The sequence below is a fragment of the Papio anubis genome, chromosome 16 (genome assembly GCF_008728515.1).
Source record: "Papio anubis isolate 15944 chromosome 16, Panubis1.0, whole genome shotgun sequence".
Lineage (NCBI taxonomy): Eukaryota > Metazoa > Chordata > Mammalia > Primates > Cercopithecidae > Papio > Papio anubis.
Window position 1 is genome coordinate 40,486,951 of NC_044991.1, and position 71,479 is coordinate 40,558,429.

The 71,479-nt window shown below is 49.0% G+C and overlaps 1 long non-coding RNA gene across 2 annotated transcripts; it reads right to left on the reverse strand.

Moving 5' to 3' along the window:
* Nucleotides 1-15,653: 15,653 nt before the first annotated feature.
* LOC110740541 lies at nucleotides 15,654-27,132 on the reverse strand. Of its 2 annotated transcripts, XR_002515246.2 has the most exons (3): nucleotides 26,188-27,132; nucleotides 18,285-21,427; nucleotides 15,654-15,874 (listed from the first exon to the last, which is right to left on the reverse strand). It is a non-coding gene; the product is annotated as an uncharacterized LOC110740541 (long non-coding RNA). The 2 variants fall into 2 exon arrangements; XR_002515247.1 differs by lacking the exon at nucleotides 18,285-21,427.
* Nucleotides 27,133-71,479: the final 44,347 nt, after the last annotated feature.

Sequence of the window (71,479 nt, forward strand, 5' to 3'; positions counted from 1 at the left end):
TGAAAAGAAGCTCGGTGTTTCAGTCGTCACCAGCATGGTGCTGTTTTTGTAAGAGGAACATAATTTGGGGCACTGTGGGAAGATAGTGTCCAGTTCATAGAAGCAGATGATCCCGGGGTGATCATGGCTGGTTGAAGCATACTGAACTACTTTGCCTCATTTTTAATACTCCTCCCCTTTTTGAAAATGTGTAGCAGGACAATATGGAATCAGGAAACCTAGCGTTCTGACTCTGTCATTGTCTGCCCCTCCGTGTTCATTCTCTGACCTCCTCTATTCTGACCCCAGGAGGCTGACCTCTCTGGACATTATCACCCAGAATATTAGCTAGCTAATGCTGTGGAACACATTATCCTGTGGAACAAAACATAGTGGCCTAAAGCAACAATAATCATTTAATGTCTCACACTTTCTGTGGGTTGGGAATCCAGGAGTGGCTTCTGACTCATGAGGTTGGCATCAAGATGCAGCTGGGTTTGTAGTCACCTGAAGGCGTGACTGAGGCTGGAGATGGCTCCCCACCACGGATGATGAGTTCGTGTGGCTGTTGGCAGGAGGCCTCAGTTTTTCACCTTCTGGACCCCTGCACAGGGCTGCTTGAGTGTCCTCACAACATGGCAGCTGACTCTCCCCATAGTGAGTGATTCAAGAGAGAGCAAGATGGAAGCCACGATATCTATTATGACCTGGTCACAGTCTGTCATTTCCACAACTGATAACACAGGTCTGCCCTATTTAATGTGGGAGGGGACTACATGAGGGCAGGATTGCCAGGAGGTAGGGTGCATCTGGAAGGCTGGCTGCCACAGGAACAGTGGCAGGGGGTGTGCTGTGGCCAGAAGAAAATCAGGACAGACCAGAGCTGGAGGGTGTGATCTGCCCCAACTCAGGTTGGCCAAGTTCAAGCCCCAGTTCCGGGATGGAAAGCTCCATGCCTTGGCCCTGCCAGTGGGACTTCTGCATGTGCTGGGAGAGAAGAAGGGTTTCCTTTGAGCCCTGCCAGGATCGCGTTACAGTCTCCACAGAGCAAGACTTCAGGGTCAGGGTGGTGCATTATGAAGACAGGGGCTGTGGAGCCTCCAGCAGGAGACAATGGCTTCCATTGAGGAAATATGACATAACGAGGCCACGAGTCCGCAGCCAGCACTCAAGAAACAATAACCATTTCAAGAGGGCACAGGAGGTGTTACAGAGAGGTGCGGCGACACACCCTACGCACCGTGGTCACAGAGATGGTGCTAAGAGAGAAAGTTTGCTGGGATTTGTCTGAAAAGGTCAGTTATTAAAAACAGCTTCTGGCTGGGCGCGGTGGCTCACGCCTATAATCCCAACACCTTGGGAGGCTGAGGCAGGCGGATCACTTGCGGTCAGGAGTTGAAGACCACCCTGGCCAACATGGTGAAACCCTGTTTCTAATAAAAATACAAAAATTAGCTGGGTGCAGTGGCATGTGCCTGTAATCCCAGCTACCCAGGAGGCTGAGGCAGGAGAATCGCCTGAGCCCGGGAGGCAGAGGTTGCAGTGAGCCAAGATCATACCACCGCACTCCAGCCTGGGTGACAGGGCAAGACTCTGTCTCTAAATAAATAAATAAACATAACAGCTTCTTAAAAACACAACGTCTTCTGACCTCCATGCACTTTGTTATTGCTCAGGCCAGGGTGGTGCTTTCCTGATCCCTTTTCTGAGTTTATAAAGGCACCATTACTGCTTAGCATCAGGTGAGAAGAGAGGGGTACATTAGGAATTAGAAGAAGGTTTGAGCATGACTTGTTTGAAACAGTCGCGTGGACCTCTGTCGGTTTCCCTGATGTCCATCTTTGAGATCTTGTGTCGAGCAGGGAGCTGGCTGACATCCGTCCCAGGAGCAGAGAGCGCTATGTGTGGGTCCAGCCATTTGTCTGCTGGCAGGGGACTGGGGGTGGGCTTGGGCCTTGCCGTAGAGCACAGTCCCACCCCCCAATCACTGTGCCTTGGGGCTGGCCTTCTAGGTGTCATATCTGGAATTATTATCAGTGAAGCACTACTCTGCCACGATGTCTCACAGCCAGGACGCGGAGAGCACAGAAAAATCTCCAAAGAAGGACCTCCCTTGGAAGATGCTTGCCAACTATCAGGTCCCCTAAGACAGAAGGCACATGTGGGTAGACCTGGGTGTTCCTGATGGGAGTGCCCAGAAAGAACCTGTCGTGGAAAGAAGGACCCTGCTGATCCAGGGCTTAGAGATCACAATTCCATGTGGAAGGCCCTCTGGAATATTTGTGAGGGCCGTTGGGGAGGACAGGCTGGAATTTCCACCTGAGCGTAGCCACTTACAGATGGTGTGACCTTTGTGAGTTAATGTGTGTCTTCGTGGAATGCCTGGCTAGCATTCTGTGGCCCTCCAGTGCCTTTTCCCCCTTCCAGCAGCCCTCCGATTTTCTTTTAGGGAACTACCTATCCTCTCCCTGACTTGGATGTCATCTAGGAGGTTGCTGGAGGGGATGTCTGTGGATGTATGTGGGAGAGGCAATGGACTCAAAGCCAACACAAGCTTGCTCCATACCTTTATTTACTTGAATGTCTGGGGTCTGGAACAGCTCTGAGTGAGTAGAATTTCCTACAAGTGAAATAATATTTTAATTACAGGGGGATGTTTGCTTTTTAAGGGGAAGTAGGTGAAAATATTTATAAAACAACAAAAAATCATTTAGTTGTGCGTGTAATTGCTCCCCAATTTCTGCACTAAATTCCTACTTTCTAATTGGGTTGTTGACTCTCAAGGCATCTGCACTGGGTGTGCCTTCGGTTTGCTTCTCCTCCCAGCTCCCCGCCCAGCCTTGCCTGCTCCCTGTCTGCTCTGTGTTCTGGGATCCAGGGCTCTGGAGCCTGGAGCATTGGACTCCCATAACGTCTAGTTTCCAGCTGGGTTCACTCCATGGGGTAATGTGTGGAAGACAGGAGGGGAGGGAGTCTGGGTATCCACCTCCCCAGCCCTTCCTTTCGGATTCCCTGTGGGTCGAGTACCTCCTCTTCCTAAAGGCCCCGGCTTCTGTCCAGGGAGCTCTCATTGCCACTACCCTCTTGGCTTCCTGTAATTACTTCTTCACTTTTAGGAATCGTCCCCTTATGTTGCTGGCCACAGGATTCTGAATTAGCCTGTACTGATTTCCTAAATCCTATCTGCACCTTTGTAAATAGTCTCTTTATTAAACTCCCTCAAACTGCCCGGTCTGAGTGTGCCATCTTCTTCCTCAGGGACCCTGGAAGACGTGATATTCAAAGTTTGATTTTGTACAATATTTTTAAAAGCTTCGCGGTGTTCTCTTTCTCTTTTGAAGGCCTTAGGAAAGATTTAGGATCTGTGTGTTCAATTGAATTGCTATTGTTTGAACTTTAAAAACCAGAGCTGACCTTTGGAGAAGAGGAGAAGGGTAGCTTTGTGTCTTTCTTCAGTGCAAGACTCAACTGAGTTTGAAAAGTCACGGCTGCTGGACCAAATTGAAGATGGTTTCATTCCCAAGGGGCATAGCTCCGGAAAGCTCAGAGTAAGTTACAACAGGACTGGAGAGAGACGGCGCCATGTCTGCTGCTGTTTTCACTACTGTGAGCCTCACATGAAAGCCAGACCAAGTGTTGGGGGCTGGAGGAAAGAAATCAGGACAGTAGGATGGCAAGTTCCCTGTTTTCAAGGGGGTCTTGGGATAGGGTTTTGAAGAGGGTAATGCATTCCAGAATCCACTGATAAGTTACTAAGAAAAGACACAAGTCAATAAGATAAATATTGGTAGAACATCCAGTGAATGTTTCATGGCTGCTTACCAGGACGCCATCATCCCTCAGTGTAGAAGGTATTTAGGGATGGGAAGAGGTTCCTGAGGATGAGTGGATAGAAGTGGGTTGCAGTACGGTATGCAAGTATGAGCTCACCTTTGTGGAAGGAGGAATGGAATCTGTATCTATTTAGAGCATGTAAACTCATGAGCTAGAGGGGAGCCGTATGCCTCACATGTGAAGTATAGCAGAGAGCAGGGACAAGGGAGAGAAGCAGACACCTAGAGACAAAGAGAACCAGCCTTGAGAACCTGCATGGAGTCCGTTGTTCTTATCGGGGTCCCACAGCCCTTCGGTAAATCCCTCTTTGTCTCCTGGGCTGGCCTGAAGCAGGGTCAGTTATTTGCCACATTGAGAATTCTGAGACATTTAGCACTGCCGTGATCACGCCCATTTTCCAGACGCAGAAACTAAGGCTGAGAGAAGCCACACAACTTGGAAGTAAATGGTGAAGTTGAGATTCAAACCCAGGTCATCTGAGCTAAATACTGCTGTTTGCCATGTTGCTGGAGCCGGGTGCTTCCAGGAGTTACTTGGAGGTGACTCTGAGGCACCTGACTCCGTCAGGGCATCAGTGGAAAACAGCGGTACCTCAAGGGATTTCAAAAGAGATTTTCTTAAGGGAGGGTCTGCTCCCGGTCTGAGTTTAGGGAACCAAGGGATGTTGAGGCGTGCAAGCACTAGCAGCAGTGGGGAGCTGTTACGCCCTCCAGTGGAAGGCCATGAAGTGTTTCCAGCTGCTGGGGAGAAGGGCAGCATAGAGGAGGGCCACCGACTGGAGCCCCTACCAGAACCATGGGGAGGGAGGGAGAGAAGAATGTGGGGGATAAATACTCCACACTTTGCCTCCCCACTGCCCCCCAAAACCCCCATCTCCTGCCACTGTTGGCTATTGGCTGGATCAACCAGGAAGTGGAGGACCAGGGAGCCCAGGCGGTGCGGTCCCTAGGGCTCAGCCTTCCAGGGGGCAGGGCTAGGCAGGGAATGTTCGGGAAGCAGATGGAAATACCCTAACCAGCACACCACTCCCCCTGCGGAGTCCAGCTGAGTCCTAAATGCCTTTGTGAGCAGGACTCAGGGGAGCCAGGTGTGGATAAAGGGACTTCCTGGAGAAGCAGCTGAGTGGAGAGAGGGAGGGGAGACATCCTCGTGGCTTGTCCCCTGGAGGTGGTGTCCCTCTATGCCACTCACCCCTCCCCCCACCCCTTGCCCCTTTCTCCCATTTTTTCATTTCCATAGATTCTACTTTCTTTCTCTTTTCCCATAAAATGAAACCCACAGAGGAAAAGGGCGGCAGGGGGCACTGCAGGGATCTCCCCTCACCCAAACTCCCCCTCCACACACACCTAACAGGCATGGGACACATGTGTGATGCAGCTATGATTATTTATTTATTTATTTATTTTTAGAGACAGGGTCTTGCTCTGTTACCCAGGCTGGAGTGCAGTGGCACAGTCATAGCTCACTGCAGCCTTGAACTCCTGGGCTTGAGCGATCCTCTGCCTCAGCCTCCTGATTAACTGGGACTACAAGTGTATGCCACTGCACCTGGTTAATTTGTCTACTTTATTGTAGAGACAGGGTCTTGTGATGTTGTCTAGGCTGGTGTTGAACTCCTGGGCTCAAATGGTTCTTCTGCCTCAGTCTCCCAAAGCGCTGAGATTACAGGCATGAGCCACTGTGCCCGGCCTTTGCACATACGAGTGAAGCAGGAGGGTGAGATCAAGGCTGGAAGAGACTTAGAATGGCAGTTCTGAGACAAGGATCTGGGCGCCAGAGGTTTATGTGTCAGGTGATTCCCAGAGGCACAAGGGAGGGGAGGGGGAAGGGGGACAGGAGACGGAGAGCCAACAGTGGCTGCATTAAAAGCCTGTTACTAGTGTGGGCGCTTGGACTCCATTCTGTTGGAATCATCTGAGGACCTAAGCCAAACTCTTATTGGTGAGGTTCGCTGTGGACAGCGTTAAACCCTCATCAGCTCCGGGCTGTTCTACAGACAGTGGGAGTGACGGCACGTCTTTGTACCCATCACCAGTGGGTTGCAGGGTGGGGAAAGGCTGGTGGCAGGGACCCTGGTTAGGGGAGAGCCTGAATGAGCCCTTCAGCTGAACTTAGAGGAATGAGGAGCCTTCAGAGAGGCTGGAGGCTGTGCACACGTCGCCAGTGAGTGTCCATGATCCTGGAAGTGGCTGCTGCTTGCTGGACATACTGGAGTCCGGCAGGGTCAGCTGAGCAGCTCTTGTCTCCTCAGCTGTCCAGCCAGCCTGGCAGCCTCCTCGGACCTCTAATGACTTGATCCCAGTGCCTGGTGGAGGAAGGGAGGCGGTGGGCCCTCCAGGCCAGGCCACACAGACCAGCCTTTGTGCCGGGTGGCCTACGGGAGGTGTAGGCTGTCTGCACGCTCAGCGCGGCTGGGCCTCAACACAGGCTCTCTTTGTGGTGCCCAGGAACCAGGAGGTGCGGGGGTGGGACATGGTGGCGGGAGGCACAGGAGCAGGTTTGCCCGGGAGCAGCCACGTTGTGACGTGTTGGGGTGACCGCCCCAGCAGAGACTTGGGGGAAGGTAGCAGGCTGGGCCAAGGGGCACCAGCAGCTTCCAGGGGGTGGAGGTGCAAGGTTCCTGGAGCTGGTTCCTTCTGGCCAGCCCCGGGATTCCACACAGCAGGCAGATGCCACCTCCCACAAGCAGCCCTCCAGGCCCACCTGCCTGGCCTGAGATTAAGCCCCTCCTGACTCTAATTCTTGCTAATTAAACCTGCCCAATGACTCAGGGCCCTTGGAACCTGCCGCTGGGCCTTTAACATCTCAGGAGCCAGGGTTTCAAATGCACAAGCTTGAATGTTTATAAGGTTTGTTCTGGCAAGATTCCTGGTCGACTGAAAGGGTCTGTGTGGGTCCATGGTGTCTTAAGACCCAGACCAGCTCCTCCTTGACCATTTTCCTGGCCTCATCCTCTGATCTGTAATTTGCTCACATGGTCCTGCCAGGCAGGACCAGCCTCATGGGCTTGTGACCTGTGGAGTCACACGGGGTCCCATGCCCAGATGAGCCCTTGCTCTTGGCTTCATGCTCTGCTGTCACTATCTGGGAATTCTTAATACCTATTGAACATGAGACCCACATTTTCATTTTGACTGAACCCACAAAAATGTAGCCAGTCCTGCCTCAGGACTCAGGGAGGGGACAGGAGAGCTCTCAGTCACAGCTCAAGAGAGTCCTTAGCCCACCTCCCCAATCTTGCCTGGACTCAGGCCTCCACCACCATGTGGGGCTAAGTGACAGTCTCTTTTTTTTTTTGAGACAGAGTCTTGCTCTTGTTGCCCAGGCTGGAGAGCAATGGCGTAATCTCAGCTCACTGTAACCTCCGCCTCCCGGGTTCAAGCAATTTTCCTGCCTCAACCTCCTGAGTAGCTAAGACTGCAGGTGCTTGCCACCATGCCTGGCTAATTTTTGTATTTTTAGTAGAGATGGGGTTTCACCATGTTGGCCTGGCTGGTCTCGAACTCCTGACCTCAGGTGATCCTCCTGCCTTGGCCTCCCAACGTGCTGGGATTACAGGTGTAAGCCACTGCATCTGGCCAAAGTGATAGTCTCTTAAGCACTTTGTGGACATCAACTTACTCTGAAACCTCTTGCACAATTTTTTAAAAATAATTGCTTCATTAAAATTGTATACATTTATTGTGAGATTTTAAATAATGTAGAAAAATACCAAGAAGAAAGTGAAGAGAAAATGATTCAAATTCCGTTACAAAGAGATCACTGTTATTAGCATTTTGGTGAACTTTATTATGATGCTCTGTGTGTGCGTGTATTTATATATGTTTACATTCACACCCATATATATGTATCTATACACATTTACCTACATAAAGTTTTATGTCAATGGAATCATAATGTATATATTATATGTCTGTGTGTGTGTGTGTGTGTGTGTGTGTGTGTGTATTTGACAATATATTAAGTTTTGGGCAGTTCAAAGTCCAAGACCTATAGATTTATTTCACTAATTCTGACAGTTGCGTGGAGTTCCATTGCACATTAAACCATCATAAATGACTGACCCAGTCCCCTGTAGCTGCATGTGGCAGTGGCTGCCACATGTTCACTCTTAAAAACGAGGCCATGGTGTCTGGGCACGGTGGCTCACGCCTATAATCCTAGCACTGTGGGAGGCTGAGACAGGCATATCACCTGAGGTCAGGAGTTCAAGACCAGCTTGGTCAACATGGCAAAACCCCATCTCTACTAAAAATACAAAATTTAGCCAGGTGTCCTGGCGGGCACCTGTAATCCCAGGTACTCCGGAGGCTGAGGCTGGAGAATCACTTGAACCCGGGAGACAGAGGTTTTAGTGAGCCAAGATTGTGCTACTGCACTCCAGCCTGGGTGACAGAGAGAAACTTCGTCTCAAAAGAAAAAAACGAGGCCATGGTGAACATTCCTATAGATACACCTTTGGTGGGGAGGGCAGTCCTGGGTTTCCTGTTCCCTTGTTTATAATGGAGGGACTGAAACGTTCAGAAGCCCCAAGCAGTGGGCAGTTAGATGGGGGCATATTTCAACCCCTGGGGTTGAAGCTGTTGTTCCCAAATCTGACTGTGTTTTCACTCTCCGAGGCACGTGTTGAATATCCCAGCCCAAATCTCTGGGGGCCCAGTCACCCTGCTGCCCTCTGCACAGGCCCCAGAGACTGGTTCCCTTTTTTTTTTTTTTTTTTTTTTATTTTTGTTTGTAGAGATAGGGTCTTGCCATGCTGCCCAGGCTGGCCTTGAACTCCTGGGCTCGTGATCCTCCTGCCTTGGCCTCCCAAAGCACTGGGAATATAGGTGTGAGCCACCGAGCCCAGCTGACTTACTTCTTTAAATTCTTAGCAGACCTACCTGTGCTTTCCTCCTTCGCCTCTGGCCCTGGGTGTCCTCTCTGAGAAGGGACGATGACAGCCCTCTGCTCTGAGGAACTGGCTCAGTTGCCTGTCACTTGGATGATGCCCCATGCTGTAGCTTTGGACATCTCCATCAGCACCGCGTCCCCTGCCTTGCAGCATCTGACATAATGGTAGGTGCCCAACAAGTGTCTTTGCATTGGATGAAAAGTATTGTTGGCTGGGCACGGTGGCTCATGCCTGTAATCCCAGCACTTTGGGAGGCTGAGGTGGGCGGATTACCTGAGGTCAGGAGTTCAAGACCACCTGGCCAACATGGTGAAACATTGTATCTACTAAAAATACAAAAATTAGCCAGGTGTGGTGGCGTATGCCTGTAATCCCAGCTACTTGGGAGGCTGAGACAGGAGAATCGCTTGAACCTGGGAGGCAGAGGTTGTAGCAGTGAGCTGAAATCGCGCCACTGCAGTCCAGCCTGGGTAACAAAAGTGAAACTCTGTCTCAAAAAAAAAAAAAAAAAAAAAGAAAAAAGAAAAAGAAAAAGAGAAGTACTTTCATATCCTTTTTTCTTTATTTCCCCTCAACATTTTATTATAAACATTTTCAAACACACAGAAAAGTTGAATGCATTTTCCACTGAACACTCATATATGCACCCCCAGATGGCATTTTACTATATCTCTTCATCACACAGCTCTCCATCTACCTATCACTTCATCTTACTGTTTTCTACCTTTCAACAGGAGCCGCAAACCTCAGTACACTTCACTCCCAAAGGCTTCCACGTGTGTATCAATAAGTAGTATTCAGGAATGCCTTTATAGTTCGTTTTAGGTAAAATTTACATAGAGTGAAATGTTCCAATCTTAAGTGCACCATTTGCTGGATTGTGACAAATGCAGACATCTGTTCAATCAGACTCCTCCCAAGGGAAAGATGTTCCCATCCCCCAGAAGGTTCCTTCATGTCCCTTGCCAGTCAGGCCACCCCCACACTGCCCCCAGCGGCAACCCCTGTTCAGGTTTTTATTTCATTGCAGATGAGTGTTTCCTGTTCTAAAACTTCCTAGAAGTGATTCGGACTGCAGGTGCCCTTCTGAGTTCTGGCTTCTTTCCCTCCCTGTAGCGATTCTGAAATCTGTCCTCGTTGCTGTGGGTTTCAGTAGCTTATCCCCTGCTGTTGCTGAGCGGGGTCCCCCTGAGTGCATGTACCTACCATGGCGTGTTCCTCCCTCCCACTCTGTATCACTCAGCACACATGAAAACACCCTTATATACTATCTCTCACTCGACTCAATTTGCCTGAGGTCCCACTGCCAATTCAAAGGCAGTCAGGATTTGTCTCTATGTTTCTAGGCAGGGAACCCATCCAAAGGTCACCAGTGGAGACCTGCCCGATCTCACTGGCCCTCCAGTGGCCTCTTCTCCCTCCGCCCCCAGCCCCAGCCAGCACTGCAGGGCTTCCTGATGGTGGTGGGTATGTTGGCTGCCTCGGCTTCCTCTCCTCGTGTTCCCCCTTCAATTCACTGCAGGCTGGCTTTGGCTTCCCCTTCCCGTCTTACCAGTCCTCCTAGTAACATCCAACGCGGTCATCCCATCCCCCTCCTCACAGAAACCTCCCATCTGTTGCCCTCTGTGCCCACCCGCCTGCCTCCACGGCTGCTGCGACTCAGTTTCCTTGGCTGTCTCTCCTCTCCGTGACCTTCAGCGTTGAGGGAGTCTTCAAGGCCTAGTTCTGGACAGTTGTCTCTGCTCTCTGAACTCTCACTTCCTACAAGGTTGCATCCAGAACCGTGGCTTTAAATTCCACCCAGTGCTGGTAATGCCACAGCCAGACCTTCCCTTAATTCCGGAGGCTCCAGGCTTGCATCACCGTCATCTCCACTTCGGGCTCAAATAATCCTCCCAAATTGAACAGCACCAGAAATGGAAGCCTTGGTTCCCCTCTCTAATCTGATCCTTCCCTGCCCTCCCATCCCCAGTAAGTGGTCCCAGAGGTAGCTCAAGCCTGAAGCCTGGGAATTGTTCTTGATTTCTCCCATGTCCTTGTCTCCTACATTCAACTTATTACCAATCCACAGAGCATCCATCTCCAAATCACATTTTTTTTTTTTAAACCATATTATGGAGGTATGATTGACACACAAAAAGCTGTAGGGTTTTTTTTTTTGAGACGGAGTCTCGCTCTGTCTCCCAGGCTGGAGTGCAGTGGTGTGATCTCGGCTCACTGCAACCTCCGCCTCCCAGGTTCAAGTGATTCTCATACCTCAGCTTCCGGAGTAGCTGGGATTACAGGCATGAGCCACCATGCCTGGCTAATATTTGCATTTTTAGTAGAGAGGGGGTTTTACCATGTTGCCCAGGTGGTCTCAAACTCCTGACCTCAAGTGATCCACCCACCTTGGCCTCCCAAAGTGCTGGGATAACAGGCATGAGCCACCACGCCTGGCCTGCAGATATTTAATGTATACAATTTGATGTGATGGAGATATGTACACACCTGCGAGAACATTCATCAAGGCCATAAACTTATCCATCACTGTAAGTGTCCCTCCGTCTCCTCTGTTTCTTTTTCATTTCTTTATGTGGTAAGAGGACTAAACATGAGATCTACTCTCTTAGTAAATTTGTAAGTGTACAGTACAGTATTGTTAATCACAGGCCCTAGTTGTACAGTAGATCTCCAGAATGTGTTCATCCTGCGTAACTGAGACATTGTACCCTTTGACCAACATCACCCTGTTTCCCCCTCTTCCCAGACCCTGGCAACCATCATTCTACTTTCTGCTTCTGTGAGTTTGGCTGTTTTCCGTTCCATGTATAAGAGAGAAAGTGAAGTATTTGGTTTTCTCTCTCTGAGTTACTTCAGTATCTCATCATGTCCTCCAGGTCCATCCATGTTGTCACAAATGGCAGGATTGATCCCTCCCTCCCTCCCTTCCTTCCCTCCTTTCTTTTTTCTTTCTCTTTTTTAGAGACAGGGTCTTGCTCTGTTGTCCAGGCTGGAATGCAGTGGTGCCGTCATAGCTCAGTGCATGCAGCCTCGAGCTCCTGGCCTCAAGTGATCCTCCTGCCTCATCCTCCTGAGCAGCTGAAACTACAGGCATGTACCATGGTACCCGGCTAATTTTTAAATTTTTTGTAGAGACACGATCTTGCTTTGTTGCCCAGGCTGGTCTCAAACTTCTGGCTTCAAGTGATTGATTCTCCTGCCTTGGCCTCTCAAAGTGCTGGGATTGCAAGTGTGACCAACCACCCTGGCCCTGGATTTCCTTCTTTTTAAATGTTGAATAATATTCCATCATAGATGTATACCACAATTTCTTTATCCATTTTTCCAGTGATGGATATTTAGGTTGTTTCCAGATCTTGGCCATTGTGAATAACACTGCAATGAGCCTGGGTGCGCAGATAACATCTCTTCAAGATCCTGATTTCAGTTTCTTCAAGTACAGTCTTACACCTCTCCCCTTCTTAACCCCCATTGCCACTGCCCTAGTCCATGGGCCATGCTTAAACTACAAGTATTTCTGGTTTATCTGTAATTCAAATGTAACTGGCTGCCCTGCCTGTGAGGGCCCGCAGCCGGCCAGCACCTCCTACTCTAACCTTGTTCCCCCTAAGGCGTTCCTGTTCCTGCTACCCGGGCCAGGGGGGCTCAGAGTGAGCCAGAACAGCCCCCTGCCCCCCCTCCTTTCCCGCTGCAGCATCTGAGGGGGAAGCAGATCCTTTTCAACCTGCGAGATCTGAGATGTCTCCACTGCCCAGGCAGAGCTGGGTCTCTGCCCTACTGCTTGGACACAGGCGTTCCACTTGGCTTGCTGTCAAGAGACTGACTCCAGTGCTCTGATTGTAAGGATCAAGGAGACTGACATCTGTGAGGATCCCAGCAGAGGGCCTGGCTCACTCAGGGCCAGGACACGGTAATGCCCCCTTGGTCCTCCTCATGCCTACTTCCCCCTGGACACAGACAGGGGCTGGGCTGGTGAGGAAGCCATTCTCCAGCGGGAGCAGATCTGACAGGACCCGTTTCTCCTCTCCCTGAGCAGGCTTCTTTGAAAACCACTGCGCGTTTGGCCAGGTACCATGCTTCATGCCTGTAATCTCAGAACTTTGGGAGGCTGAGGCGGGTGGATTGCTTGAGTTTGGGAGTTCAAGATCAGCCTGGGCGATATGGTAAAACTTCATCTTTACAAAAATATGGAAAATATTAACCTGGAATGGTGGCAAGTGCCTGTAGTGTCAGCTACTCGGGATGCTGAGATGGGAGGATCATCTGAGCCTGGGAGGTTGAGGCTGTGGTAAGCCATGATCATGCCACTGTACTCCAGCCTGGGTGACAGAGTGAGACCCCATATCAAAACAAACGAAAAAAACTCCCAAAAACCCCCCACTGCATTTTAAACCATGCACAGTAGTGAGCAGTCCTGTTTCAGGGTAGTTCTGGGAATTACAAGGACAAAATCTGGCCTTGTGCCTGGTGGAGCAATGTGGGGGTGTGGACGCTTCTGTGTGAACGCCCCTCACCCACGTGGGACAAAGTCCATCCTCCGTGCCAGGCCCTGGGCAAGCCAGCCTGGCTGATCCACCTTGCTCCTCCCCCTCTCTTCTTTGTCTTCCCTGCAAACTCCTGCCAAGTTTGGAAGCAGAAAGAGCTGACGGTTTGGGGTTGCGGAGAGCACTCCTTTCTAGAATAGAAGTCAGCTGGTGGGGAAGAAGATACCCCTTACTCTCGGTGCCTCGACTTCCTCATCGGTCTAACGGGGCTAAGGAATTCTGCCTGCTTCTCCTGGAGAGCACATGGGACCCACCAGGCCCTCAGTGCTCAGTAAGAGGGGTGCCTTCTGTCCTTGCGAGTGACCCTCCTTTGAGACCCAGCGCCCGACCGCCCAACAACTCGGAGCTGTTTCCCCCTTGCTCGTAGCACGTTCTGGCCTCTTCCCTTGCCGTCTTCAGCGTGTGGCATGGTGGCCCTTTCTCTTTACGTTTTTTTCTGGCACTAGAATCTGAGCTCCTTGATCTTCAGGGATTGTGGTTTCCCCACACAGTGCCTGGTATACAGATAGTGCTCAATAAATGCTCACCATGGCAGAGTTTAACTGTCTTTGAGGTATCCAGAATATAGAGATGGGTTCCTCCAGCCTCCTACTCCCTCAGGCCTATTCTAAAATAAAACCTTAATTCCTGTCCCTGAAGGCAGGTCCTCCTTCAGCCAACTAGGTGCCTACTAGGTACACCGTGCAAGGTGCTGGGGATGCTGCTGTCACCAACACACCCCGTCCTGGCTCACATGGGGCTGCCACCCCCGCCCCCAATGCTCTCCCGGGAATCTGAATCCTAGCGACCCCTTCAGAGCCATCCCTCTGGCTTCCAAGCACCTGCGCTACCCACTCCCACCCGCCCTGGAAGGGATGGCGCAGCCTGGGAGCCAGCTGCCCTGGGGGGCTCAGACCTGTGGGTCGGATCGTCCATGTGTCAGGGAAGGAAAGGGAAGCCAGGTCTCCTTAGGAAGAGTAAGATTCCAAGTCCTAATTCATCCTTTTTATACCTAAGGTGGACCAGCCCTGATTTTATGCCAGGCCCTTTACTTGTACTATTTTATTTAATCCTCACGATAACCCTATGAAGTAGGTACTGTTAATATCATCCCCATTTTACAGATGGAGAAACTGAGGACCAGAGAGATTAAGCAACTTGCCCAAAGTCACACAGCCAGCAAGCAGTGCACAAGGGATTTGAACCCAGACCCTTCTGATGCCAGAGCGAATGCCCTTGAACCTCTAGGCTACACTGCCTGAGGACTGTGGGGCTCTAAAGGGATAAGGAAGGAAGCTTGGAGGGACTGAGTGCCGGGGGAGTGAGTGGGGTGTGTGTATGTGTGTGTGGGTGGGTGGGGCTGTGCAGGGAAGCGGTTGCTGCAGAGGGGCAGGGGAGGGGGGTGTGGGGAGGTGGGGGAGGTAGAGAGAGGAGCCCCAGAAGCAGTCAGCTATGCTGACAATGGATGGGGCAGGAGAAGAGAAAGCCCAGGCAAGGGAGGTGAAGCTCTGTGAGTGACTACACCAAGCTCTCCCTCCTGCCCAGGGCACAGTGCCAGGCCTCACTTTTGAAGCTAATGAGAAGCAGATGGAGGAGTGGGATGGGCTAGGGGCGGAGACTGCCTGTGCTACGTGGCACCCCTTGGCAAGCCTGGAGCTTCTGCGAGCGGCCAAGAGTGAGGCAGGGCCTTGCAGCTGGACTGTGGGTCTCCCTCAGGGTTTACTACAACTTGGACTTGCCAGTGCAAGAGGGTGGATCTTGTTCAAAGATGGGTTCAAACATTAGCAGCCTCAGTGAACGATGCAGCCTGGGCTCCATGAAGTTGCTGCCACCCATAAGAGGGTGTCCCTCCTGCCATGGGCAGTAGATGCATAATCAACGCTTTAGTTACGTCACATAACGGCTCTGTAAACAGGATCTGGAATCAGCCATGGGCTTGAACCTCAGTCCCACCATTACTAGCTCAGGAGAGGGCTTGACCCCCCTCCCCCAACTTTTTCAGTAACAGGGTCTTGCTCTGTCATCCAACCTGGAGTGCAGTGGCATGATCATAGCTCACTGCAGCCTTGAACTCCTGGGCTCAGGCGATATTCCAGCTTCAGCCTCTGGAGTAGCTGGGATTATAGGCGTGTGCCACCACACCTGGCTAATTTTTTAATTTTTTGTAGAAATGAAGTTTCACTTTTTGCCTAGGCTGGTCTTGAACTTCTGGGCCCACGTGATCCTCCCACCGTGGCCTCCCAAAGTGCTGGGATTACAGGCATGAGCTACTGTGCTTGGCCAGGGCTTTAACCACTTTAAGCTTCAGTTTTCGTCTCTGAGGCTTCCAACTCAGGCAGCTCTGAGCCAGCTCTGAACCAGTCACCACTTGCTGCCTCTTAAAGGTGCAGAACTCAACACAGTGCCTGGCACATAGTAAGTGCTGAGTAAAAGCCAACATTGACATTTAATTCACAAACAGGTGGAGGATGCAGCAGAGTGTCCTGGGTCTTCCTGAAAGAAGTGAAGTGATGGCATTTTGTACTTTTCATCATTCATTCATTCAGTCTTCATTCAACTCTCCTACCAACCTGGCCTACAATGCAGGCAGAGTTGGTGTGGCGGAAGGAGATGGCTCTGGGTCTGTCATACTCCGTGAAGCCTGTTGGAGGGAAAGAAGCAGAGAGCCCTTCAAGTGAACTGGAGGGAGATGGGTTCCTATTAGGAAACCCTGGATTCAGGGAACTGATTACCAGAGGAGCCTCACAGCAGCCTCCTGGGAACGGAAGGTTACCAGGCAACCTGGCGCTGGGTCACTTCTCTGCCGGCCTGTGCTAATCTCCCTGCGGACTGACTATGCCCCTGAGACTCTTCTGCTCCCCCAAACTCAGCATGCAACAGACTATGGGTTGCCTTGGTAACAACCAGGGCTCCATTTTTATATGTTCTTACTATTTCCGGGTCAATACCACTCCTGGGTCAATACCACCTGACTGTGATTGGATCTTTCTGAGTTCACATTCTGTCCCCCTCTCATAAGTAGGGCCCTTTCTGTCTCAAACCTGATTGTTTGCTTCTTCTTCCTCAGCAAGAAGGGGGATCACACTCCCAAAAAAGGTAGGGTCACTAGGAAGGCACCCAAAATTGTCTACTACGAACAGAACAAAAGGCCAGCAACTCCCAGCAGCCTTTTCAGATAACTATCTTCACACCGTTTACACCATCTTTATTTATCCTCTTACCTCTCTTTCTCCAGGTCGGTTAAGAAGCTGAGAGCCACAGTAAAAAGCCAAAAGGATGTCCCAATTTACATTTCCAACCTTGTCACCTGCAGTTTCCTGCACAAACCCACTTTTCTGGGCAGACAGGTGCACCCTGCCAGCAGAACACGTCTGGTTCCTTCCTCCCACCAAACTTCCGCCCACACTCGCCTCTGTAGCCAGATGTGCTCCTCTTAGTATCTTTTTTTTTTTTTTCTTGAGAAAGTTTCTTACTCTGTTGCTCAGGCTGGATTACAGTGGCATGATCATGGCTCACTGCCACCTTGACCTCCTGGGCTCAGGCGATCCTCCCACTTCAGTCTCTGGAGTAGCTGGGACCACAGGAGCACACCACCATGCCCAACTAATTGAATTTTTTTTTTTTTTTTTGATAGAGATGAGCTCTCACCATGTTTCCCAGACTGGTCTAGAATGCCTGGGCTCAAGCAATCCTCCCTCCTCAGCCTCCCAAAGTGGTGGTATTACAGGCATGAGCCATTGTATCCAGCCTCCAAATCTTCACCAGCCCTCAAAATTAAGCTCAACTTCTGTCTCCTCCAAGAATTTTACACAGGATTCCAATCTGGAGGGATCAGTTTCCTACAAGTGTAGACTTTATTGACTCTTCCACCATTTGGTCTCCTATGTTACCATCAGGAAAAATTAATGAAGGACTTTCAAATGGATGAAAAAAGAGTAAATGCCACTGAATGTCCAACCTAGAGCACTCTTCCAGTTTATCACTGCCTTCCATTGCCTTTGAGCCATGTTACAACTCTGTAAGTCAGAGAGAACTGATAATAGTGCAAATGATTTGAGTTCATAGAAATGCAAATTCCTTGTGTCCCGTGGAATGTACGCGATGGTTGCCCTGTGGATAAACTTCCTCTGCAAGTTCATTTCAGCCTCCTGTTGACTTACACGTGTGTGGTTTTTGGAATTCTCCTTTTAACCAGTTAGAACATCTTAACTACTTCCCATTAATTAATTAGTTAAATAAAATTTTTATATTTTAATAAGAGTCATAATTTTGTCTTTTTCCCAAAAATTATTCTTTAATGTTATTTAACTCTTGAATTAGAAAAGATAATGGCTTGGCACCCTGTATCCGTCAGTGTTTTGGGGAGTAGGTAATAGAAAGGGGAAAGGGGCTGCCAAAAATAACTGTCTACCCGTCTTTCCTTGACAACTAAATTGTGCACCCTGGGTGGGGCGCAGTGGCTCACACCTGTTATCCCAGCACTTTGGGAGGCCATGGTGGGAGGATCGCTTGAGCCCAGTAGTTCAAGACCAGCCTGGACTCTGTCTCTACAAAAAAAATAATAATACTTAAGAAATTAGCCAGCTGTGGTGGTGCACACCTGTATTCCCACTTACTCGGGAGGCCGAGGTGGGAGGATTACTTGAACTCAGGAGTTTGAGGCTGCGGTGAGCTAGGATTGCACCCCCGCACTCCAGCCTGGGCGACAGAGCAAGACCGTTTTGCTAAATTTTTTTAAATTGTGAGTTGTGTGAGTGCTATATCTAGAAAGTTCACATATTCCTTTTTTTTTTTTTTTAACATAATGAGGGATTACTAAGGGGGCTAGTGTACTAGACTCTGTGGAATTATTATAAAGGAGGTCCAGGGAAAATACGAAATCAGAGAATGTCTGAGCTGGATGAGGTCAGAGAAGCCACCTTGAGCAAGTCTCTCATTTTTCTCCTGAGGACACCGGGCTGCCTGAGCTGGGGGGGTCTGTGTGTCCCGTCAGAAGGTAGGATTTGGGGATTCTCTGACAACTGTTCATGAGACAGGGCATGCTCACTTACCCCAAATCTGGTTATGGTAACAAGTTGGGGGGAACGGCCACCAGCTAATTGGAAACAGATCCTCCCGAGGCGCACTGGGTTTCCGGGCTGTTTCCCAGCCTCCTTGGCAGCGGACTCCTCTTCCGAGGTATGTTTTGCTGACGTGGCTGGTCGCAGGAAGCTGGGAGGCACAATTTTCTGAAGATCCGTTTGCAAAATTGAAACCCTGCCTTTGAGAACCCTTCACAGTTCGCAGCTGTGAGGAGATGGGAGCACGAGGCCAGGGGCAGCCTTCCAGCAGCTCTGAGACCCACCAGTGTAACCCAGGATGCCCTCAGCTTGGTCCGGGGCTTCAGCAGTCATGCCTCCAGCGTGTGCCCCTAAGGGGTCCTTTTGGGGAGAACACTCCGTCTTCTCTTTGCTGGGGCTGTTGACCTCTCTTCTCCCTCTTGGTTTCCTCCACTTCCGCTCCCATACCTGGTTTCTGGAAGGCCGGGTGCAGCTGCAGCTATGGGGCTTCCATTCACTCGCCCCACCTTGGGGAGACGAGGGTTCCCCACACGGCTGTGGCCACAGGCCGGACTGGGGTGGTCTGGGGTGGGGTGGAGGGCTTTCTGGCAAACAGGCCGCGTGGTCTTCTGCCTGAGGAAGGCAAGAGCAGGAAGCCAGGCATCCAGCTCTCCACTCACCATTATGGTAACTCTCCCAACTCCAGAGGGACCCAGTCTGTCCCATTGTGGCCACCCACCCCTCCCACAATAGCGTGTCTGGAAACAGAAGAGGAAAGGAGGAACGGTGCAGGATGGGATCGACACTATTGATTTCTGATTTATGTTGACTGCTGCCTTCTACTTAATCTTCATCACCATCACTGCCCTGCGAGGTAGGGATTATTACCCATCTTACAGATGGTGAAACTGAGGCTGAGAGAGCCCGAAGGCAGTGAGCTCAGTCCTGCCAGCTCCAAAATCCACAGTCTCCCTATGATACCAGGCTGAATCCTCTCCTTCACAGCCCTCGCCAGTTCTTCAGTTCTGTTAATCAGGAAACACCCAAAGTGTCATGGACTGATTAGCAAGAGAGACAAGAGAGGGGGAGACAAGATTTTTCCATTTTGTCTTGTTTTAAAAACTCTTGCACACTTTTGCTTTCCTATTTGAAATGGTCTTGGGTGTGGGTTTAGGAAGCAGCTCCAGATTCCTAAGTGGGGACTTTTCTTTGCACTTTTTTGCAGAGGTTTTCAGCTGGACGGGTGTAAATTGCCGTTTTCTTTGCTCACTCAGGAAAGTGGAGGGAGCTGAGTGAGGACCTCACCACAGCTGCTGGGCCAGCTGGGGCTTTTTGCTCCTTAGCGTTTGCTGGTTGGCCCAGGAGTCTACCAGCTATGCCATGGGCACAGCTCTCCCCAATCAGGGGTGGCCGTGTGGTGGGCGAAGGTGTGCATACCCCCAAGTAACACCCACCACTGTCACTCCACTGCTTATTGAGCCACTCAAGCCTCAATTTCTCCATCTGTTAAATGGGAGTAATGATAGAACCCACTTCCTGGGGTGGTTGTGAAGATTAAGATGGGTTTATGCATGTGACTGTCAAAACCACTATCACAATTGGATACTCACCAAAGTTCTCCCCTCCCCAGATCTCTGGAATGAGACATTCTACTTTCAAGAAAGACTCACACAGTCTTTCATGTTGTGGGGTGCTCCCAACTATTTTACTTTAAACAACCAAGTGCTGTTTAGGCGAGACGTTATCTGAAACAACCTTGATCGGTGGTTTTTTTTGGCTATTTGCTAAGGTTATCTTGAAGGAATTGCTAAAAAGGAAGCTAGGAAATGTAACCCAGATTTGGAACAAATTTCCAAGGGTGTGGCATCACAGTGTTGCACTGTGAGAGTGAGCGAGTCTTTTAAGGACACTTAAGAAAGCCATACCATCCGTGGTTACATTATGGAGAGCACGCATTGGCACCTCCGAGATGAATGGAACAGCCAGCTGCCCTAATGTTATGCAAATAGGTGCTCAAGGCTTGGGATAAAAATTTCAGTGAAAGCATCCTACAGATTCCAAAAATGCTGTATCGCCAAGAACCCAGAGGGAAGGAAAGAAGATGTGCTTGGGAAATTAAGATGATTCAAAAGGTGGCTTTGATGATGACAAAGATCATGACAGCAATGACGAATTGGAAGAGCTGGAATAAAACTGAGTCATGGAATGAGAGCAGAGATAGCAACTTTCCTAAATTAATATATCATTAACATATAATATGTGATTATAAGCATGTAGGATACATTAAATGTTATAAATAGATATTTAACTATTTTATCTGCTTATAAAAAGATTGTATATTCAATTAGGTTACAAATCCCCTGGGTCGTTTGAGTGGTGAAGTGGGCAATGATCATATTTTGGGGTTGTGTCCTATTTGGGTGCTGTAGGGATGCTGCTGGTGCCTTTGCAGAAGGCCTGACTTGTGGCTCTTTTGCCCCAGGGCTCCGTTCTTCGGGCTGCCTGTAGTGGAGATGGCTGGAAGTGCCCGGGAATTAACACAGCCTAGGAATGGCCCTCAACCAATGGCTGATGGGATCTGGGGCATAAATTCCCCAGTGCCCTCATCCCTGGATGACATGATGCTGAAGTGTGCATGCTGCACTGACTCCCAGAGTCCCCAGGGGGACTGAGCTCCAGCGGCCCCAGCCGTAACTTGCTTCCCTGGCTGTCTTTCATACTCTGTCTTTCTTCCTTATGCTTCCAGGATTCTCTCCAAAGAAAGTCAACGGACTCAAATCCTTGTCTCAGAGTTCACTTTTGGGGAATTCCAACCTACAAGCACGTATGATAAAGGACAGCGATTGTTATGATCACTCTTGTTTTGATAAAGATCAGGAAAATGAAGCGACTGCTTCATATTCTCTGTCCGCAGAGCTTGTGGGAGTCAGGCTAGGAGAATCTTTGCGATCTGGTCAGGAGGGGGAATGTCTGACTGTATATTCATCTCAAAGCAATCTCAAAGTGATATTCTCTCTCCCTCTCGCTCTCATTCAATTATATGCTTGAGCAGCTAAGCCAAAAATCGGTCCATCCAGAGCAATTAAAAGCTTCCTTTGCCAGACCTTGGGGATTTCTCTCTGATCAATGAGAAAAACACTGCAGCTGGAAAACAGCTGAAACCAAGAACAGGGCAGTCAGGTCTTCGCTGTTCAGATGGGCTAAAACACCACTAAAATTTGTTTTTAAAAGATCCTTTTATATTTTCAATATGGGATGGTGGGAGGAGGGATGTTATATAAATGGTCAGAAATTTCGTAGTTTTCCAGTCCTTTTGCCTCCAAACTGGACTTTATTTGTGAAAATTTCTGTGGGGCCCCACATACCAGCTCATGAGCTACAGTAAGGTAGTTGTTATTAGAATTATGCTTAATAATAAAATAATAGCAGGAATCATGTAACACGTAGTTACAATGTGCTGGTCTCTGTGCTAAGAACTTCACTTGCATTCAGCTGACTGATACTATAGAGTGGTCACTGTTATTATCTCTGTCTTATAGATGCAGCTACTCAGGTTCAGAGAGGTTAAGTAACTTGTCTGAGATCACACAGCCAGGAAGTCAAAGAACGGGGTTACAATCCCAAGCAGTTTGACTTTAAAGCCTGGATTCTTTGGTACCTGACTTTTTCTAACCTGGTGGAAGGGATGTCTTGGCTGACTTCATTGCCCAAGGCTGGACTCACCCCGAGCTGCCTTCCTTAAGGAGTTGAAACAAGGTGGGTTTTAGTTCTCATGCTATTTCTCCCTGCCACTCTCACTAATATAGATGTCAGAGAGTTTTGTAAACTGGGTTTCCCCGGGTCTTAGCTGCCTGTAGCTGCACAAGGTGGCACAGCCTAATGGTGGTGGACATTTCCTGGGCCTGTGGTGTGCAGCTGCAGATGCAATCCTCCAGCCCCTAGGAGACACCTCTGTGTGCAGCCACTGCGGTGTCTGGGAACAGCGGAGTGATCGCTTATCTAAATACAGGACAAATGCAGAAAATACATGATGCTAGTCATGTGCCATCTTAGGTGACCCCCTTTCAAGAAGCGGGCACCAGGAGACTTGGGGTGTCCATGGAGCCAGAGTGTGGATAAACAACAAGGAAAGTCTCCCAGGACATGTTGGGATGCTACAGGGAATACAGCTGTCCCAGCTTCTCCTAGCCATTGTTCACTCTGTGACTGGGGCCACATCACCCCTCTGCTCCACCTCCTTCTCTGTGAAATGGGCAGGTGTTGGCCAGGTGCGGTGGCTCATGCCTGTAATCCTAGCACTTTGGGAGGCCAAAGTGGACGGATCACAAGGTCAGGAGACTGAGACCATCCTGGCTAACACGGTGAAACCCCGTCTCTACTAAAAATACAAAAAAATAGCTGGGCGTGGTGGCGGGCACCACCATGCCCAGCCACAGATTACATGTATCCTAACACAAATACAGGATAGGAGACAATTGTTTCCTGATTTGTACTTATCTGTTTTGCTTTCAGGGAGTACAGCTTGTTGTGCAACCTCGATTTATCCCCATTGCTAAAGGCAGGGATGAGGGGGCTGAATCCCAGGGGCCTCGGAGGTCCATCTTCAGAAGCAGTCAGCTGCCTGCAGTAACAGGGTGATGATAGAGTAGTCCCAGCTACTCGGGATGCTGAGACAGGAGAATGGCGTGAACCCAGGAGGTGGAGCTTGCAGTGAGCCAAGACCATGCCACTGCACTGTACTCCAGCCTGGGTGACAGAGCAAGACTGTCTCAAAAAAAAAAAAAAAAAAAAAAAAAAAAGAAGAAGAAAAAAGAAATGGGCAGATGTTTTAGGGGAGACCGAAAGGCCTCTCTCTATGCTCAGGAATCTGTGGGCAACGTTTCCTGCAGGAGACATTCTCCCCCTACCCTTGGCTCCATGCAGCGTCTGCTCTCTCTGTGTCCTTAGTCCTTTGGCCCAGGGCATGGCCCGTCTGTGGGTCTGTGTCTCCCTGAGGATCCAACTGGGCGATAGGTCCCTGAGGTCAGTGAGTGGGGACTTCTTTGTGTTTAGATTTTCACAGAGTAAATATAGCACAGTGGTTCCCAACTAGGGATGTTTTTGCTCCCCATAGGACATCTGGAAGTGTCTGGAGACATTTTGGGTTGTCAAAACAGGGAAGAGAGTGCCACTGGCATCTGGGGAGGGAGAGGCCAGGATACTGCTGAACATCCTGCAATGCATAGGATGGTCCCTGCAGGAAAGAATGGACTGGGCCACCATGCGCTGGTGCCAAGTAGGGACACTCGTCTAGAGGAAGACTAGGTGGATTCAGGACTGTGGGTCCCAGGTACTGTGGCAGGCCCTTGCTTTTCCTCCTCTTTAAATTCCTTCCCCCAGCAATCAAGAGAAGACCACCAAATAATTATGGCTCAGTCAGGTCACAGTTATTTTTTGCTAAAAATAAGTAATACATGCACTTCGTAGGAGACTCTACAAAATGCCCTTCCTCACAAGGGCCCACAAGGAAAACCAATGATTTTGTCTACCCATGCACACTGGCCCCCTAGTCCCTGCAATGGGGGTGTTCACTGTGAACACATTTCTTGTGTATCCTTCTAGAGTTTCTCAATCTCAGTACGAATGACACTTTGGACCAGAGAAGGATTTGCTATATTGCAGGGGCTGTCCTGTGTATTGCAGGATGTTTTGTAGCATCCCCAGTCTCTCCCCAGTCGATTTTAGTTGCACCTTCCTAGTTGTGACAGCTAAAAATGCCTCCACACATTGACAAACGTTCCCTGGCAGCCCTGGTTAAGAACCACTGTTCTAGAGACATCCTTTGCATATTCATGCATGTATGTATTTATGAAAATATATGGTGCTTGGCACATCATAGGTGCTCAAGACATATTTTTAAGATAACTCGAGAATAAGACAATAAAACAGGTCTTACTTTAAATGCTCCAGAGGTACAGATTACATGTGTCCCCCCCCCTTTTTTTTTTTTTGTAGTTTTGCTCTTGTTGCCCAGGCTGGAGTGCAATGGCGTGATCTCGGCTCACCGCAACCTCCGCCTCCCGGGTTCAAGCAATTCTTCTGCCTCAGTTTCCTGAGTAGCTGGGATTACAGGCATGTGCCATCACACCCGGCTAATTTTGTATCTTTAGCAGACAGAGTTTCTCCATGTTGGTAAGGCTGGTCTCGAACTTCCGACCCTCAGGTGATCCGCCCGCCTTGGCCTCCTAATGTGCTGGGATTATAGGCATGAGCCACCATGCCCAGCCACAGATTACATGTATCCTAACACAAATACAGGATAGGAAACAATTCTTTCCTGATTTGTACTAATCTGTTTTGCTTTCAGAGAGCACAGCTTGTTGGGCAACCTCAATTTATCCCCATTGCTAAAGGCAGGGATGAGGGGGCTGAATCCCAGGGAACTCGGAGGTCCATCTTCAGAAGCAGTCAGCTGCCTGCAGTAACAGGGCGATGATAGTCCTTACACACGGGGTCTCCTTCTCTCCCCGCACCCTGCCCGCCTGGGCTGATAGAGTGCGAGAGGCATCAGGTATGTGCCTCCTACACCCCGGCAGGCCCTCCCACCTGGCATGTCCTACTCTACTGACATCTGGCTTTTGTTCCAGGCTATGGCCTTGGTTCCGGAAAGAGTGCCCTTTCTAAGAAGGTGGGGGCGCTAGTCCAGCTTGGGCAATCGGCCCAAAGTCCATTTTGTGTAATTCTTGGCAGCATGCCCGGTTTCTTCCTGGAGCGCAGCTGGGCCTGGGATGGTCCCTGGATTTTCCATGTTTCTGGAGTGGGGTGGGTGGGGAGCTGGGAGCTGGGCAGGTGACCTGTGCAGACACTGTTAAGGCCTGCTCAGGAGGCGCTGTACCCAGGGCCTGTGTGTTGATCCCCGCTGGGCCCAGGCAGGTGTATGGTGGTGGGGGGCAGTGAAGCTAGTCTTCCCAGGGAGCGCACAGCAAGAGTGGGGAGCGGGGCCTTGGGGAGCCCTAGAGAGCAAGGCAGGTTGTGGCCATTGTGAGTGCTGTGGCCCGGATGTGATTTGCTAGGAGCTCAGGTAGGGCTAGGGACTGGGGCTGGAGGCCTCAGTTTCTCTCCACATGGGCGTCCCTGTGTGGTGGCTTTAGGATAACTTATTACATGATGGCTCAGGGCTTTGAAGGCTCATGTGCCGAGAGAGAAAAACCTGCAGAAGCTGTGTGGCCTTGTCCAACCGTGAGGATGAGGTCACCTGACATGGTTTGTGGTGGACTTCACCAGTCAAGGAAGTCACAGAGGCCTGCCCAGGTTCGAGATGAAGGGACACTGATTTTACCCCTCGATAGGAGTATGCCAAGGTCAGTGGTACAAGAGCAAGTGGGATGGGAGATACTGTGGTGGCTGTTTTTAGAAAATGCCATCTGCCACAGGCTGTAAGGGGTTCCAGTCCTGGAGAACAGTGAGAACCAGGATCTGCCATCCGCAACCGAGTAGCCCCCAGGGCTCCCCAAAGTTCCCACTGAGTACCTCCCTGTAAGTTTTTCTTGGTAGCTAGGACAAGCCCAAGGTTGGGGCAGGTTCAACAGACCCAGATGTCCTTGAATGTGTGCTCAAGTCTCTCTTCTGTTTCTCCCATATCCCACTGACAGGAGGGTGGGGCACAGCAGGGGAGGGGTACTCAGGGGGAGTTTGCTGAGCTGCATGTTTAGGCCAGCAACTTCTGTCCATCCCAGAATCTCCTTCTCCCACTCCTGGATCTGTCCTCTTCCCTCCCTCCTTCCTTCCCACCTTCCTCACCATCAAATCTGTTCTTGCCACTGCCTCGCGTTCCTTCTTTCTCAGCCTCTCATTGACTGGAAACCTCCACTTCTCTGATATTCTCTTCCTGTGGTCACCAGTCACCCTCTACTCACCAAATCCTTCCACACCTCACCTTGTTTGCCCTCTCCATAGTTTGAACAGGACCTGCCTTCCTTCTTGGAACTCTTTCTTGGGGACCCCAGAGTCTCCTCCTACCTCGCAGACGGGCTCCTTCTTTCCCAGGGTGTGTCCTTGGATCTTGTCTTTCTCATTGAACCCCACGACTTCATCTGTTCCCTGTTCGCACTGACTACATAATCTACTCCCTTCTCTCTTGCTTACCTCATGAGCTCCGGATCTCACATTTCTAACACCCACCTTGCTCTCCCTACCTGGCTGCTACCTGGATGTCTCAGGTCCACTAGACCAAAGTTCAATCCAGATTTGCTTCCCATTGTGACCTATTTCTTCGCATGTCACTGAGCATCACCTTCCGGTCTGTCAAGGCAGAAACCTTAGAGCATCTCTAATGGCCTACTTCTTCCTCTACCGCCTTTTAATTATGGGAAATTCTAGCAAGTCTACAGCCAGAAGATCTTTTCAATACATACATTCATTGATTCGTTTAGTTAGCAAATATTGATTGAGTAGGTACTATACCCCAGGCACTGTTCTAGTGGCTGGAGATACAGCAGTCAGCCAAACAAACTCCTCTACAAGGGAGAGAAAGACAATAAACAGATAAAGAAGCAAACACGTGGTATGACACGTGCTGGTAAGCTGTGAGACAGTAAGGCTGGGTGAGGGCTTGAGAGAGGAGGTGGGCGGGTGTTTTATGTCAGTTGGACAGGGAAAGGCTTACTGATCAGGTGACACTTGCATAGAGACCAAGAGGAAACGCAGATCAGCGAGGCAGACACTGGGTCTTTCTTCTCCATCCCATGGCCACGGCTCCTCATCCTTTCCCCTCCCAACCATAGAAAGTACCTTCAGGCTGGGCGCTGTGGCTCACGCCTTTAATCCCAGCACTTTGGGAGGCTGAGGCAGGCAGATCACCTGAGGTCAGGAGTTCAAAACCAGCATGACCAACATGGCAAAACCCCGCCTCTACTAAAAATACAAAAATTAGTCAGGCGTGGCGGTGTGCACCAGTAATCACAGCTACTCAGGAGGCTGAGGTGGGAGAATCACTTGAACACAGGAGGCAGAGGTTGCAGTGAGCCAAGATCGCACCACTACTCCAGCACTCCAGCCTGGGCAACAGAGCGAGACTCCGTCAAAAAAAAAAAAAAAAAAAAAAAAAAAAAAAAAGAAGAAGAAGAAAGGAAAAGAAAATTAATCACCTTCCCCTTGAACTTTTGGCCTCTAATCTCATCCTTCCTTCCTCATCCCCTTTCTGTGACTCCCTGTCTCCCGTACATTTCAAACTGGCACGCAAGGGCATTCATAACTCTCTCCAAGCCTCTTTTCCAGTGAAGTTTTCCCTCAGCTGACAGAACTTGAAACGGCCCTGTGATCTGCATTCTTGGCTGTTACGACCTGTAGAATCCCCACCATTTGAGTGCAGGTAAAACCTGTGACTTGCTCCTAGCAAGAAGCAAGAATATGGGCTATCACTCTCTTTATATGATAGAAGGTTCAGTCTTAGCACACTTTATAGAGACTCTGCCGGCCTTGAAAAGGCAGCAGCTGTGTTGGGAGCTGCCCATGGAGAGGGCCCATAGCAGGGAACTGTGGTGGCTTCTAGGAGCTGAGGGAAGCTTCCAGTCACCAGCTGGCAGGAAGGTGGGGCTCTCAGTTCTACAGTCACAAGGAGATGAATCCCACTAAAATACTGAATGAACTCAGGCGCAGATTCCTTCCTGTCCAGGTCCCTGTGACCCCTGGTGCAACCTGGGGAGCCCCTGAGCAGAGGACCTACCCTAGCTGGGTGGACCCCTGGCCCACGGAAGCCGAAATAATAAGTACGTGTTGTGCCGAGCCTCTCGGTTTGTGGTAGACTGTTACACAGCAACAGAAAACGAATCCACTCAGCCTTCGTATCCCCTGCAAACCCTCAGTTTTTTCTTTTTCATGCCCTACTAGGAGTACAAATTCTATGTACACAAATTCTCTAACCCTACACTTTCTCCTGGTAAGATCGGGTTTGTCCTTCAAAGCCCCATTCAAATGGACCCTTTTCTCCATATTCTAGTGACACCCTGGTCCATCTTCCCCCCACCCACCGCCCCTGCAGCCCTGAGGCCCCAGTCCTCACCTCTCTTTAAACATGCACATGGCATTGGTGGCATTTGCATGTCCAGCAGTCCCCCATCTTCCTCATCTCTCTATCTCAGGGTCTAGCTCATTGCCAGACTTCCAGCAAATCAAGCGTTCCGCACTCAGAGTGTGCGCATGTGTGGATGGGGTTCATGGTATCCATTTCCCTAAAATCTAGTTCCCTAAAATTGCTTGGCAATTGCTGCTTAGGAGCATTTTTTTTTTTTTTTTCTGAGTCTCTGTCTTTCTTCAGACTCTCAAAGAGGCTTGAGGTCCTGGAAAGATTAAGGCCTATAGAAGCAGGATGTCAATGCACATTTCTTGAATTTAAGAAATTCACAAACTGGGTTGTGGCCCACTAAAAGGATTTTCATTTTCAGCTTTACGGCGAATTGTAGCTTCGCTGGAGGAATCGGAAGCATTCTCGGTGTTTTGCAGGAGAGCTGCTGTTTTGACATCTGCAAAAGCGCAGTCATGTAGGCAGCCCGAGGCTCCAACCAGGGGTGCAGATGGTCCAGCCTGGGGAAAGAGTGGGCAGGGGCAGAGCAGGGGTGCAGGGAAGCCCGGACTATGCTGCAGGAAGAGTGCAGAGTGGGGACGACAGGCGCAGGCCGGGCCCAGGGGGCTGGCTAATCCTGCGATGCTCCTTTAATAGTGCCAGGTGCTAGGATAGCTATTCCCCACTGCCAGCTCCCCTGGGCTCTCAAGGACTGCCTTTGGCAGTGCCAGTGTATTTTTAGCCCTGCAGCAAGTGGAACAAAGTGCTCGGAGAGGTGCTGCTCCCCTCTTGGCTGCAGGCGATGTCTGCACCTGTCTGAGCCAGCGCAAGGCCCCCCTCCAGCCGCAGAGGGGATGTGGGTCTGGCTCCCACCTCCCTCCCAGACCCTCCCTCAGGGTCCTGGGAGAGGGACATCCTCATCTGTTGGAGAGAGGCCAGGTGTGTGTGCCCCCAGTTGTCTGGGGGAGAGCGAGTGGGGTGGCCTTTCCCTAGGAGAGGACCCAGGACAGGGCAGGAGGCTCCCCGGTGGGATCTGGCCTCTGCCAACTGCTCACTCGGAGAAAAAATGATGCGTCCCAAGACCACCTCCAGTTAGGTGGGCAAGGCAGGGCACTCTAGGCCAGGGGCCTAGGTGGACAGGTGAGCCCCTGACCACAGCCAGAAAAGCCCACATCCCTGAAGGCTGCCATGAGGGGAGGCGTGGGTGAGAGTGGCAAGAAGCCACTTCCTGGTGACCCAGTGGTAAACACTTGAGGTCAACCTTGAGCGTTGATCTGCCAAATATTTGCTTGGGCCACTGACCTAGCATACTTCCTGCCTTCGCCTCCTCCCCAGCTGCAACCCGACTGCCCTACCCCTTGATCCTGGAGGGGTAGACATCATTTCCCAGAGAGGCCCTTTCCAGGCACAGTCCCCTCCCATGGGGCGTGGGCTGTGGGTGAGGGTGGATGGGCTGGGGACTGGGGCAGGCATCCTCACAGGCCCTTTGAAGTGGCTACATTGGTAAAGCTGGTCTGAAGCGGTCAAGGTTCGGTTCACACAGCTGCCCACACGGAACCAAACTCCACAAGGACCAGGTTGCCAGGGCTCCCTCCCCAAGAGTTCCATCACCCAAGCCTGGGAAAAGGAGAGGCCTTGCCTCTCCCAGCAGGCAGGAGAAGGCCAAGGAGTCTCTGACCAGGGCCTGGAGAGGCTCTCTCTTTCTCTTTCATCACATGCACACACACACACACACCCCCTCCTTCCCCTGAGTGCCCACCCTGGGTCGGCCACCATGCTAAGCTCTGCACAGACACTATGCCCTGCGTTGTTGTAACCCTCTGTGAGTTACGTTGCTCCATTTTACCTAGTTGGAAACCAGGATTCAGAAAGCTTAGGCAACCTTTCTGAGCTCACACAGCTGCGAGTGGGGAAGCTGGGTGTCAGATCCCGGGCTGCCGGATGGCCTGCAGCACCCAAGGAGGAGAGAGAAGGACAAGAAGATCATGCACCTGTTCTGGGAGATTCTGGTACAAGAGGAGATGTGAGGGCTGGTCGGAGGCAGAGCCGCTGTGCCTGCAAAGCACCGATCATTCATTATCATTTCCCAAAATCGCTTATAGGAAGAGAATTAAACCAACGTGCTTAAGTCATTGTTGTTTGGGATTTTCTGTCACTTGAACCAAAGTGGTACTAAATAAAACACCTGTGGTCTAAGCACCTTCCACTAGGCTGGCTGCCTGCTCTCTGAAGGTGCCTCTGCCTGTGCCTGGTTATTCCTCAGGCTGCAGCCTTCCCTCTGGCTGTGGCTATCTCTGTATTTCCTTCAAGGCCCAGCTGAAAAGACCACCTCCTCCATGATGCCTTACATAATTTCTATGCACCAGAAAGGATGAGTTCCTTTTCCTGCTGCCTCCAGTCTCTCAGTTTATTCCTTGTACTGAAATCATCATGACTGATTGGCATGTGATAATCTTTCACTGCATATCTGTCTTACTCCTTAGGTTGGATGAGACAGTATTTTCTTCAGCTTAACGGGGATGGTGTGTGGGTAAACCAGCTCTCCAGGAGAAAACGCACACTGATTTGTAGTGCTGGCCAGTTCCCATGGTGTAAATACTCCCACCATGGTCAGTTTCAAGCTATGATGGTTTAACAACTGTCACAAAATTCCTGAGCATTTAACAGTTGGCTCTCATGAGCCAGTGCTAGTGGGCTCCAGCTGCTACTGCTTAGAATCTGCCCACTGCTGAGGCTTAAGACTTGCACTTAGTAGGTGTACAACAGGCTGGTGCCACAAACTCTTACTTGGATGTATTATTTGATTCAACACTTTTTTCCTGAAACCCCTACTCTGTTCCTAGAAGAATTTTGAATGGATATAGGGGAAGATCATTTGCAAACATGGTGACAATCCTTCTCCCTCCCTAAATCTATGCCCCTTTCCAATGTGACTTTGCAGCTTCTGGGGCTGGTTTTCAGTACTTGAATCAGGGATGGCCTTTTGACTTGATTTAGCCATTGGAATATGTTGGGAGTAACCTTAAGACAGTTCCAAGCCTGGGCCTCAAGAGGCCCTGGGTACTGCTGCTCTTGTCTTGGGACCCTATTGGTTACCATGGATAAAGCCCAGGCTACTGTGCATAAAGCTCAGGTTATGCTGCTGAGGATGAGAGACCACGTGGAGCAGAGGCATACCATTAGCTGAGCCATCCCAGATCAGACAGGCCCAGCAAACCCAGCAGCTGGCCAAAGACATACGAATGAGCCCAGCTGGGCACAACCCAAATGGCTAATGTGAGGACTCATGAGTTAATAAACAATATTTATTTTAACCACTACATTTTGGAGTGGTTTGTTATGCAGCAAAACTGATACACCATCTTTGCGTTCAGAAGTAGCTTAGCTTTTGACTGGAATGTCCACCTCTATCTGAGTGAGATATAGATAGCTTCATGTTCCCTGCTATTCATCAACCAAGACCAAGAGGACCAAGTGTCAGCACTGTTGGCCCTCCCAGCATGTAAGTTCCAGTAGAGTCTTACATCTCTCCCTAAACACAGCCTACAGGAACCCGGAAGATATGGGTGTTCTGGCTCCCTGGTGGAAGAGTTGGACAAGAGGCATGGAGTCTGTGTCTATACACCAGAGTTAAGGTGAGCTCTCCTCGCCTTTGACTTTGCCTGTGCCATGAAGTCATGGGGCTGGAACCGCTCTTTTTCTATTAGTCAATGAAGACTTAATTGCCATTTGTGGGAAATGTCCAGCCAGGAATGGGAAACTCACAAATTCTTCCCTTTTCTGTCTCATAGGATGATGATGATGATGATGATGATGATTATTATTATTATTATTTTTGACAGGACAAGAGGATCCTAATGTAGCTGGGGTGGGGAAGAGAGAAAGAGCCGTGTCTTAAAGCAAACAATACATTTCTACTTTCAGTTCGAGAGTAAAATCTCACCTGTAATCTGTGAAGGAGTGTGTGAAAAACCGAACAAAACCCAACCTACCCTTCAGGTTTGAACTGTAGAAACTCTGTGGTAGGAAAAAAAAGGCATTCTAGGGAAAAAGAGAGGAAGCAGGCCATGAAACAGATTTGCAGCTGCACGCTGTGGTGGTGTGTGGTTCCCCTCTAACCAGCTGTGTGACCTTAGGCAAATCTCCCGGCCCCACTGGGACTGCGTATCACATGGGGCTGGACTGGAGAGCCCCACTCGCTTCAGGATACAGTATTTTTATGAGGGAGAGCTGGGGAGGCTCCTGACTTTTGACCGTTTATCCCTGGAGGTGTGTACAACCACGTGCCATTGACAGACAATGTACCCATTGTATGACAAGGAGGTAGTGGTGCCTTCCCCAGGTTATATTTGGCCTTAGGACCCTGTCAGAACATACACACCCAACATTAGACACTCCGTCACTGAGCAACTCAGTGCCTCTCATTGACAAACGGTGTGATCCTAGGTAGGTGACTCCACTTCTCTGATCTTCCATTTCTTTCTTTCCCTCTCTCTTTTCTTTCCCTCTTTTTTCTCTCTCTTTTTTTTTTTTTTTTGAGATGGAGTCTCGCTCTGTCACCCAGGCTGGAGTGCAGTGGCGTGATCTTAGCTCACTGCAAGCTCCGCCTCCTGGGTTCACGCCATTCTCCTGCCTCAGCCTCCCGAGTAGCTGGGACTACAGGCACCCGCCACCTCGCCCCTCTTTTTTCTCTTTTCTTTTCTTTCTCTCTCTCTCTTACTTCTCTCTCTCTCTCTTTCTCTCTCTCTCTCTCTCTCGTGACAAGGTCTCACTCTGTCACCCAGGCTGGAATGCAGTGGCATGATCTTGCATCCTCAACTTCAGAGGCTCAAGCGACCCTCCCACCTCAACCTTTGGAGTAGCTGGGACTACAGGCATGCGCCACCGTGCTTGGGTAATTTTTTTATTATTTGTAGAAATGGGGTTTCACCATGTTGCCCAGGCTGGTCTTGAACTCCTGGGCTCAAGAGATCCTCTCGCCTTGGCCTCCCAAAGTGCTGGGATTACAAGTGTGAGCCACCACATTCAACCTGATCTTCCATTTCTTCCTCTAAAGTGTCATGTCATGTGAAACTTTTACAATGCTGGATTGTAAGAAATATTGAATGAAAAAACATAGTGATACTGTATGATTCAATACATAGAACATACACAGAAGCTTATTTTTTTCTATTCACTACAGGAAATCATGTTGACCAGAAGGTCTAATTTGGCCTCAAGCAGCCACAGTACACTCAGACCTTCTGGGATTTTTCATTTTTCAGTTTCAGGACTTTTTTGTTCAGTTATATGTGGACTGGAACACTCTTTTTTTTTTTTGGCTATAACAATTTTTTCTAGGTTTTATGGAAAACCCTTGGTGCTTATCTCAGAGCGTTATTAAAAGGATTACATGAAATAATCCACCTAAAGCATGAAGGTTAGTGCCTGGACCAATGGATGCTTCATCTACGGCAGTTACTATATATAGTGACTTTCCCACAATGCTGAACGTTTGCTCCTGCAAATGCGGGGATTGATCCCAGCTCTGGCTGGCAGGGCCACTCAAGAACCCAGCCATCCTGGTTCCCCAGACCACAGGTCATCTCCCCACCTAAGGTCATTCTGCCACAGTCTCCTCCTGTTGGGGGCGGGGTGACAAAGCCTTCTCCCTTACCGCTTATGCTTTCCATTTCTATAGGGATCAGAAAAGACACAAAGCTACCAGCTGAGGCAATCTCCTGCCTTCAGGTAGGCACAGGGCCCTTCTTATCCCCATCACACAGTTCAGGCAGTGGAGCCTGTCACTTTCCTGTTTGTTCACAGATCCATCCCTCATCCTTCTCTGTTGTGCTGTGTTGCATGGCCCTGACCTCTGTGGACTACATTTCCCAGGCTCCCCTGCACCCTGGCTTCCTGACAAGTTCAGTCAATGGGAAGCACTGGCAGGGGATTGAGCTTGGTAGGAAGAGAGAAGCCAGGATAATTCTCTCTCCAGCTTTTTCTGCTTCAGGTGATGCCAGCAGTGGCCAAGTCTCTGTAACTTCAGCTCCTAATGATACCCTCTTTTCCTTCGTCCCTCCAGCCCTGGGGAAGCAGCAGTTTCTACTTTCTGGGTTGCTATACCCTCCCCGTTTAAGTTTTCAGCTCTTCCGTCACCTTTGCAACTAGAGGTGACCCTTGAACAACATGGGTTTGAACTGCACAGGTCCACTTCTACATGGATTTTTTTCAATAAACATTTTTTGGAGATTTGTGGTAATTTAAAAAAGCTTGCAGCATGGCCTAGAAATATCAACAAAACTCAGGAAAAGTTAGGTATGTCATGAATGCATAAAATATATGTAGATATGAGTCTATTTTATCATTTGCTACCATAAAATATACATAAATCTATTCTAAAAAGTTAAAATTTATCAAAACTTACACATACCAACACAGACCATTCATGGTGCCTTCCAGTCAAGAGAAATGGAAACAAATGAAGATACAGTATTAAATCATAACTGCATAGAATTAACTATACCGATACCATACTACTGTCATAATTTCATAGCCACCTCTTGTTGCTATTGTGGCAAGCTCCTGTTGCAAGTATCCACTTAAACACCATATGATGCTGAGCATCTCTCTGTGAGCAGTTTGTCTCTAACGATAAACTGCATATTGCAGTGAAAAGTGATCTCTTCTGGTTCTTGCTTATTTTTCTTTGTGTTCAATGCAATACCATAAACCTTGAATAGCACCATGGGACCCATATGAAGTGCCGCTAGTGGTGCTGGGGGTGCTCCCAAGAAGCAGAGGGAAGCCATGACAATACAAGAAGGTTGAATTGCTTGATGTTTACCATAGATTGAGGTCTGCAGCTGAGGTTGCCTGCTATTTCAAAAACAAATGAACCAGCATAAGAACCATTGTAAAAAACAAAAGGAAATTTGTGAAGCCATTGCTGGGCCAGCAGACACAAAAACCTTGCACTTTTTTGCAAAATTTCTTTCATATTGAAAATGCAGCTTTCATGTGGGTGCAGGATTGCATACCGAGAGACTCTAATATGATTCACAAAAAAGCGAAGTCATTTTATGACAACTTAAAGCAAAAGGATGTTGGAGGATCTAAAACTGGAGCATTTAATGATAGCAAAGGATGGTTTGATAATTTGAGAAAGAAGTTTGGCTTAAAAAATGTCAAGATAACAGGAGAGGCAGCTCCTGCTGACCAAGAGGCAGCAGACGAGTTCCCAGATGCCATTAAGAAATGATTTAAGAAAATCATTGAGGAGAAAGGATGTCTACCTAAACAGGTTTTTAAATGCAGATGAAGGTACATTACTCTGGAAAAAAAAAAAATGGACAAAGAATGTCTGTTAGTAAGGAAGAGAAGTGAGCACCAGGATTTAAGGCAAGGAGGGATGGGCTAACTCTACTCTTCTGTGCAAATGCAGTCGGGTTTATGATCGGGACTGCCCTTATCTATAAAGCTGCTAAACCCTGATGCTTGAAGGGAAAAGATAAGCACCAGTTGCCAGTCTTTTGGTTGTGCAAGAAGGCCTGGAGAAGGAGAGCTCTTTTTCTATATTGGTTCCTTCGATGCTTTGTTCCTGAAGTCAGAAAGTACCTTGTGAGGTAGGGACTTTCTTTTCAAGTTCTCTTGACCCTGGCCCATGCTCCTCACCACCCAGAACCCCATGAGTTCAACATCGAAGGTGTCAAAGTGGTCTCCTTTCCCCCAAACACAATGTCTCTAATTCAGCCTCTAGATCAGGATCATAAGGATCTTTAAGGTTCAATATACACAGTATTCCATGGAAAGGACTGTCAGTGCTATGAGAGAGAACCCCAACAGAGAAAATATCATGAAAGTCTGGTGGGATTACACCATTGAAGATGCGGTTGTTGTTATAGAAAAAGCTGTGAAAACCATCAAGTCTGAAACATTAAATTCCTGCTAGAGAAAACTGTGTCTAGATGTGCATGATTTGCAGGATTTTTGACAGAGCCAATCAAGAAAAGAGATTGTGAATACGGCAAAAAGTTGGGTGAGTGAAGGGTTTCAAGATACGGATTTTGGAGAAATTCAAGAGCTAACAGACACCACACAGAGGAATTAACAGAAGACAACTTGATAGAGATAAATGCTTCTGAACCAGAGCTGGACAATGAGAAACAAGACATAGTAGTGGATTATCAGAACTTATTAACATTAGTGTCACTGAAGTTGGTATACAACCCTCCCTGCTAAATTTTACTGGCTTAGAAAACAAAAAGGACATAGAAGATGCAGTGTGAGAAAAGAGATTGACATTAGACAATCTGGCAGAAGGGTTTCAATGACTTAAGACTGTTGACCGGGTGCAGTGGCTCACGCCTGTAATCCCAGCACTGTGGGAGGCTGAGGTGGATGGATGACCCAAGGTCAGGAGTTCGAGACCAGCCTGACCAGTATGGTGAAACCCCATCTCTACTAAAAGTACAAAAATTAGCCAGGCGTGGTGACTTGTGCCTGTAGCCTAGCTACTTGTGAAGCTGAGACAGAGAATTGCTTGAAACTGGGAGGCAGAGGTTGCAGTGAGCCGAGGTCACGCCACTTCAGTCCAGCCTGGGGACAGCAGGACTCCATCTCAAAAAAAAAAAGACTGTTTTGACTTCTTTTACCACATGGACGCTTCTATGGTTTGGGCACTGAAACTAAAGCAAATGGTGGAAGGAGAATTGGTACTGTACAAAAATATTTTCAGAGAAATGAGAAGGAAAAAAGTCAGACAGAAATGATGATATATTTCCATAAATTTACACCGAGTGTGCTGCCTCTCCTGCCAGTCTTTGCACCTTCTCCTCTTCCGCCTCTGCCACCCTGAGACAGTAGGACCAATCCCTCCCCTTCCTCCTCCTCCGCAGCCCACTCAGTGTGGAGACAGTGAGGATGAAGACCTTTATGATGATCCACTTCCATTTAACGAGTAATACATTTACTTTTTCCTCCATATGATTTTCTTAATAACATTTTCTTTTCTCTCGCTTACTTTATTGTAAGAATACAGTAGTAATATTTATAACACATAAAATACGCATTAATCAACTGTTTATGTTATCAATAAGGCTTCCAGTCAACAGTAGGCTATTAGTAAACTTTTTGGAGAGTCAAAGTTGTATGTGGATTTTCAATTCCGCCGGGTTGATGATCCTGACTTCCTCATTGTTCAAAGGTCAGGCTGCAGTTTCTAGTATTAATTCACTGTTGAACTACTTGGCTGGGGCTCTCTTTTTCTGGTGGGGCCCTGACTGCTGCAGCTACCTTGGTCAAACATTTACATATGTCTGAATGTTCTCACCACATAACCTCCAAATGGCCCTAACTTTGCAAAAGAATTTTCATAGGAATTTTTCCAGGTCAGCTTGCAGACTGACTCTGTGCTGGAGGGCAAATGGCCACACTTCCTGTAGTAGGCTGTTTGTAAGCAAAAATAGCCAAAGTTATTCCCTCCCCTGTCATACCCCTTCACAATGTGCCTTCGCTGCTCCTCCCATCGACAGATGGAGTCTATTTCTCCACCCCTTGAATCCATGCTGGTCTTGCGACTTGGCCAATAGAATATGGTGCAACCAAGCCCAGGCCTCAAGAGGCCCAGCACACTTCCATTGCGCCCTTGGAAACCCGTCCAGCCTGTGCTGTGAACATGCCTGGGCCAGCCTCCCAGAGGAGGCGAGAATGCAAAGCAGAAGGAGCCGTTCCCGCTGAGACCATCGGGACCGGCTGGTGCCCAGATGAGCCGGCAGCTCCCTCCAGATGCAGGGGTGAGGCCCGGTTGAGGCCAGCAGAGCCCAGTCCAGATCCAAAGAACCATTCAGGCCATCCACAGATTTATGAGTAAAAGTAAACCATCGTTATCTTTAACTACTACATTCTTGGGATGATTTGTTATACAGCAGTAGCGGATACGCCCCACATGTGGGTGACGGCAGGAAGTACAGAATTCCACATTTGCTTCTGACTCATAATCTGTTCTGTTTCCAGGAGTCTCCAGTGCCAGCGGGGATCTCCAGGGCAGCAGCAGAAAGTCTGGTCTAGCTGGCTCTGACCTCAGTGGCCGGCTGAGGAAACTGTGAGTGGATGGTTGAGTAATTGCATCTGGTCAAGTTTAAGGTGTGGGTGCTGGATATAGTCCTCAGCTCCTGGAGTGATCCAGGGTGCTAAGGGGGTCTGCTCTGTGGTAGGGACTCTCTGGTGTGGGACTACCCTCTCCCCTCTGCTGCATTTAGTAGAAAAGTGAAGCACAGAAAGGCTGCCAGCTGCCTGCCCTCAATCGTCTTTCCTGATCTTACCAGTTACAGAGCCTTTGTTATTAAGCATAGCACAGTCACTTTTCCTGGCTCCTTTACGACAAGGGTGGCCAGTCTAAGCAGAAATCACTGGGTGGGGATTTTAGCCTGGGTAGGAGGCCTCCCTTTTCCCTCTCCTTCCCTTCCCACCTCCCAGTCCCCTTCATGCTGAGGTGCCCTGAGCACACATATCTGGCCAACCGCACTCCATCATTCTCTTGCAGACAGAGGCCCCTTGGCCACCCTCAGGATGAGGGGTACCTTCTCGAAGGGGGTGTGTATGATCGTCTAGCTGGGCATGCCCCCTAAGCCTCACCAACTCCTCACTCTGTGGGGAGGACTATGGCCCAGAAGAGCCAGCATGGAGCTCGGCAGGGCCTGAAGCCTGGGGCAGGGGCCTCTCTCAGCGGGCCAAAGCCTAGCACGATTGCAGGACTTCCTGGCGTCACTGCAGACCTGGCTCTCTGGGGACACCAGAGTTACCCTGCTTCCCAGTGGACTCATTCCTGATTCCTTGGACCATTAGAAGCTCATTCCCCTTTTCCAAAGAATGACAATTCATGTCTTTCCAAGTTAACTTCCTATTCCCACCCATTCTGTGATGTAGCTGACAATGTCTTTCTCTAAAGAAGCAAAAACCCTAAGTTGGATCTCTGCTAGGCACCCCCTTTGGAAGGTGATGGAGGGACATTTTAGCCCCTCCTGAGCATGTCCTCCTCCTTGGTCCTCAAAAGTCACAGGCCCATGACTTGCCTACCTGACTCATGTGACCCTGTCACTGCACCTGCAAGCATAGTGCCTGCCATCCCTTCCTGTTCGAGACCATCCTGGAGGCCCTCAGCTCCCAGTTGCCCCTCCCATCCTGGGCCTCTGCTGCTCAGTATGTTATCCAGGAAGCATGGGGCAGATGTTTTTGCCAAACCACTGGGCTGTGGCTAACCTGTGGGGGTGGTGGGGGTGACTGCACAGGTGTGTGGGGTTCCCCTCCTCCTCCCAGCCTTCTGGGCTCTCTGGGGGAGCAAGTTACAGTTACCTATGTATTTATACCAGCAAGGACTGTGGAACCCCCAGCAATAAATACTGATGGCTAAGGACTTTGGGTGTATGTCATCTTCTGAATTAAACTCCTCTCCAGCTGCCTTGAAGGTTGAGAGGCTCGGTCTATAGCATTAGCTACAAGCCCTTGATGAGAGCCCAAAGGTCTGTTCCATTACTGATGAGAAAACCAAGGCTCAGAGAGGAGCAGGGACTGGATCCCAGCATTCCGACTCCAAGGGCCTTGCTGAGGGCCCAGGTGGATCTGGCTTCATGGGCTTCCTCCGGGGAAGTGTGAACTCTGCAAACTGCAGCCTCTTCTTAGGGTATGGAGCTGCTTGTGAGGTTTTGAAGGGAGATTCTGGAAGCCTTCCTGAGGGCTGAGCTCCTGGGTGCTGATGGGTTGCCCAGTGCTCAAGGGGATGGGCTGGGCCTCCCAGCCTGTGGTTACAAAGGGAAATGCTCTCTGCAGCCCACCCCTGAGACAACACCTGCAATGCGTTTTCTGGGGCTCAGACAAAAGGCACCCCTGCTCCTGGAAGGCATTATCAGGAGCTGCTCAGAGGAGGCCAGAGACACCCTTGTGAGATGATTGTGCCGGGAAAGTTTGCCAAATCCCATTTTCAAAGTGAAGCAGCGAGCCTGTGTGTATGATGTGCATAATGGTTGTGTGTGTACATGTACGTATATGATATGTACATGTGTAGGTACACGTGTGGATATGTGAGTGTGTTTGTGCATGAGAGGTGTGTTTATATATGTGTGTATGTGTGAGCAAATATGTGTGTGTATGTATGCATGTGCATCATGGGCAGGCATGCTTGTGAGGGCGTGTGTATATTTATGTGTGTCATATGCATAACTGCATGTGTCTATTTGTGCACCTGAGGTTTGTGTGCATATGTGTGAGTGTATGTTAAGAATAGCCCAGACCATGGCATGTGAATGGTGCCTGGCTTTGTCCCCTTCCAGGGAAGGAGCGGGCAGGACAGTGACACACCATCTGTACTGGCCAGTCCTCTTTCCTGCCACCATTCTTTTGTCCCAACTTTCTTTCTGCTAAGCCTTCATCTGGGGCCTGCTACCGTGTAACATTACCTAAAGATGATCTGTCCTTCCCAGTAACAAAGCAGTGCATGCTCCTTGTAAAAACTGGAAAATAGGCCAGGTGCAGTGGCTCACACCTGTAATCCCAGCACTTTGGGAGGCCAAGGCAGGAGGATTGCTTGAGCGCAGGAGTTCGAGACCAGCCTGGGCAATATGGCAAAACCAAAAATAGAAAATTAGCCAATGGCATGGCATGCACCCGTAGTCCCAGCTAGTCAGGAGGCTGAAGTGAGAGGATGGTTTGAGCCCCGGAAGCGGAGGTTACAGTGAGCCAAGATCACATCAGTGCACTCCAGCCTGGGCGACAGAGCCAGACCCTGTCTCAAAACAAGCAAACAAAAAAACCCCCCAAAACGACAACAACAAAACCTTCTGGAAAATAGAGAAGAGCACAAAGAAGGAAATAAAAATTGCCTTCTCTGGGAAATAAAAACCCAGAGTGCTGACTGTGGCTTAATAGAATGTTCTTCTGCAGCTGGGACTTAGGGAGCCGAGGAGGAGAGGGAAACACGAGCACCATGGTCATTCGAGGGCCCTTGATCCCTGGCCCCACACTGGCTAAGCCTTTGGAACCTCAAGGCCCCCTACATTGTTATGTTGTTGTTGTTGTTGCTGCTGTTGTTTTGTTGTGGTTGGATTCTTCATGATTCACAAAGTCCTGGAGGTGACCAGCTTGGCCTGAGCTGTGAAAACTGATACAGTGACCTGGGTTTAAATTAGGTCTCCACCAACCTAAAAGTTGCTTCATCTTGGCTGGCTCAGTCATTTAACCTCTTCAGAGTGAAGCAGTGAACCTGCGTGTACGATGTATGTGCATAACGGTTGTGTGTGTACATATGTGTATGTGATGTGTCCGTGTGTAGGTGCACGTGTGGATATGTGAGTGTTTCCTCAGTTTCCTCATCTCTACAATGGGATAAAAACAGTGACCTTGAAGGGCAGTTGTTGGGGGTAGACATTGTGCCTGGCCTCCTCCTCTTTTCTCTCAGACCCTTTTCTCTCCTTTCTGCTTTACGCTCTACATTGTGGAGAGGGTCACTTCCAGTGCCGCTGCCCTCTGGCTTCAGATAGGCTTGGCCAAAGGATTAGAAGCCTGGAGGGCAGATGCGGGGAGAGGTCAGGGTTGTGTCTCGCCGCTCTGCTTGTGGGGGTGTGTCAGGCAGTGGCTGCCTCTCTGCTGCGGCTTCAGCTCCTGCCAGAGGCCCCAGAACCATCAGCTCTGATGACCCCATCTTGTCCCTTTGTCCCTTCCTGTCCCAGCCCTGGTGATGGTAGCAGTGGCTTCCTGTTATTACTAAACCTTGGGTGACCTCGACATCCTTATATGGCTGTTCATCAGTTCAAAGCTGCAAAACAAGTTCCCTCTATAAAACTCCTTGGGTTGGAAGATCTAGCATGATTTTGGTTTTGTGCTGGGACCCTGATCCATACAGAAACGACAAGCAGGGCAGTGTCTGGTGCCAAGAGGAGGGTTAATGTGTAGCACTCAGGTCTAGAGCTGTGGCCCCTCATGGACTTATCATAACATCACCAGCTAACACCTTCTCTCAATGAAGAGCTCAACCCTGCCTTCTCCTGTCTTTTGATCAAAGCCCTGACTTAGCTCTTCGGCATTTTTTTTATTTTTTTGAGACGGAGTCTTGCTCTGTTTCCCAGGCTGGAGTGCAGTGGCGTGATTTTGGCTCACTACAGTCTCCACCTCCTGGGTTCAAGTGATTCTTCTGCCTCAGCCTCCCGAGTAGCTGGGACTACAAGCGCGGCCACCACACCCAGCTAATTTTTGTATTTTTTGTTTGTTTGCTTGTTTTTCAGACGGAGTCTCGCTCTGTCTCCCAGGCTGGAGTGCAGTGGTGCGATCTTGGCTCACTGCAAGCTCCACCTCCCGGGTTCACATCATTCTCCTGCCTCAGCCTCCTGAGTAGCTGGGACTACAGGCGCCTGCTACCATGCCCGGCTAATTTTTTGTATTTTTAGTAGAGACGGGGTTTCACCATATTGGCCAGGATGGTCTCGATCTCCTGACCTTGTGATCCACCCTGCTTGGCCTCCCAAAGTGCTGGGATTACATGTGTGAGCCACTGCGCCCGGCCTCTTTTGGTATTTTTAGTAACATTACCCAGTGTAAGGGAATGGGCTCTGGCAGCCCTGGATTTGAACCTAGATTCACTATTAGTAGCTGGTGACCTTCAGCAGGTCATGTCAACTCAGCTGCATTATCTAAGCTCAGGGGATAAGAATACCTAATTCACAGAGATGGGGTTTGTAAAGTACTTGATAGAGAGTAAACTGTCAGGTGTGAGGGCTCACGCCTGTAATCCTAACACTTTGGGAGACTGAAGTGGGAAGATTGCTTGAGCCCAGGAGTTAGAGACCAGCCTGGGCAACATAGCAAGATTCCATATCTAAAAAAAGAAAAGAAAGAAAGAGAGAGAGAGAGAAAGAAAGACCAAGCCTAGGAGTTACAGACCAGCCTGGGCAACATAGCAAGATCCCATCTCTAAAAAAAGAAAAGAAAGAAAGAAAGAGAGAGAGAAAGAAGAAAGAAAGAAAGAAAGAAAGAAAGAAAGAAAGAAAGAAAGAAAGAAAGAAAGAAAGAAAGAAAGAAAGCGCAAGCCCAGGAGTTATAGACCAGCCTGGGCAACATAGCAAGATCCTATCTCTTAAAAAAAGAAAGAAGGAAAGAAAGAAAGAGACAGAGAGAGAGAGAGAGAAAGAAAGAAGAAAGAAAGAAAGAAAGAGACAGATAGACAATTAGCCAGGTGTGTTGGTGCATGCTTAACCTACTCAAGGTCACCCAACTAGTAATAGTGAATCTAGGTTCAAACCCAGGGCTGCCCTACTCCAGAGCCCAGTAATCCCAGCTACTTCCGAGGTTGAGGTGGGAAGATGGCTGTAGCCTAGAAATTGGAGGCTGCAGTGAGCTGTGATTGTGCAATTGCACTCCAGGTGGGCAAGAGACCCTGTTCTCAAAAAAGAAAAAAAGGAAAAGAAAAAAAAGTCAGATGTTGTGTTTGTTGACTGTTGTGATCAATATTATCACCACAGACCCTTCCTTCAAGAACGTGGGATCTTTTCACCTGTTTGTGGGTGAGTGGACATCGAAATGGCTCACTCCTGGTCTTTCTAATATCTCTTGATATGAAGAGTGCAAAGACTGCTAGGAAAGGTGGGAACATTTGCACAGGAGCTAAGAATCATGGGAAGAAAAGGGTAGAGACCCAGAACCTTCCCTTTCAATGTTGGCCTGAAAATGTCTTGAGCAGACTGAGATCATCACCAAAAGGCTGGGGACCATGATGGAGAGCTGAGCCTGGCTGAATGGAATTTGCCCACATTGGGGCCACAGGTTTGCTTCTACCTGGCATGTCTTTTCGTTTCTTGTGCATCCAACAAACTTCTATACATCCTTCAAGATCCAGCTGAGTTAAGGCTTATGGTGACCTTTGGTGACATCTCCAGTAGAATGAAACCCCTCATTCCCTGTGCTCTCAGCACTTGCGCATGCTTCAGTGGTGGCGCCTACACATCCTCTTCTGTGCACTCCTAAGGGCTCACATATCCTCCCGCCACCATGCCTGTCACACCCCTGCAGGAGTAGGAGGAGCCATGAGGGTACTTGGTAACTGCTGAGCACTCACTGCGTGTCAGGCACTGTGCTGCGTGCATGATGCGTGTCACCCCACTGGCCCTTACCACTTCCTATGGGATGTTACCACTTTACAGATGAGGGGACAGACAGGTGTGTAGACCCATCGCTACCTGACTCTGGAGGCTGCATTCTCAACGTTCCTCATTTTGTTAGTGAACCCTAGAAGAAAGGGATCAGCTTATACCCTCCTTTGTGTACCCAGTAGCCGGCAGGATGCCTGTCACCAAGTGGTCACTTAAATGTCAGCTGAAAGAAAGGAACATTCCACGGTGCTGACATGCCAGTGTTTGTGAAACCACTTCCCTTATGTTGCTGTGAATATTTCTGAGCACAGATCTCTTTTCTTGGGCTGGATTATTTTCTTTGGTTCAGTTCCTGGGTGTGGAATGACTGGGCCACGTCATCTTGTACCTCCCAGAGCCGCTGGCAGTGAAGGAGTGAAGCTGTTCTTTGCTGCCTTGCAGGCCAGGCCCTCTTCTCACCTTGACGTGGCTCCAATGCAGGCACCTTGGCAGGCCTGGGACAGCTGCACTGAGTCCTTTGGAGCCAGCGGTGGGGCCCTGTGCGGTCAGCGAGCTAGGATCCCCAGCACCACCCAGCACCCACAGCCCCTCCTCCAAACCCTCCCCAGCTGCCTCGTTGGCAACTGGATTCTGCCTGGGGGCGGGGACCAGACCTGCAGGCATCCTCCCTGACCACACCACTGCCTTTGGCTTCCTTATTTGGAGGGTAAGAGATGAGGAGGGAGGAGAAGAGAAGAGGGTGGATGGAGGCAGCACATGGAGGAAAGGATTGGGCAAAGGAGGGCAGGCAATGGGGAAGAGGTGGTCCCAAGTACATGCATGGGGGTTAAACCTCCAGCGCCCCATCTCATTTCTCCGGGGCTGGGGCAGACAGCCCTCCTGATTTCTGCAGACCCTCCTCCAAATCCTCAGCTCACAGAGGGAAAGGCGAATTCTCACTCCGGACGGGGACTCCGACCTCACGTCCCTCAGCTGTGCTGAGAGCTCAGGGGCAGGAGAAAGCAGGCAGAGGGATGCTGGTGCCTCTGCCCTTCCCATGAAGACCCCCTTTTTCTCTGTCTCCTCCCGTTTCCATCCATGTATTTCCTCATCTTCCTTTATGGGTATTTCCACTCCAGTTACAAATGGGAGAAGGCCAGGGATGCCCAGTTAAGACCAGAGACATCTTGTTTAGCACAGAGGCACCCAATTTAACTCAGAGACACCTGGTTAGGGGTGTCCTGACCAGTTGAGACCAATTTTTGTATGTTTTAGGGTTGCCAGATAAAATCCAGGATGCCCAGTTCAATTTGAATTTCAGATGGGCAATGCATAATATTTTTAGTATAAGTATGTCCCAAATATTGCACAGGACACACACTAAAAAAAAATTCATTGTTTATCTGAAATTCAAATTGAACTAGGCATCCCATATTTTTATTTGCTAAATCTGGCAAAGACAGTGCATCTCTCTTCTTTTCCTGAATTTTAAACGCTTGGAATTCGGCATCTGCCTCCCATCCTACCCCACCAACCAGCTTCCGTCTTCCACCTTTTTGGTGGAAATTTGACTTCTCTTAAACCCATGCTCTTTTTAATTTATCTCCTTTCCTGGGTTTTATTTACTTAAGCAAAGTCACACTGGGTCTCCATTTCAAAGTCTTTGATGTTATTACTAGAGACTGGGGTTGAGGCAGTCTAAGCTTTTCGAAAGGTTTCTTCAGGACATTGGAGGGAAATTAAACCTTGGAAAATATGCTTGACATTATTTTTTCTTTCTAAAAAGAAAATCTGTGCGTTGAGTTCCCTTATGGTCACGGGAGCACAAACAGTGGAGTTAAGGCCAAAAAGCTCATTTCTCAAGCCGCCAGCAGCTGCAGCCATGGCCAATGAATGATTTATCTCCAGCTGCACTGGCCACTTTCTCAGGGTTTCCATCCTCAGCTGAGCTTGTTCAAAGAGGCCTCGAACTTGTAGGCTCAGAAGGATCTGAGGAACGAGCAAGACCAGAGCTTCCCAAACTACCATGTCCAACAGGCCACCAGTGGAGCTTTCACCAGTCCCATGCTCACACTGACACAGCCTCATTAGCTCAAAATCACTGGAGGTGAGACCCAGGCATCACACACACACACACACACACACACAAAAACAACAACAACAACAACAAAACCAACAACCACCACCAAAAAAACTTGGCCAGGTGTGGTGGCTCATAATCCCAGAACTTTGGGAGGCCGAGGCGGGTGGATCACTTGAGGTCAGGAGTTCGAGATCAGCCTGGCCAACATGGTGAACTCCCATCTCTACTAAAAGTACAAAATTTAACCGAGCGTGGTGGCACACACTACTCTGGAGGCAGAGGCAGGAGAATCACTTGAACCGGGGAGGCGGAGGTAGGTTGCAGTAAGCCAAGATCGCACCACTGCCCTCCAGCCTGGGTGACAGAGTGAGACTCTGTCTCAACAACAACAACAAACTCCCAGATGATTTTAGATTGAGACCCAGTGAACCAGGGTGGTGCTTCTCAATGGCTCCTGGAAGTTGATGGACAAGGACCCCAGCTCCCCGCCTGCTGGTTGCAACAACTCTGAAGTGTGTGACCCTCTCGTATTGGTCACCCCTGTCCTTGGTAGTCCATCTTCCCATAGCAGTAACTGGCTCCAGAAAGCCCCTTTCTTGGCTTCCCTTCCCTGTTTCTCTTCCACATTTCTCTATGGTGCTTCCTGAGATCACCTCCCAAATCACCTACTTGTACTCAAATCCTTCTCTCTGGTTTTGATGGTGGTTTCTGAGAGGTCACTGTTGCCCACAGATGGATGGTTTAAAATGCAAACTCTCAATTTAACAGGCTACCAGAATGGTAGAAGACCCCAGTTTTTGGAGCCAGGCAGACAAGGCACAAATCTTAGTTTGGTGGCTTAGACATTCTAAAATACTGTGGCGTTTTCCGAGCCTGGGTTTTAAAAATCTCTACATTGGGGTTAATAATGGCTGCCTGTTGGGGTTGTTGAAGAGGATAGAATAAAACAGCTTCTGTAGAAGGTAGAATAATAATTTCCTATTTTCACTTCCCTGTAGTAGCATTAATATTAGACGTCCACACTTTTGCTATGGCCTCGGGTGGCAGAGTGTACTTAATGTCCCTTAGCTTTGGTCTTAGCCACGTGACTTGCTATGGTCAACGATGTTGACAGACATGATGTAAGTGAAGGCTTGAGTGGGCTTGTGCTGTTAAGCTGGCTCCTGCACTTTTTTACCGTCATTGCAGAAAATCATTTTTTAGATAGCTGCTGGTTCCAGAAGTATAAGAAACATGCTAAGCAGAATTGAACCCATCCCATGGCCTGGAGTCAGGCCCATTTGAGCCCCTCTTAGGCCAGCCAAATTCCATGTTGTATGCTGTGAATTTTGTTACACAGCTTTATTGTGGGAATAGCTGACAGATACACTATTTATAAAAACACCTACACAGGGCCTGGTACATTGTAGAGGTCCAGTAAATGCCAGTTCCTGTCTCTTTTCATCACATACACTAATGTGGGAGCCAAGACATTTCCCTGATTCTTATCCCTCAAACCAGACTTCTGGATAAAGACCTTGGAAGGAAAGCCATGTTGGGATTGAAGCTCCAATTGGTAATGGAGTCCTGCCCACGCAAACCCTCTTTCCTTATGTGGCTCCCAGCACTTCTCTGATCAGAGGTGGAGGCCCTTGTAACAACATTAGTTCCCCCTCACTCCCTCTTTTAAAGGAGGCACAAGCCTCTCTCTTCCTAAGATTTCCTAGACCAACAATCGCAAAGACCTCCCCGCTTGTCTGTGTCTCTCACTTAGGGCACAGAATAAGCTGTTTCTTACCATTTCACTTTTCACCTGCCTTCATTAATGATAACTCTAATATAATAGTCAATATTTTAAAACATTAATTGCTCATCAGGCATGATGCTGGGTACTTGACATAAATATTGTTTAAAAGTCAGCACATCTAACGAAGATCATATGAATGTTTCATTTACAAAATGTCTAATGATTTTGAATTATATGCAAGTCAATATTTCAAAGCCTGATTAATTATAAAAACATATATTTTTAAAGTCAACACATCCTTATGGTGTAGATAATGATATTATCTCTCATTTACGTATAAGGAACTTGAGGCCCACAGAGATTTGGTGCTACCCAGACCCAAGTCCATCTGATCCCCAAACCATGCCCTTACCCCCACCCTATGCAGCCAATGTGGTCCCTCTAACCAGATTGCAAGGTCCTTGAGTTCGCACGCTGTATCGGATGCACTTGGTGAGCCCATCACGCACAGTAGTCACATGGCTGTCATTTCGTGACTGGCTGACTGGAGCTGCAGGGATCAGGCAAGGGGTTTTCATGTTGGTGGCAGGACTGGCCCTTCTGCAGAAGCACCCAACACCCTGGGCAGATCCTGTGCTTCCCACTGTCAGCATCTACCAACCACACTGGACCAGTGTCTACCTCTTCTGTATTTCTGCTCAGTCTTAGGTGCTCTGTGAATTTCCAAAACATACAACAGATCTCTGGGAGTCCTGGGAATTGTCACAGTGCTTTTGACGGCAAGCAACAGAAGCCAGATTTGGGCTCTGGTGTCCTTTCCTTTCACTTTTCTCGTCTGCCCATTTCTGTAGATCCACTTGATTTTCTGCTGGCGTTCCCTACGTTCCAAGCGTGTACACCCTCGAGATTGAATTTGTGTTCCCAGGCTCTGGGCCACTCCCTGTGGTGTTCCATGGGAATCTCATATGCGAAGTGACTTCAGTCTGGGTTATTTGTACCAACCACTATGACAAGGTAGCTAGGACTCAGTCCAGCCAGGACTCTGGGGCTGGGGCAGGGTCAGACACACACCATCTTCATGGTTGCCAGGGCAGGGGGAGGGGTGGAAGGATGCTTGGCAGCAACCACACATCTATATGGAGGGGTGATGTGTGGAGGAAGGGGTGGGGTGGCAGAGCAGAGAGGCTGCAGGAGGGGTCCCAGCATGCTACTTGGTTCTCAGAGAAAGCAATGTCCTTTTATAGCCTGTGTTCTCCGAGGCTCTCAAACAATTGTACCAGCCCCTGGCAGAATGATTCTTTTTCTACTGTAAGAGGAGTTGCCCACTAGCCTTGGCTGTGCCTAAGTGTTGATTCTTCCAGAACAGATCTGGGACAAGGACTTGTGTGCCTGTGATTTATTAAGGAAGTGCTCCCAGGGCAAACTGGGAAGGGGCTGAAGGAAGCAGGTTGGGGTAGAGAGGAAACCAAGCCAAGGGTGATCACAGGGCTGGCCTACAGATGACGTCCTACAGATGACGGCTTTAGCCTGATCCTGAGGGGGAGCTCTGAGTGCAGGGGACACTTCAGTTATCTTAACCCAAAGAAAGGGAGCTGGACTTTCAAATTCTTGTGCCCATTAGTCATTGGACAAGGATTGCAGGTGTGGGAGGAGAATGCAAATTTCTAGGCACCTTGGGCTCTCTGTCCCTCCAAGCAAGGTGAAGGGAGCCCTCTGAAGAAGGCCCCCAGGAAATGCTGCTTATAAGCTGTGTTCAGATCTCTTTGGGCCTCACTTTCCTTATACATAAAATGTGAATAGGCCGGGCGTGGTGGCTCACGCCTGTAATCTCAGCACTTTGGGAGGCCAAGGCAGGCGGATCATGAGATCATGAGTTCAAGACCAGCCTGGCCAACATAGTGAAACCCAGTCTCTACTAAAAATAAAAAAAATTAGCCGAGTGTGGTGGTGGGCACCTGTAATTCTAGCTACTTGGGAGGCTGAGGCAGGAGAATTGCACAAACCTGGGAGGTGTAGGTTGCAGTGAGGTGAGATCGCGCCATTGCCCTCCAGCCTGGGTGACAGTGCCAGACCTCGTCTGGAAAGAAAAAAAAAAAAAAAGGTGAAAAATCCCATTACCTGCATCATAAGGATGTGGATATGTTAACTTTATATTTAGATATATAAAAAATATATATATATTGATTAGGCTTTTGAAACCTTGCCTTACAACTCAAAAGCCATTAGACATTTAGTAAATGAAGCATTAATGTGTTCTCCCTTAGATGTGTTGATTTTAAACAAATATTTATGTCAAGCACCTAACATTATGCATGGTAAGCCACTGATATTTTAAAATACTCTTATATTAGACCGGGCACAGTGGCTCACACCTATAATCCCAGCACTTTGAGAGGCCGAGGTGGGCGAATCACTTGAGGTCGGGAGTTCAAGACCAGCCTGGCCAACATGGCAAAACCCCATTTCTACTAAAAATACAAAAAATTAGCTGGACGGAGTGGCAGGCGCCTTAGTCCCAGTTACTCGGGAGGCTGAGGCAGGAGAATTGCAGTAAGCTGAGATTGTACCACTGCACTCCAGCCTGGGCGACAGTGAGACTCTGTCTCAAAACAAAACAAAACAAAACAAAAAAACCCCAGAAAACAACTATTATATTAGAGTTATCATTGAGGAAGGCAGGTGAAAAGTGGAATGGTAAGAAACAGGTTATACCATGAGCTAAGTGAGGTGCACACTGCAGGAAGCGAAAGCACTTCGGAGCTGGAGGGGTCACGGACACAAAAAGGGGAGGAAGGGATTTGGGGGATGGGTAGAGTGTCGACAATGCCTGCTCCTGGCTGGGGTACACGTGTCAGTTCTCGTCCGTAAATGAGGCCTCAAACTTTAGCCCTCAACCCCAACTCTACCCACAGACATGCTTTGCTTGGCCCACAATGTACTACTGACTGCTTAATACCTTAAAGCTTCTGAATTAGTTGCCAGTGTTTGAATCTCAGGTGATTTTTACACAAAATTCCAGATCCCTGGCTCCTCTTGAAAAATCATAGTTGTTATTAGAGGCCCATAAAGTCACACGGCCACAGTTGCAAGATGCCACAGAGTCTGCCCAACCTGAGCAATTTTACCTGGCAGCCTTGATGCCACAGGCCCCAACCGCTCTCTGTTATGTTCCAAGCACGTGCACTGTAATTATCCTTATAGGAGAACTAAGGGAAAGAGAAATCTTTTTTGTGTGTGCCTACATCTCCAAAATGGAGAAAATCTCTACAGCCCTAGGACGGTTAATGTGGATATGAGATTGTCTGTATCTGAAGAATACGGCACAAGGTGCCATTGGCGAGCAAGCCCCTGAGCTGGTGCCGCTGGGCCCCTCTAGGTGTGTGTGTTTGTCTCTCCTGCTGTGAGCTGTACGTTCCCACCAGACTCTGGCTTTCCCACCAACATCCAGCTGTGCTGCTCCCCCTTCCCTGCCCCAGCCCATTTTGTGAAAAGCAGCTGTTTTTTCCCTTTCCAGCTCTCCAAGTGCTGATTTCATCTCTTTCCTGACAAAAGTTTGAAGCCAGGAGGGAGATGGTTTGGCAGAAAGTCAGCGTGCAGTGGGAGCAAGAAGACTACGTGGAGGAGGCCGATGCCGGGTAGGGGTCCAGGATGAGGGGTCTGGACGCTGGCTCTGCAGACCCCATGAGACAAGAAGCCCCAGGAATCTAGGCGGGGCATAGGACTCTGTGGAATTCACTCCTTTGAGCTGTTTCAGCTACTTTTGCTAGAGGTGATGCCAAAGAGTTCTATTTCTCAATAGCTTTTCTGGAAGAGGGGTGGAGACAGCCATGGGGAAACGGTGATGAGACACCAGGGCTCACCACAGCAGCCGAGGGCCCCTCAACTCAGTGCTACAGGCTTTTGAGCACTTACACTGTGTGTGAACTGTGCTGGGGATGGAAGGAGGCTCGAGAGAAGATGAGATGGTTAGGGGGTGAGCAAGGACTGACAATGGGTCACCAAGGCAACCAGGCTCAGCACTCATGGCACTGGGGAGGGACGACCAGGTCAGGAGGAGCCAGAACTGCCCACCCCAGGGCCGTGTGCGGTCCCACTTTCTGGGAGGAGGGTCACACATTGTCCCCACCACCACCCCCAGCCTTATTAAAATCACCTTTCCCTCCCAATCAAGCTGAGCCAACATCTTTGACTGAGTCTGGAAAAATTCCTTTCTCCTTAACTAGGCCAAAAAAAGGTTGAACATTTCCCAAAGGAACACTTAGGCACGAAGGGAAACCCCAGTCACGGAGAAACCGGTGAGTTTACAGAGTGCAGATTTCTGAGCCCAGTGTGACCAAACGTCCCATGGAAACCATGGAAGGTCGGCTTGGTGGGCGTGGGAAGAGGTGGCTGTTCCCTGGAATTCCTTGACTCAGCTGGGCCTATGGTGGAGGCCAGCAAATGCCCCCAAACTGTGCATGTGGCCGGGGCAGAGGCAGGAAGGGCTCTGCTTCCAGCCTGGTGGGTACCTCAGTGCTTCTCAGAGACTGGGCCCAGGTCTTTATCTGGGAAGGGGCTCTCCATGCTCCTGCCAGGACCCCAGCCAGGCCCCCTCAGCATCCCCCTGGCCTCCTTGAATGTTGTCCCAGCTCTGCCTCCTTTCATGAGGAAAGCCTTGAATTTTCTCCTCACTCTTCTCCTGGAAGTCACTGGCTCCTTGGCTCAGGGTGCCCCCCACCCCCACCCCATCTCGCTCTACCCGTCTGGTTGGCCTAAAGCACATTCACAGGGTTTCAGGCTGGCTCTGCCTTGGAGCTGCCATGTTCCACTGGGCTCTCTGATGAGTCAGCACAGACTCCCACGGGCTCCCTGTTTCCAAACCTGAATCACTGTTGGAGTCCCTTTGGCATTTGGCTCCTGAATGAAGAGACTAACCTTATCCTTAGGGAAGCCATGGCTGACCTACCCAAGTGTAATAGCTATAGAAATGTTATTTTTAAAAATAGGTAATACATGTGCATGTTAATGCAATCAAACATGAACATAAGTGGCCTCTCTCCCTGCTTCCATTTCCCCCCTGCAGAGGCAACCAGTGCCCTGTGCATTTTCCAGAGATATTTTATGCAAGCAAGAGCATATATATATGTTAATATATTTTGAAGATAATTTCATATCAGCACATAAAGTACTGCTTCGTTTAAAAAATGGTTGCTAGTATTCCCTTGCAGGATGGTACATTTATTTAACCAATTTCTTATTGCCAAGGACTTGGATTACTTCCAATGTTGCTCTCTCAGAAAGCTTTGTAACTAGATTGTTTGGCATGTGTGCCCATGTGTCTGTAGGATAAATCCCAGAAGTGGGATTGCTAGCCAAAAGATACGTTCATTTTAAATTTTTATAAATGTTGTCAAAATGCCCTCTAGAGTAATAGTACTGATTTTTTACTCCCGGTAATAATATTTGAGAATGTTTGTCTCTCTATACTCTCATCAACACACGGTGCTATGAAACTTTTTGCCAGTCTATTAGCTAAAAGCAATTGGGACACAATCATATTTCTAATTTTTGCTTTTATTACAAGTGTGGTCAAGCATCTTCTCCTATGTTTAAAAGTCAGTTGTGAGGCCGGGTAAGGTGGCTCATGCCTGTAATCCCAGCACTTTGAGAGGCCCAGGGGGGTGGATCACCTGAGGTCAAGAGTTCGAGACCAGCCTGGCCAACATGATGAAACCTGTCTCTACTAAAATACAAAAATTAACCGAGTGTGGTGGCGTGCACCTCTAATCCCGGCTACTCTGGAGGCTGAGGCAGGAGAATTGCTTGAGCCCGGGAGGTGGAGGTTGCAATGAGCCAAGATTGCACCACTGCACTCCAGCCTGGGCAACAGAGTGAGACTTGGTCTCCAAAAAAAAAAGGTCACTTGTGGGTCCATTTCTATGAGCTTTGCTCTATCCTTTGCCATTTCTTTCCTGTTGGGTTGTTATTCTTTTTCTTATTGATTCTAGAAGTGCTTTATATATTAAGGAAATTGACCTTTGCCAACTGCATGTGTTGTAAACATCTTTTTTGCTTTGTTGGTTGTGTTTTGACTTTTATTTGACATTTGAATTACATTTTTTTTAATGTAATCAAATGTATTATTATTTTTTTAAATGTGTTCCAGATTTTGTGTTACGTTAAGAAAGATCTTTCTCACTCTGAGATTTTTTTTTTTAAGTATTCTATTTTTAATGCTTTTATGGTTTTAGTTTCAGGGATTAAATTTCTGATCCATCTGGAATTCATTTTGGTGTGAGGAGTAAGGTAGGGATTCAGCTTTAATTTTTCGCAGATGACCACTGGTTGTCCCATCGAATTGGGATCTTTTATTTGTTTGTTTGTGTGTTTGTTTTGAGTTGGAGTCTCACTCTGTTGCCCAGGCTGGAGTGCAGTGGTGCGATCTCGGCTCACGGCAACCTCCACCTCCTGGGTTCAAGCGATTCTCCTCCCTCTCCCTCCCAAGTAGCTGTGATTACAGGCACCCGCCTCCACGTCCGGCTAACGTTTGTATTTTTAGTAGAGATGGGATTTCACCATGTTGGTCAGGCTGGTCTTGAACTCTTGGCCTCAAGTAATTTGCCTGCCTTGGCCTCCTAAAGTGCTGGGATTACAGGCATGAGCCACTGCGCCCAGCTGAATTGGGATCTTTTGAATAATCTTTCTTTTCTCCACTGATGTAAATTTTGAAACGGATGCTCCTTAAATGTTTCCTTAGCATGTACAGTCATGTGTCCCTTTACTGGGGGGATATGTTCTGGGAAATGCATTATTAGGCAATTTCCTTGTGTGAATATCACAGAGTGACTTACACAAACCTGGACTGTACAGCCTGCTACACACCTAGGCTATGTGGTGTAGTCTGTTGCTCCCAGGTTACAGACCTGCACAGTATGTCTTTGTCCTGAATACTGCAAGTAGTTGTAACGCAATGTAAGTGTTTATATATCTACACAGAGAAAAGGTACGGTGAGAATATGGTATAAAAGATGGAAAGCGTCCACTTCTGTGGAGCACTGGCCGTGAATGGAGCTTGCAGGACTGGAAGTTGCTCTGGCTGAGTGTGTGACTGAGTGGTGAGTGAATGTGAAGTCCTCGGACATTACTGTACACTACGGTAGACTTCAGAAACACTGTACACTGAGGCTAATTTAGAAAATATGTTTTTCTTTTGTCAATAATAAATTAACCTTAGCTTACTGTAACTTTTCCATCTTATAAACTTTTTAATTTGTTTTAACTTTTGACTCTTTTGTAATAACCCTCACCTTAAAACACAAGCGCATTCGTACAGCTGTACAAAAATACTTTCTTTACATCCTTATTGTATGAGTTTTTCCCATTGTTAATTTTTTTAACAGTTTGAACTTTTTTGTTAAAAACAAAGACACAAACTCACACATTAGCCTAGATCTAGGGTCAGGGTCATCAATATCACTGTCTTCTACCTCCACATCTTGTCCCACTGGAAGGGCTTCTGGTGCAGTAACATGCATGGAGCTGTCATCTCCTAGGGTAACAATGCCTTCCTTCTTCTGGAACACCTCCCAAAGGACCTCCCTGAGGCTGTTTTACAATTAACGATTTTTTTTTTAAATTAGTAGAAGGTATACACTCTAAATAATGATTAAAATTATAGCAAATACATAAACCAGTAACATAGTAGTTTATTATCATTATCAAATATCATGCACTGCACATACAGTATTTATATGTGCTAGACTTTCATATGACTGGCACTGCAGTAGATTTGTTTACACCAGCATCCCCACAAACACACGAGTAACGCATTGTACTACAACATGATGACAGCTATGACGTCATCAGGGGACAGGAATTTTTGTTTTGAGACAGGGTCTCGCCCTGTTGCTCAAGCTGGAGTGCAGAGATGCAAACATGGCTGATTGCAGCCTCGACTTCCTCAGCAGGAATTTTTCAGCTCCGTGGTCATCTTATGGGACCACCATAGCGTATGCAGCACCTGATGCTATTTAGAAGGGAGGCGGAGAGGAGGAGAATGGCTGAATGTGCCTTTGCCTCAGCATTATCTTCTCAGATGGTTCAGTTCAGAAGCCAAACTTGGAAGCTCTATTCAGAAAAGGAAAGGCCCTCCAGTTACAGAGTCCTTCTCTCCCCAGAAGGCAGCCTAGTGATGCTTGGTACTGCTCCGCCCCACATTCCCCGCACTGTGGGGATGCTTGGTGCTTCATCCCCACAGTTGGACGAAGCGCTCCTTCCAATCTCTGGAGAGTGTGATTTGCTCCATCTTGTCATATTTCTGGGTTGCTGCCCTGGTCAGCTTCCTGGCTGGGCTACCACCTATGGGGCGCCCGCTGGGGGCTCTGATCTGCACTGTGTGTGAGAGTAAGAGGCTTCGTCTCGTTTAATCATCAGCGCACTCCTCATTCTACCCCATCTCAGGGATGAGGAAGACAGGCTTGGAGAGGTTCAGCCTTCCCAAGTCCCAGCCTACGGGTAACAAGTGCAGTATTTGAACTAGCTCTCAATTCCAGAGCCTGAACTCTTGGCTCCCTAGGATGCTGTCATCAGAAAGCAGAACCTGCGCGTGTCTGAGATGCTCCGGCAGCACTAAGAGCAGTCAGGTGGCCTGAGAGGGCAGGAACAAGAGTATTGTTGTCAGTGTCCCCCGTTCTCATTGCATCTCAGGGCTCCCCTGGAAGCCATGGCTGTGTGCACACCCACCGCAGGCCCTACCAGCCAACCAGAATGCCACTCCCTGGGCCACTGTCTTCCTTTGGGTTCTTAGGAGCACTGTCAAAATGCTCCTCTCCCCAGACCCATGCCCACATGGCACACTTGATGTTGGGCACCTACAGATGTAATGAGTTCTAGTTTTCATTATCTCCAGTTCTAAGAGTAAAGGCAACACAGTGGCCAGTCCCAGGCTCCCGGGTGAGGGCAACTGCTGCTGCACGTGATGGGAGCAGCGTCATTGGAACCCATGTGACCCAGACCACCAGCCCTCACCCTGGCCCCCAGCCCCAGTGCGGGGAATGCCCTTTACAACATTCACTCTTTAAAGGCTACCTGGATCATTGTTTTCTTTTTCTAAATCTCAGCTTATTCAAAGAAAAATGACTTTAGCTTGGCATGTGAGAAAGGTCAGGACATTACACTGCTGGAAACGTCTATGTGCGTGAAAAGAACCAAGAGTCCTCTGAATCTGTAGCTTCCCCAACCTCTTCACAGTAGGGTATTTCACCCATTTCATGGAGTCCAAAGTGAGTGATTTGTACATCCTGTCATCCGTAGGGGTTGGGATAGATCGCCCGGCCACCAGGCTTAATGGGAGAGATTTGTTTTTTCTTAAAATATGAAGAGTTGCAGTGGTCCTGGAATCTGTCAACAGTCAGATTCTTTTTTTTTGTTTTTTCCAATCATAAACATGTTTTTTTTTTTTTTTTTGAGACAGAGTCTCGCTCTGTCGCCCAGGCTGGAGTGCAGTGGCCGGATCTCAGCTCACTGCAAGCTCCGCCTCCCGGGTTTACGCCATTCTCCTGCCTCAGCCTCCCGAGTAGCTGGGACTACAGGCGCCCGCCACCTTGCCCGGCTAAGTTTTTGTATTTTTTAGTAGAGACAGGGTTTCACCGTGTTAGCCAGGATGGTCTCGATCTCCTGACCTCGTGATCCGCCCATCTCGGCCTCCCAAAGTGCTGGGATTACAGGCTTGAGCCACCGCGCCCGGCCTAAACAATTGTTTAAAAAGTGTTTTTATTTTGTGTTCATCTTAATATTCCCAGACTTTTCATCTTGAAAAATTTTAAGCCATAGAAAATTTGCAAGAATAGTAACTATGAAATTTACCGGCAGTTAATATTTTGCCACATTTGCTATATCTCTCTCTCTATAAACATAGTCATTGGTCAAAAAAAAAAAAAAAAATCAGTATCTTTCCTTCCCTTCTCTCCTCTCCCCCATCACCTTTCTCTTTCGCTTCCTACCCCACCTTCTTTGTTTCCTTTTTTATCCTTTCCTCTTCTTTTTATTTACTTATATTTTTAGAGACAGGGTCTCACCCTGTTTCCCAGGCTGGAGTATGGTGGCATGATCATAGCTTACTGCAACTTTGAACTCCTGGCTCAAGCGATCCTCCTGCCTCAGCCTCCTGAGTAGCCTGGACTACAGATGTGCACTACCACAGCTGGCTAATTTTTTTATTCTTTATAGAGATGGGATCTCACTATGTTGCCTATGCTGGTCTCAAACTCCTGGCCTCAAGCAATCGCCCTGTCTTGGCCTACCAAAATGCTGGGATGACATGTGTGAGCCACTGCACCAGGCCTTTTAGGTTCTTCGTATATTTGAGAATAGTTGCAGATACCTTGAGATTTTATCCAGATATTTCCACATGTCTCTTCTAAGATAGTAGGCATTTTCTCACATAACAATGAAACCATGACCACCCTCGATGAATTTAATGTGGATACAAGCCTGGTCTCTTTACATGGCCCACATCCAAATGTTGCAAGTTGTCCTTGTCATGCCTGTGTCCCTCTTTATCCAGGACCCAGCCAGGACCCCCCTCCCTCCATTGTGCCGCCGCTCAAGCTCCTCTCACCTGGAGCCACCTCTGGGCCTGTCTTGTCTTTCATGACCCTGATATTTCAAAGCATTCGGTCATTTGTTTGGCAGACTCTGCCTCAATTTGGATTTGACTGATTGCTCTTCAGGAAGAGATTCGGGCTTGTGTTAGTCTGTTTTCTCTTGCTATAACTGAATATCTGGGCCTGGGTAATTTGTAAAGAAATGAAATTTATTTCTTACAGTTCTGGAGCTGGGAAGTTCAAGGCTGAGGAGCTGCATCTGGTGAGGGCCTTCTTGCTGGTGGGGCCTCTCTGCTGAGTCCTGAGGTGCTGCAGGGGATCTTGTGGCAGAAGCAGGAGCAAGAGTCAAGCTGGCTTTTTAATGACCGACTGCCGTGATAACCCAAGAACCTATTAATACATGAATGGCCCTGACGATCCAGTCCCTTTTTAAAGGCCCCACCTCTCAATGCTGCCACATTAGGAATTAAGTTTTAAGATGAATTTCAAAGGAGACAAACCTTCAAACCGTAGCAAAGTTAAGCTTTTTGAAGGGACAGGATTAGTCATAATTTTTGTTCTATTTGTGTGCGTGTGTGTCCTTTTTAGAGGTGGGTCTCACTCTGTCCTCTAGGCTGGAGTGCAGTGGCTCAGTCATAGTTCACTGCAGCCTTGAACTGCTGGGCTCAAGTGATCCTCCTACCTCAGCCTCCTGAGTACCTGGGACTACAGATGTCTGCCAATGCACTCAGCTAATTACTTTTTATTTTTTTAGAGGTGGGGTCTCACTATGTTGCCCAGGCTAGTTTTGAACTCCTGGCCTCAAGCAATCCTCCCCTCTCAGCCTCCCAAAGCAGTGGAATTACAGGAGTAAGCCACCATGCCTGGCCAAGAAAGTGTACAAACATACACATACTAGAGTCTTTCTTCTTCTCTTGCCCCCCAGTGGGTGACCCAGTTCCCATCTTGGCAGGCAAATCACATTCCCAGTGTCCGTCTCCTTCCACAGATGACACAAGGGGAGTGTTTAATGGTGGTTCCTGCATCTGCAGCTGGATATTTTGATGGGTGGGTGTGTCTGATTGTGTCACTCTCTTGCCTAGAAACCGTGGAAGGGTCTTGGAAGGCCGGCTGAGATCTTGCTTGGCCCGCAGAATCTGGTGCTCTGGCCCGGCCCACCTCACAGCCTCACTCGGTTCTACTCTCTGGCTTGGAGAGACCCCACCACGATGGGCCTCCCTCCAGCCTCCGCACAGACCCTAGGATATGCCATTCTCTCTCTCTGGAAGGCTTTTGCTCCCTTACCCCATCAGCTTCTCATCATCCTGCATGTCTCGGCTCCCAGCCCCTTTTCCTCTGGGAAGTGGTCTCCAAATCCCAGGCAGGGTCCTATCACCTGGTAATGTCCCTCTCAGGGACACTGTATTCCCTCTCTGCTGTAGGAGGGAGGAACCTTTTCTAATGTGGGCACCAAGTGCTGTGCCTGGTGCATAACTGGCTTTCAGTAAACATTTGTGGAGAGAGCAAATGAGCTCATGAATCCCTCACATCACAGAAGGCGGGGCCAGAGCCAGGGGTGGAGGTGGGAGTAGAGGAACCCCAGGGCTGGCTGCTGAGGAAGGTTCTCTCTGATGGTGCAGCAATAGCAGGTCAAACCCAGGGTCAAGATAAGGAGCCAAATGTCCCAAAGGTGGTAGGTGGTCTGCGATGGGGCCAGCTGGATGTTGCCAGTGGGTAACGCTCCTGCTCTGCCAGGTCTGAGGCTCAGAGTTCCTAAAGGAGCAAGCGAGTTCCTAGGAGAGGAAGAAGAGAACCAGAGCAGGCATCCGGTCAGGAACAAGGGACCCAACCAAATGAGGAGGGAGACCTGGGGCTGGGGTGCAGGCGGTTGCTCTGGATAATGACAGAATGGATGTGTAGAGGCCTGGCCATCAGCCAGGGTCCTGCACTGGAGATGCCACACAGAGAGGGCAGGGCCGAGGCCCAGCAAAACTAATACAATTCTCTCTCCAATGTCTGGAGCCAGCTCAGGCCGCAGAAGGTATAGACCATGACATTGACCCAGCTAAGTCCTACAGTGCCCGTTGGGCCAGGAAAGGTTGTTTAAGGGAGGAACAGGACAATCTCTGCAAACAAAAAAGTTTCACATTTTTGGCCTAAGGCCAGAGGGAAAAGCAAAGTTCACTGACAAAAGCCCCACGCTCCCTCCCCACTTCTTACCTGAAGTGAGAGGCAGGGTGAAGCCCAGCAAAGCTTTCTGTACTGTGTGACTGCAGGGGGCAAAGGATATTCATGGAGAAAAGAAAGAAAAACCACAACAGGGTTTTTCTTCAGTGCATGGAACTGGTTTTGTTTTATTTTGTTTTTTAGTTTCCTGCAACTTTCTATTTTTTTCTCTACATGAATGCCAATTATTTTTACACTTTTACCAAAGACAAAATCCTTTTCAAGGATTCTGTGTGCATCCCCTGAGAGTACCGGTTCTAAACCTTGACTACATGTTAAAATCACCTAGGGAACTTTAAACACACCAATGCCTGGGTCCCACCATGAGGTGATTCAGATTTAAGTGCTTGGCAGTGTGACCTGCCCAGGTGATTATAATGTGCAGATTGAGAGCCACTACCCTAAAATGAGTATGCACCAGAGAGGTCGAATAAAAGATACACTCTTCCCAAACATCCATATCCAGGAAGGCCATATTCGGTTGTCTGAGCTGCACACTGCATACCTCCAGGGGACACCATTGGCATAGCCTATAACACAGACGTGCCTCCCTGGAGTTATGCAATGTGGCAGCCTTGTTAGTATGGATATATACATTACATATTCATAGATACGTAATTTAAACATTGATTGCATCTGTTCACTATAATTCTCAGTGGGAGGGATGGAAATGATGTTCACTAGGCTATACAGAGTGTTTTAGAAGACTTAGTTTATATCATCTGGGATTTTAAAATCTGGCGAATCATTCTCAAAAGGATGATTATAAATTTAAAAAATAAATAAAAAATAAAATCTGATGAACACTAAGATAACAATAAAAACACCAAAAGCCAAGGTGATCATGTCAGTCTGGAACCATGGGTTGCACTGGACAGAGAAGACTGAGAGGATGCGTCTGAGAGGGCTGGGATGTGTGCAGAAGCACAAGTTTGGATGGGAAGCCTCCAGCAGGCAGTTCGTGGAGGTGTGGCTGGTGGGAGAATCGTTGGAGCAATGGGAGGGTCATGTGGAGTCTTTTTCCTCTGCCATGAGGCCTTCCTGTTTCTGCCACTGCTGTCATTCAGAGATTGAATCTAATTCCGTGCTCTTGGACCTAAGGAGGCCTTTGACTTCTTTTGATGACTACAATGCAGTGCAAGGGATGCTATGTAAGTATCATGGTTTCAGTCATTTTCAGCCTCTGCCTTTGCTGCTTTAACGGCTCCTTCTTGGACCCTCACTGCCATTCTGTGAGGAAGCCCAAGCAGCCAAGTGGAGAGGCCCACACAGAGAGGAACCAAGGCTGCCAGTCAACAATTCCACAGATCCCCAGCCAGTAGCCTGGTGGAGCCATGTGAGTGAGGCCATTCTGCACCTTCTAGTCATCCAGGGTCCCAGCTGACACTAGGCGAAGCAGAGGAACCACCTGGTCAACCCACAGAATGGAGAGAAATGATACATTTTTGTTGTTTTGAGTCACCAAGTTTCAGGGTATTTTGTGACTCAGAAATAGGTGGCTGAAGCAGGGCCACTTCTGCTCTGCAGGTGGGCACAGGCCAGTCTGTTGGAAGGGTATGTGGGTTGACCCGGCTCTGAGGCCTTGTAAGGTTAGACACGCTGGAAGATCCTAATAGGGAAAGGTTTCCTTACAAAAAATATATTTATCAAAGTTATATATATATATAGTGGCAACAACTCAGTTACATCAGAAAGGCTTACAATGAAAAGCAATCATGTCTCTCCTGCTGTACTTGCCCCTGTTGCCTCCCAGTCCTACTCCTCCAAGACAACATCTTTTGCCAGTTGCTGTTTATGGATTTTCTCCAGACTCCAAATCACATACTTATACCTCCATCCCTCAGTTACCATCTTTAGACAACAGCTATTCACTCCCCAATATCTAAGATGAGCATTTAGCTCACTACTCCCAATGTCTGAACTTTCATGACTATTTTTGACTCCTGCATGAGCATTTCCTCTTCTGACAGCAGTTGCTGATCCCCAGCTCTGTAAGATGAGGATATCAGTGCCCCTCCTTTTCTTTCTGCTTTTCTCTTCCCTTCAATCACCCATGTTTTGTGGCTCTGCTTCTACCACTTCATAGCACTGCGGTGTTTAATCTCAGGTGCCTGGGCTTCCTGGGAAAGCAGCCATGAATTCCTTAAAATTAAGTGTAAAATTGCGTGTGTGTATTTATGATCCATTTCCTGGGGTGAGTCCAGAGCTTTCATCAGATACTCCCAGAGGGGTCAAGCTTGGGTGATGTAAGGGACTCCGTACTGAGGTCTTCCGTCCTCCACCAGAGCCACCCTCATCCTTCTTCAGACTTCCGGCTGGGTGTGGCCAATGCGGGGCCCGGGCAGGAGTAGCGGGAGGGGGAAGAGGACAGTGAGGAAGGGCATTTGTTTATTCCTGTGGCTCCGTCTCTGCTGGGTCATCTCAGGCTGGCTGAGTCTCAGCTGAAGGACCTTACTCCCCTGACGGTGGCTGTCTCCTTTGGTAAAGGCTTAATTGTTCCTAGACCCAGGTCACTGCATCATTCTTGGTGGTCCTACTACACCCTGCCCATACCTTTGTAAACAGTCCTTTTAATACATCATCTGGAATTCTCTTAATTTGATTGTGACATTTGTTTCCTGTTGGGACTCTGTAATGACCGTGTTCCTCGGACACAAACTCTGAGACAGAGGTTATGTACAGGAAGTTTTCAGACAGTGCTCTTGGGCAAAGGGAGGAGTTGAATTGTGATGTTGTCACCATGAGGGCTGGAGCTGGCCCTGTGGGAGATCTGAAGCTGAGATAGTCTTTGGAGTTATTCCTGTCCAGGCAAGGGGGCCCAAATGACCAGACATTGGAAGCCAGGAGGGGACATAAGCTTGGTCAAAGTGGGTCTCTTCAGGTGAGGGCAGTTCTCAGGAAGGGCCCCCTGGCAGCAGTGACAGCCTGGCCTCTAGGGCAAGGAGAGCCTGGGTCTCAAAGCAGGAGGAGTTGGGGATTATGCGGAGGCCCCTGGAATGCACTGCAGACCCAACCTTGGTCTGGTTGCTAGGCCAGGCCTTTTGTTCCTGCATCCTGACACCTAGCACAGTATCCCACACAGAGTAGGAGCTCAGTCAATATTTGTTGAATGAATGAACGGAGTAACAACAAGCTTCCTTAATTGATTAAAATTCATAAAACTCAGAGCACTTATGTATGGCTGCTTTTTTCAATTTTTAGTTTTTAACTTTTTGTTTTGAAATACTTTCACGCTTAGAAAAAACTTATAAAAATGAGACAAAAATCATCCAGATTTCCCAACTGTTAACATTTGCCTCTCTCTCTCATATATGTGTATATATACGCACACTCACATATATATACTCAAACTGTTATTAATTTCTGAAACTACTTTAGAAAGTTGGAGACCTCCTGCCCCTCTATCCTTAAATATTTCAGCGTCTATCTCCTAAACACTAAGGCATCTTTTTACATACCCGTGGTGCAATTTATCAAATTCAAGAGATAGCACACTGACTCATAGCTGCTATCTCGTGTGCAGTCCCTTATAGAAACTCCCTCCCCAAGTCAAGGATTCGATCCCGGATTACACCTTGCCCTCCACTGGCTTGTCTCTTGGTCTTTTTTCCTTGTCCTTCATGACCCTGGCATTTTAAAGGACCCATTGCTTTGGGAAATGCTCTCGAGTTCCGGTCTGTCTGTTTCCTTATGATCAGATTAAAGCTGTGCCACTGGCAGGAACCACTCTTCATCTCCAAACCTAGCGGGTTCAAAGTTCACAGCGTCTCTCTTCCCTCTACCCTCCTCAGGGAGGAGCCACTATACCCAGTTTCTATTCTTAGGTCCAAGGGTGAAATCACCTACTCAAGGTCGCACACTTAATGACTGAGCTAAGTCCAGGTACCCTTAGCTGCCGCTGAGCATCTTTTTCGCCACACCTGGTAAAAGAAGGGACTTTCACAGACACTTCCCCTCTCCCTTGGCCTCTGGAGGGCTCTACACCCGCTTCCTAACCCAGCCCTTCGTTGTGGTAACTAGGGTAACGCGCTACCTTGATTTGCAAAGAAAAGCCCCTAGAACTGCTCTCAGAAGGGAAAGCTCTGGAAGAGGGCTTGTAGGAGTGGGAGGAGGGAGAAGGGGGAGTGAGACAGGACGCTAGCAGGGCGGAGAGTTTGAGGGTGACAGGGCCAGGCAGGCCCCTGCCCTGTGGCATGGGCTTTGGAGACAGAGACGGACAAAGGGACTCTGTGAGAAGTTTGCAGTGGGCAGCGTTGGGTTTGGCACATGGCTCCCCACCCCCAACTCTTTCCTCTTCTCCTATGTTTGCCTGCTCAAGAGACTTGAGGAAAAAAAAAAGGTTTTCGGGGCTTTGGGAGAGGTCTGTGTTTATTCAAAGGCCACTGTGTTTAGATGGGCCCCAGCACGGCCCAGTTATATCCTGGTTACATATGAATGGCAGCGATTTCATTTGGATCAAGGATGAGAGATCTGTTTGTGTAATAAACACTTATCGATGAAACAGGGTGTCCTGGCAGGGTTCCCCAAGGGGCTTTTAGAGCCAGGGTTGTCAGGGTTGCTGAGTTGGAAAGAGCTCTTCTTTATTTCTCTCCAGTTATTTCGTGAGTGCAAGTTTTGTGTCCCTGGATAGGCTGAACCTTCCGAGGCACAAGCGTTAGGCCCTGTGAGCCCTCGTTCTGCCACATACTGCCTGTTGAAGCCCCTCACCTCTTTGGGCCTCAGCTCCTTCACCTATGAAATGGGCTTATAAATAGCGACTGTCAGACAGGATGTGCACGGATTAAATGGGATGCTGCCTCCAGAAGCATTAGGTGGGCTGTAGAGCATGGCACGCGTGTAAGGAACACACGTGTCATTCAGGACAGTGCCGGGGGTAGTGGAATACTACAGGACAGAGAAACAAAGCACTGACCTGCCAGCCCCAGGCACCTCAAGTTCAAACTCGCCCTGAGCTTTCCCTGTCCTGGCTTCCCCTTGTCACAGTGGAGACGGGCCCAAGAGGGACCTGAGGCCTGAGGGGGGCTGTGTGGTGGCTGCAGGGGGCTGCTTACAGCCTTGGGGAAGTCCCCAGCTTCCAGATTTTCCCCAGGAGCTGCCACTGGAAACCTTTGTCTGGAGACCAAAACTTTTCAAGACTTGACCATGAAGATTTCTGATTTCCCTGGAGAACAGCTCCTCGGGGCAAATCATCCCCCATCCTGGCTTTCAGCCTCGCAGCCCATGGCCTTTGGCATCTTCATGGTAGAGCCAGTCTATGCAGCTGGGCCCTCTCTCCTCTGCTCCACCCGCAGTCCCATCTTCTCGTCTCCTTTCAGGGGGTCCCCCTTTCCAAGTTCACTCCACTTCCAATGCACCCTCCAGCCCGCCGCCTGCTTCATCTTTCTAGATCATGTCAATCCCTGCTCAAAAGCCTTCTGACGCCCTTCCTAGTAAATTAAGTATGCTAGGTTCGGCCTAAAGCTGCATCTCTTAAGTTGAGCCTAAAGGTTTCTCCAGACACAGTGAACCGTAACCTAGCTGGATGTGTAAACAGACTGTAACCTACTCTTGTGCCCATCACCCAGCTTCAGCCAATCACAAGCAGCCAACTGTTAAATAAGGCAAACTCCCAGTTGTAACCAGTCCAGCTGTTTCTGTACCACACTTCCTTCTTCTGGCTGCAGCTTTCTTTCTTTCTGTCCATAAATCCTCACTGACCGTGTGGCAGCACTTGAGTCTCTCTGAACCTACTCTGGTTTGGGGGGCTGCCTGATTCAAGAATTCTTCCTTGCTCAATTAAACTTTATTAAACGTGTCTAAAGTTTTTCTTTTAAGAATATTAACTCCCCGGCTTTGCTCTCAAGTCCCTTCATCATTAGAGCCCACCTCACCTTTTCCAGCAAGATCTTTTTTTTCCCCCACTTTATCACCCAGGCTGGAGTGTAGTGGCAAGATCTCAGCTCACTGCAACCACTGCCTCTTGGGTTCAAGTGATTCTCCTGCCTCAGCCTCCTGAGTAGCTGAGATTACAGGTGCCCACCACCACGCCCAGCTGATTTTTTGTATTTTTAGTGGAGCCAGGTTTTGCCATGTTGGCCAGGCTGGTCTAGAACTCCTGGCCTCAAGTGATTCACACGCCTTGGCTTCCCACAGTGCTGGGATTACAGGCATGAGCCACCACACCTGGCCTTCTACCCAGATCTTTAACCTTCCTTCATGTGCTGTACACTCCAAACCCTGCCCCTCGATGTTCTTTGGTACACCTTGGGTTTTCCTGCCTCTGGGTTTTTTGTTTTGTTTTGTTTTGTTTTTTTGAGACAGAGTCTTGCTCTGTTGCCCAGGCTGGAGTGCAGTGGTGCAATCCTGGCTCACTGCAACCTCTGCTTCCCAGGTTCAAGCAATTCTCCTGCCTAGCCTCCCAAGTAGCTGGTGCCCGCCACCACACCTGGCTAATTTTTTGTATTTTTAGTAGAGACGAGGTTTCACCGTTTTAGCCAGGATGTTCTCGATCTGACCTCGTGATCCGCCTGCGTTGGCCTCCCAAAGTGTTGGGATTACAGGCGTGAGCTACTGCACCTGGCCCTTTAGGTCTTTTTTAAAGCTGTTCCTCCTGTTTGCAACGTCCTCCTTCAGTAATTTCTACCCATCCTCCAAGCCTCATCCCGAATGCCTCCTCCCCATCATCCTACCCCCAATTGGACCCGCTCTCTCTTACAGTTTATGCTTGGCATTCACCAGACCCTGCCTTGTTTCTGTCTTTGGAACAAGCACGCATCAGCTTGCAAGAGCCAGTTTTGGGCATCTCTTCTCAACTCTGGGTTCATTGAAGTCATTTTGGCAGTTTGAAATCAGTCCTGGTTTACTTATGCCGGGAAAATCAGCAAATGCTACAAATCGGGGTCCTCCCATCCCCCAGAAAGCTGGCTACCAGCACAGCACTGCTTATCTTCCTATTCCCTGGGCTGGACGCGAGCTTCATGAGGGAGGGCGGGGCTGCTCTGCAAGCCCATGTGTCTCCCACCAACAGCTCTTGACAAGCACCACACTCAACAGGAACTTTAAGCTGAAGTTTAACTCGTGTGATGCAAGGGTCCCTGAAACTGGACATGAGATGGGTAAGGTAGTGGAGTCATGAGAGAGGAGAGAGGCTCTGAATACTAAAAGTACCAAAAACTAACCCTTTTCTATTCCAGGTGTCAAAGACCACCAAGGACCCCACCACTCTTGTGGCCTCCTGCTTTTTACCTTCCATGTTTGAAAAATGATAATAGTTAATATTTCCTGGGTGCTGTGGTAGGTTAAAGATGGCCACACATTCTTTGCTACTCTTCTTGTTGGGATGTGGGGTTCATATGCACAGAGAAAAAGCCACGAAGACACAGTAAGAAGCCGAGCCAAAGAGGGCGGGCATAGGATAAACCAGCCCTGCTGACACCTTGATCTTGAACTTCCAGCCTCCAGAACTATAAGAATACGTTTCTGTTTAAGCCACCCAGTCCGTGATGTTTGTGATGGCAGCCTGAGCAGACTCACACATTGAGAACCTCCCAAGGTCATACCAATACAGCCCTAGACCCTCACAAGTAGGGGGCCCTACCCTGCACCCAGTATTGTAGAGGGCCCTTCTCTGGCCCTGCTCTGGCCTTGCCCCTACCCGTAGACTGAGGAGTCTGGAGCTGTGGGATCATGTCTGCTCAGGGCCTGAGACCTTCTGTGCCATATTTCATGTACCTGGGGCCCTGGATTTTTTGTTTGTTTGTTTTTTTTTTTAAGATACAGTCTTGTTCTGTTGCCTGGGCTGGAGTGCAGTGGTGTGATCATAGCTCACTTCAGCCTTGACCTCCTGGGCTCAAGCGATCCTCCCACTTCAACCTCCTGAGTAGCTGGGACCACAGGCACGTGTCACCATGCCCAGCTAATTAAAAAAATTTTTTTTTGCAGAGCTAAGTCCTATTATGTTGCCCAGACTGGTCTGGAACTCCTGGGCTGAAGCAATCCTCCTGCCTTGGCCTCACAAAGTTCTGGGATTATAGTCAGGAGCCACCACACCCAGCCCGACCCTGGATTTTCTGCCCAAATGGCATGGAGCCTCCTCCCAGGGCCCATGTTAGTCTCCTTTCTAGGTGTGTCTCCCCAAAAGTGAACTGAGACTAGAGCATGTAGGTGCAGGAGCTATCAAGTTGTAGCTCTTTGTGGACGTGTGGATGGGCCTTGGATTTCAGGCTGAGTGTCTGTGTGCGTGCACACAAGACCCCCTGCAATGCCAGACAGAATTGTTGTGGGACACGCAAGAGGCCAGGCCATGGCCAGGGTGAACTCTTCTTAGACTGCCACACTCTGGAGTAGAACTGTGCAGAGCCCTAGAATCCTGAACTCAAATCCAGCCTCACGGGTCATATATGTCAAAGTAGGAGCAGGGAACATAACTTATTGAACAGTTTGTTTGCTTGATTTATAGTGTTTAAACACTCAGACATATGGTACATGGGCCGCCGTTTGGACCCGTGACCCAGGCCTCCCTGCACAGCTACCATGACTGAGCCAGGGCTGGAGCCCAGGGCCACCACACGGGATCCCTCCAAGCTTATTGCCCAGAGAAGAGTGGAGATAGTGGGGTGGATGGGCTAAGAGGAGATGCAGATATTAGTGCTTTTAAGTGCACTATTAGCCAGGTGTGGTGGTGTACACCTATAGTCCCAGCTACTTGGGAGGCTGAAGCAAGGGGATCACTTGAATCCAGGAGTTCCAGGCTCCAGTGAGCTATGATTGCACCACTGCAGAGTGAGAGCCTGTCTCAAAACAAAAAATAAAAATAAAAAAATAAGAGTTCTGCTACCAGTACTGTAGCATCTCAAACTCATTTCTAACTTGGACCAAAGACAAGTGGCTGCAGAACCTGGTGACCACTAGGATGCTGGATTTAGGGACTCCAGCTGCTCGTGGGACCATCCACGTGGGAGAGAGCATGCCTTCAGGGCCCCCTCCTGACCCCCTTCATGACAAGCCACTGACAGGCTGAGACAAGTGGCAGGAGGAGGAGACCAGATGCCTGCCTTGGGCGCATCCGTGGCTTTCTCTGGATCCAAGAACCACATCTCACACCGCAGGCGGCAGCTTCAAGTCCACGCCTGGGCGATCTGTTTGCCCCCTTGCTGGCTGGCAAAGGGTGTGGATGGCACCGGCTGGCGCACAGGCCAGGAGACCGGATATTGGTGGGTGCTTCCCTGGGAAGCATGTGTCTCCCAGTCAAAGGATAAATGCAAAAGGTATTTGGTTAAAGTGTAAAGAATCAAACAGAGACAGAAACTCTGAGGATGTGAAATTCTTTTTGAAATCAGTGGGTTTTGATTTTTGTTTTCAGGTGTGGGCTGTGGATTGAGAGCCCAGAGTTTCCCTGGCCTTCTGGGGGCCACATGGCAGGAGGCTGGTCCTCTCAGACTGTTGCCTCTCTGGCCAGAGATCATGTTTCCTGAGATGGGCTTGGGATGGCTTTTTCCTCTTCATAGGAAATGCTGGGCACATGAGGTAACTGCGTCTGGGCAAGAAGGAATGTGTGGCGTTGCCAGGGCATCATCCCACCAGGAGGTTGGGGAAAGGGCCTGCTGCTTGTCCATTTGTTTGTGGACCAGGCCTCCTTGAGAGTGGAGATTGGGGCATTTGTGAGCAGTTTGGGGTCCATTCTTCCTGATTTTCTGGTCACTGTGAGTGTCCAATTAGATGTGGGCCCTGGGGCCCTTTCTAATTCAGAGGGGGCGGTTCAGCTGGATTAGGCTGGAGAGGACCAATCCCACGTTGGCTTAGCTGTGGAGACCCTGGTTTGTGCCTGGAGGAGGGCAGAGACTCGGCAGGATGCTGGGGAGACCTGCTGGCACCACAGCCAAGAGCGGCAGAGAGCAGTGCTGGACTTCTGACTCTCGGCCTTGCAGGAAAGCCTCTGGTAGACCCCAGCCGGGCAGGGCAGGGCCGGGCATTTCAGCAGGGCAAATCCTGTTTCCTGCAGGCGAGCTGGGGTGTCCCTTACTGCCATCACTTGACTTCCTTTTGGGTTGGGTGGGCCAGTGAAGGCAGGACTTCACCCCACTGTGATCGCACAGGAATTCTGTAGGATTTTCCACTCTTTTTCCTATGGGTGTCACGGAGCCCACCCAGGGTGAGCTGGAGATTCCAGCTTCAGCCTCTTGAGGGCCTGGGGTGGTATGTATGAGGTAGCTGCTTGGAGGTAAGAGTTCTGCTCCCAGCTGGCTTTCCAGCTAGCCATGTGGAGGTTGAGTCAAGTGACTTGGGGGCGAGGGCTTGAAGGAGTGTCGAGATGACGCCCTGGGAATACAGTGACTACCTTGCCATTGTTGGAGAGGCCAGCTCAGGTTTGAGAAGCCCAGACAGGATGAATCTATTTCCATAGTACTTGCCACCTCCACCAGCACCTTCCCCTTCTCCTCCCTTCAGTTTTCAGCCATTTATGGAGGTCATTTGTTTTCCAGGACTGCTGTGACAAACCACC